The 72,089-nt window shown below is 46.8% G+C and overlaps 1 protein-coding gene and 1 pseudogene across 1 annotated transcript; both read left to right on the top strand.

Annotated features, from left to right (window-relative positions):
- Window positions 1-27,400: 27,400 nt before the first annotated feature.
- On the top strand, window positions 27,401-29,550 carry LOC138675044 (E3 ubiquitin/ISG15 ligase TRIM25-like; annotated as a pseudogene).
- Window positions 29,551-52,186: 22,636 nt separating this feature from the next.
- Window positions 52,187-62,281, top strand: ERGIC2 (ERGIC and golgi 2). Its single transcript, XM_069763004.1, has 14 exons — window positions 52,187-52,365; window positions 53,924-54,061; window positions 54,225-54,333; window positions 54,685-54,731; window positions 54,812-54,882; window positions 55,663-55,703; window positions 55,774-55,875; window positions 56,040-56,135; window positions 56,878-56,933; window positions 57,709-57,807; window positions 57,926-58,023; window positions 58,102-58,264; window positions 58,347-58,426; window positions 62,028-62,281. Exons 2-14 carry the CDS (start codon window positions 53,956-53,958, stop codon window positions 62,094-62,096), a joined length of 1,137 nt encoding a protein of 378 aa, XP_069619105.1. The 5' UTR covers window positions 52,187-52,365; window positions 53,924-53,955; the 3' UTR covers window positions 62,097-62,281.
- Window positions 62,282-72,089: the final 9,808 nt, after the last annotated feature.

Raw genomic sequence — 72,089 nt, 5'->3', positions numbered from 1 at the left:
TCTGTGTGATAATCACCTGAGAGTTCGCAGCAAGGAAGCAGGACACGTCCTCACTGATCCCAGCACTTCTCTGGAGACAACGAAACATTCCGTCCATAAGATCCTAAAATATTACTGCATTAACAACTCTACTTGTATCTGTGTGTCCTGCCATCTGATCGGAGAACATAAGGGACATAAGTTATATTCTCTAGACGAGGCCTCTGATAAAAGAGAGAAGAAATTAAAAAATGTTCTGCAGCAGCTGATTCCAAGGCATAATAAGACTGAAGAACAAATCCAGAGTCTGGAGGAACACGGGGGGGGGAAACGCTCAAGAAAAATCAGCGCAAGAGATTTTGAGGGTCACTACCCTATTTCTAGATATCAGGGGACAGGCGGACGACCTGGAGAAACAGATCCGAGGTGAGCTTTGCAGGCTGGAAGAGCGCGAGTTAGTTGCTGTCTGATGTGATACAGAAGCTGGAAACGAAGAAGGACGAGCTGTCCAGGAGGAGGACACATTGAGGAGCTGTGTAACATGACGGATACACTGACTGTCTTACAGGATCCAAACACAAAGGACTTGTTTGATGTTAAGGAGGTGATGAGGGCAAAAAGATGTAATGAAAGTGATCAGGCTGCGGAGCTAATCTAGCGTGTATTGCGTTTAATTAAAATGTTGTGCTGTTTGAGATGTATGCACCATCGTTGGCTGCGGAATGAGTTAAAGGGGTTGTCCACTACTTGGACAACCCCTTCGTATTCCCCATGTTTGGCCCTGTTAATATAACACCTATAATCTCCCCAGGTGCCAGCTCAGTTCCAGCAGTGTCGGCACGCGCATTCCCTTGACTCGCGTGAGGTTGGGGCGTCTCCTGAGCATGGCGCCCAATTAGTGCCGGCTTCACTTTCCCTGCATTCAGATGTATCGAACAGGAAGTCAGGGCTGCGGCTGATCTGACTTCCTCTTGATGTTTGATTTGTCCGAAGGAGGGGAAAGTGAAGCCGATTTGGCGCAGGGCTCACAAGACCTAACCTCACGTGAGCCCCAGAAATGTGAGTGCTGACACAGGCGGGGACGATAGGTGGTGTTTATCTTAACAGGTCCAAACATGAGGCATGAGAAGGATTAGTCTAAGGGGACAACCCCCTTTAACTGAATCAGTGAGTTTGTTCTGATGGTGGACTTTATAATTCTTGGCATTTTTATCTCGTAACAGATTTGACCACCAGAAAGTTGAGCTGAACTTTCTGGACAGAAATCCACTCGGAAGAGGAGTTTAATGGCCAAATGAGGCGGCTGTGATGTGGGTGGAAACTAACGGCTACTATTTGTTTTTTTGTTTTTTTTTTAAATCAACCACTTTGATTTTGTAGGGAATTGCCTAACTCACTTACAAAACTGTGGCTAATTTTTTTTTTTTTTGTTTGTGTTTTTTTTTTTTTTTTTTTTCAGCCAAACCACAGCCCTAACTTGGCTGCTCTCTTACGTTTTAGCCTAAGGCCAGTTTCATACTTTGGCCGGATCTTCTGACCTGAGAACTGCCCTATATATGCATATGAGGCTGTACTCTTAGGTCTATAGACATGGTGGCTAAGCTGTGCCTCCAATCCAAGCCTGGTCCATACTAAACCATCGTAAGAACAAATTTGCTCACAGGGCAACACTTCTTAATGAAACCTAGTTAACAAATTTTTTTTTTTTTTTTACAAATTTGCTTGTAGTTAAGAAAAATAAATGCTCCTGAAAAGTCTCTTTAATCTAATCCTTTTGTGGCAGAAGTAAGCCATTTTGAAGGGCTAGTCCCATACTCTCCTCATTTAACAGACTGAATGATTTCCGCACAATGGCGGTTGAGCTCCAGAACCAGCAGAAAGCGGCTTGAATAGATGTTGAAACATCTTGGCACCGCTGCAAAAATTTTTTTTTAATCTGCTCTCCTGATTCCATAGCTCAACCTCCAGTGGTCGATGTTCCACTCTCAACCAGTAAGGACCAACAAGATGGGAATAACCCTTTTTAAGTGTCTTGATCCATATTCTACATGTGTAATGCTGTCACATGCAAAGGATTTACAGTATCCATGCTATATCTGTTATTAGCTAGTGTTCATACTACAGTACCTCATGGGACTTGTAATGCAGTTTTATTATCAAAACTTTTTTTTTTTTTTTGTTTAAATCGTATGCAATGAGATTTATTAACACTTTATGTATGAAATAAAATGTTTGTTTAAAAAAAAATCAAGACTTGATATTTTTATTTTTTTCTCCAAGGAGAATAATAGTAGTGCATGATCTGTCAGGTTAGATCTATACATTTTAGTATCACTGTGGCAGGAAGCACTAAAGCCAGCTCATCCATGGCAATATCTCTGTGCTACAACCTACAAACTTTTCTCTTGTTTTAGGAAATTTTACGTTTTGTCTGTAGTGTCATGATGCACTCTAACATCAAAGTGATAGAAAAACCATGGGACACTGTCGCATAGTGTTCAATATCCACTGTCATTTCCACAGCTGAGTGGGTGTGCAATGCAACACAGGGTGGAGAATAATGATGCACATTAGATCCACCCGCTCACATACACAAGATTGAGATCAGTCGACACTATTAAATTAAAAAAAAACAAACAAAAAAAACTCTTTGCTGTTGCAGAACTACAAGAATGGACTGGCTCCTCACTCCTTCTCGCATCATTTAGGACACTTGTCACTGCTTTTGTGCCACTACTATTTTACAGGCCTCAGAACAAATGTTCAGCATCTGGTCTCACCACGATTTCCATTTTCTTCTGTGATTACACCCCTGCGTGTCCTATGACGCTTCATACAAGTGGGCATGAAGGTAGTGGAGTTATTGCATAGATGGGGTATGAACCCGAAGGTTTGGCTAGTATCACACCAGGACATGGTATCGGATGTGATGCGAATGACCTTTTTAGCTTTCCTGCGAGTGAGCCGGCTGTCGGTGCTCTGTGCTCCGATCCTCATGTGGGAGTGCCAGCACAGGTGCCGAGGAGATGGAGAAAGTCCTTCTTGTCTCTACATGTAATCCTAGTCAGTCGATGATGTTGGGCTCACTGACTGCATGGACACTTGTGTATCTAGTCCAGCTGGCCTCCTTAGGTGGATGAGGTCCTCTTGCAGGCACATCTTCTAGGTGGGTTAGATGGATATCTATTCTCTTAATTTCCTTCTCACATTCTGAGCTGCAGGGAAGTGTTCTCAATCAAAAACCCGAAACTCTACTTCATGGGCCATTTGACTGCACTATTCCTCTATATCCTGAAACTGAACCACCTAGTGAGTGTATCTTCTTCTCTGACTGAGGTCATGTCCACCTCCATTAAGGAGAACGTGAGGAGGGCATTCAACATCACTGGCTGGACCAGGTATTTTCATCACAAATCTTAGACTATCCAATAAGGTTTAAATAATCACAACGCATTGTCTCTCATAACATAACTTTTTGATTGGATTAACGAGGGCCTTGTTTTCATTACATTGGACCTTTTGTGGATCCTACAACTTGATTCCTAATAAAGAGGATGATTAATGGAGAAGAGCATTCAAGACCTGAGATGGTCATTATTACGATCTTATTAAGCCCTTTAGCTTGTGCAACCCTCCAGCCATATTCCAACATCTTGTTAATTACATTTCCTGTGATGTTTTTTATCAGTATGACTCTCCGATGGCTATCGGTGTCCTCAATCGTCTTTCCTCTGCTCCAGCTCTTCATCCAGATGTCACCAGGTCATTCTTTTTGTTGAAGTGGATGGCTTTTCCATTGTTATAGGACCTGACTTCTCAAACTTCTTACATATAGAAACCATCTATGTGACTTTTTTTATTTTAACTTCTCTAGTGAAACAATCTTATTTTATTGGTTACTAAAAACTCCTGGCCATGAAATGAGATTAGGAGGAGTGACAACAATCGAAGGAACAGAATTTCTCGTGACCATTTATACAGACCATAAGCATTTGGAATATTTGCCCATTGACTGAATATTCATCAAGCTCCATGGTCGCTTTTCTACCATGTTTACGTCTACATTTTTCTTACAAATGGTTGGATCACCAATGGGTACGAAGTTCTCTCCCCTCCCTCACCATACTCTATATGGCTTGCAGGAAGGAGAAACTCATTTTCTACCCTGACAACCCCTTCTCCACCAACATCAGGTGGTATGGTCACTATGTGGACGACCTCCTCCTGGTGTGGGTGGTAAGTACATTAGAATGTTCTGAATGTGTTGTATTTCTAAATACCGTATATACTCGAGTATAAGCTGAGATTTTCAATCCATTTTTTGGGGGCTGAAAGTCCCCCTCTCGGCTTATACTCGAGTCATACCCAGGGGTCGGAGGGGGAGCGGGGGCTGTCTAATTATACTCACCTGCTCCTGGTGCGGTCCCTGGCTTCCCCGGCGCCTCAGCTTCTTCCTGTACTGAGCGGTCACATGGTACCGCTCATTACAGTAATGAATATGTGGCTCCACCTCCCATAGGGGTGGAGCTGCATATTCATTACTGTAATGACCAGTAACTGACCGCTCAGTACAGGAAGAAGCAGCAGCGCCAGGGAAGCAGGGACTGCACTGCGCCAGGAGCAGGTGAGTATAACTGAGAAGGGAGCGCAGTGCTGTGCGATATTCACCTGTCCTCGTTCGGGGCGCCGCTCTGTCTTCAGCATATTCTGCAGTGACGCTCAGGTCATAGGGCGCGGTGACGTGGTTAGTGCGCGCCCACTGCCTGAACGTCAGTGCAGAAGATGCTGCAAATGGAGCGGCGCTGGAACAAAGTCAGGTGAATATTGAAAGTGCCGGGGGCCTGAGCGACGGAGAGGTGAGTGTGGTTTTTTTTTTTTTTTTTTCCACAGCAACAGCAAATGGGGCAAGTGTCTGTATGGAGCATCTTATGGGGCCATAACGTTTGTGCAGCACTATATGGGGCAAGTGTCTGTATGGGGCCATAACGTTTGTGCAGCACTATATGGGACAAGTGTCTGTATGGAGCATCTTATGGGGCCATAACGTTTGTGCAGCATTATATGGGGTAAGAGTCTATATGGGGCCATAACGTTTGTGCAGTGTTATATGGGGCCATAACGTTTGTGCAGCACTATATGGGGCAAGTGTCTGTATGGGGCCATAACGTTTGTGCAGCACTATATGGGGCAAGTGTCTGTATGGGGCCATAACGTTTGTGCAGCACTATATGGGACAAGTGTCTGTATGGAGAATCTTATGGGGCCATAACATTTGTGGAGCATTATATGGGGCAAATATCTTTATGGAGCATCTTATGGGGCCATTATTAACCTTTATGCAGGATTATATGGGGCATATTTTAATATGGAGCATCTTATGGGCCATCATAAACTTTATGGAGCATTATATGGGGCTCCTGATTCAATATGGATATTCAAAAACACTTAACCTACTGATGTCTCAATTAATTTTACTTTTATTGGTATCTATTTTTACTTTTGACACTTACCGGTAGCTGCTGCATTTTCCACCCTAGGCTTATACTCGAGTCATTAAGTTTTCCCCGTTTTTTTGTGGCAAAATTAGGGGGGTCGGCTTATACTCGAGTATATACGGTAATTTTAATTTGAAATTCACGGCTGATTCACTTTATAATAAAGTTTCATTTTTGGATATTTTCCTGGAAGGAGATTGTGCTGCTGACCGTGTACACACATCTTTCTACAGGAAAGTATATACCGTAAGACAGTATTATTCTACCATAGACAAGTTACCCCAAACATACCACAGAGGCCATCCACTATGGAGAAATGTTACACGCTAGACACACTTGTTCAGGTGACAACCGGTTTCTTGCAGAGAGTAATGTTGTACGTAACATATTGTGAGACGGGATATGGAAGTCAGTTGATTCAGGGTACATTATGAAAGTGATAACCAAAAAATCACTTCCTATCTGATAAGAAAAATATTCCCTCAAACATAACAAATGAAGCATCTGTTACTTTTTCCGCATTCTCGAGCCTAAAATATCAACTTAAAAATATACAAAAAAAAAATATAGTCATCAATTAAGATGACACATTTAGAAAAATCATATCTCCATGCTCCAACTTTGCTCAAAAAATTTCATGCCAAATCTTCATTGACGGGCTCTTCTGGCAAAGGCCCTAATACAGTATGAGGGGTTCTGTTACCTGTCCTGGCACCAGTATTGGGCTCTTCTTTCTCTCATTAGTGACTGGCTGCCTCTTCTGTGGTGGTTGTCCTTGTCATTTTTTGGGCTGGCTCAGGTGGCGGTGCACCACCTGAGTATTCAGGTAGTGTAGCATTCCGGGTGAAAGTGATTGGGCGGACAAAGCATGCCTCATCAGTAGGGAAGTAAGAACCATGGCCATGACCCCAACCTGGACTCTGTAGATCAGGGCTCGCCAACGTCAACTCAATTTTCAACTGGATGTGCCTCACTTCAGCAGAAGTGTGTTGCGGCAATACACGCTGCCGGCCAATCAGAGGCCAGAAGCTGCACATGAGTGGAGTTCATGGCAGTGATATCATGTGCTCCCAACGCACTCTTCAGAAGAGGACGGTGTGGGAGTGGAGGGAAGGTGAGTATAATGGTTTATTTTTTTTTTTTTTCTATGCATTAACAGCGGCAGAATGGTCCCAAGATAAGGGACATATATACCAGGATGGGGCAAAAAAAGGGTAACACATACCAGGATGGGGGACAGAAAGGGGAACATATTTACATAAACCAGGATGGATGACATATATACCAGGATGGGGGACCTTGTCCAAATCGCTAGTTATTGACCAGAAGTGGCATGTCTCCTCTTCAGAATTCTCCATAAGTACGGTAATAAGAGGAATTCTGAAGAGACAAGTTGAGCATCACCCTCCATTCAGCATCTACAAGAGCTCGTTCATGTAAAGTAGAAAAAGGTAGATATTGCAACTTGTTCATTCCATGCCTAGGAACTTGGAGTTGTCACTAAAATCACGAAGATCATACAAAATCCTAGATGTTGTTCACATCTTTCTGTGCAAACCTGAATTGCACTGAGCAATCCACTATAAATTGGTCAGTACGTATCGTTTACTTTGCTCTGCCCGTGTAAACAGGTGACTTCAGTCTCTGTAAACTGACCCTTACTCTCACACTTGTTAGGCTATGTGCCCACGTTGCAGATTATAAGCAGATTTTTCCTGATCAAAACCACATACCCTTTAAAAGGAAAACGAATGTGGATTTTGACGCATTTTTAACGCTTTCTCCATGTGTTTTTCAATATATGTCTGGCTGCGGAATTGCTGCGATTCCGCAAAAGTAAATGAACATGCTGCGTTTTTGTTTATTTTTTTACAGCGATGCGTTTTCGCTGCGGAAAAAACCTCAGTATGGGCACAGCAATTGCGGAATGCTATTAAAATTAATGGGATGCATTTTGTTAGCATTTTTTTTAAGCGTTTTCACCGTGGAAAAATGCAGCAAAAACGCAACGTGTTCACTTAGCCTTAAAATAGTCTAGAAATAATTCCCCACCTTAAACGAAAGATATAGATTCAATGATAAGACAAGGTCCAAGTTACAGCCAAGGGACAGACATCGGCTATGTTTTCCTTCAGTGCGTATATGTAAATACTATGCATCAATAAACTCGAGATGAAAGTGTATAATCGTCTACTTATATGCATCACTGAAATACAGCTCACTTTACGAACTTTAGCCTTACTTGTGTGTAGTTCAGATGCACAAGAATTGTATTGGTAGAGATAGAGCAAATATATTGAGATTTGGCCACCAGTAATTCCATCAGAACACCAATCAAAAGTATATTTCATGTATAGCTACCTAGTGCAAACCAATATAGAGGACAATGCAGACACAATGGATGAAAAGGAAAATACTGTCTCACCCTAGTTTCCTTTTATTTTAATCTTCGCAAGTTGACACCCTAAAATTTACGTTACATTTCGCCTGCTCACCAATGGCTATCCCAGGAATAGCCTGGTAAAGCTGCATTAACTACGAGACCGGTCCAAAAGCACTCACAAACCATAAGGAAACCAATAAAGGATCAGAATCCAATAAACTTCCATTTTTTTTTTTTTTTTTTTTTTTTTTCCCAATTTAAATTTTTACCTTAAGTAGATTCATGTCCTTTTGTCCAACAGACCATATATGATCCATTTTGGAAAAACAAAAAGGGACAAACCGACCAAAAAGTCCGAAGAAATTAAAAAAAAATATTTTATTAAATATCAGATCACAAACAATGGGAGCAGAAAAAAAAACGTATGCAAGGACAATTTAAATTATAAGGCCGCACATCCATATATGAATAAATACATATATAAATTTAATTAAACTAAAATTGCAATTCATAACGTTAAAAAATTGACGCCCATCGGACCGCCCGCCCGCCCAGGTGAGTATAATCTAACCTCTTTTTCTCATCTTTCAGGATACATCAGGGGCTTATCTACAGCATTACAGAATGCATAAAGGTACCGTCACACATAACGATATTGTTAACGATATCGTTGCTTTTTGTGATGTAGCAACGATATCGTTAAAGAAATCGTTATGTGTGACAGCGACCAACGATCAGGCCCCTGCTGGGAGATCGTTGGTCGCTGGGGAAAGATCAGGACTTTATTTTGTCGCTGGATCTCCCGCTGTCATCGCTGAATCGGCATGTGTGACGCCGATCCAGCGATGTCTTCACTGGTAACCAGGGTAAATATCGGGTTACTAAGCGCAGGGCCGCGCTTAGTAACCCAATGTTTACCCTGGTTACCGTTGTAAATGTAAAAAAACAAACACTACATACTTACATTCCCGGTGTCTGGTCACGTCCCTCGCCTTCAGCTTCCCGCACTGACTGAGCGCCGGCCGGCCGTAAAGCACGCTGTGCAGCGGTGACGTCACCGCTGTGCTTTCCGGCCGGCGCTCAGTCAGTGCGGGAAGCTGAAGGCGAGGGACATGACCAGACACCGGGAATGTAAGTATGTAGTGTTTGTTTTTTTACATTTACAACGGTAACCAGGGTAAACATCGGGTTACTAAGCGCGGCCCTGCGCTTAGTAACCCGATGTTTACCCTGGTTACCAGGGGACTTCGGGATCGTTGGTCACTGGAGAGCTGTCTGTGACAGCTCTCCAGCGACCAAACCGCGACGCTGCAGCGATCGACATCGTTGTCGGTATCGCTGCAGCGTCGCTTAGTGTGACGGTACCTTTACAGAATGCTGGAGATAAGCCCCTGATGCCGGTGGGCTTAGCTCATCTTCGATTTTGGGGGGTGACAGGTTCCCTTTAATATGTAAAAAAGGAGAGAAAATCTCAGTAATGGAAACAATGTTCACCGGCAAAGGTGATAAGGTGAAGTGCAAATACATTAGAAAAGCAATACTATAAAATGGAGAAGGGAGACAGCTTCAATAAATACGAGTGTAATGCACAATTAGTGATCAAAAAGTGCTTACAAAAGTAGTGCAGTCCCTCTCTCACAGGATGGCGGGCCAACCCAACGCGCGTTTTGACTTTTTGCCCTAGTCAGGGGGTTATGGCTTACAAATACTGATGTAAAATACTGACCAAATACTGAATGTGTGAACATGCCCTAAATCATTGTGAGGTGGTTCAGCAATCTGTGCAAGCACAACAAACGCTGAATCGCCAACATACACAACAACTGTGAAAGACACTGTTTAAACCCGCACATTACACCATTAACGCACATGCCCCATCTGATGCATCGTACAGGGGAAGGGGGTTTGTTGACTTCACTCACCTCTGGGAGGGGAGAGAATGACCTAGCAGGGATCTTCTCTCTGGCGCCACCACTTACCCCATGTCAGTCAGGGAACTGCACCGAGGGCAAATAGTCGCCGGAAAGACTTCCCTCAAATGTACGAGTTATTGAGGCGCTCCCAGTGAGGGGGGGGGGGTATAAATCACCAGTATATACCTCCTGGCCGTCACTGTCCGAGTTCCTTACTAACACAGTACGGTATGCTGCCACCAGTTCCTCATTGGATATAAGCCCCGTCCGACAACAGGCTTATATCGGGTCAGAAACCAACCCCGGGTAGCGTATAATAGAGCAGCCCAAGATTAATTTTATATTTAATTGCCGAAAGGCACACTAGAAAGATACAGGTATTTATATATACAATAACAAATATACAAGTACACAGTCTGGAGTGTAGTACAAGGGTACAGATAGATTACATTTACGGTGTGATGTAGCATGTGACTACAGGGAGGTGGTGATGAATCACAGGTAACAATCTTTGTTACGTAATTCTCTGGCAGCATCAGCTAACGGACCTTCTGCCAGTAGAAAAACGAGGAACTGCCTATTATCCCCTATTCTGCTCCTGCCCACACGCTGTGTCAACCCCTGGGCTGTGCAGCCTTTCTCCACCCATAACTTTCTGCCCGAAGCTCTAAATGGGATGGCGGCTGCGCCACTGGGTTCTGCTGGATTTTGTCTGCAGGGAGACCAAATACGGCTACCATATTTAATATCTGATAGCTATGTTTTATAACTCAATAATGCAGAGTTCTAGAGGTGGCTGCTGGGAATGGGCTTATGGGGAAAGGAATTTAGATTCCGATTATGTGCTTGGCTAGGTTCAGAGATATTACATTCTTTAACTATAGGTCATTTTCTAGATTCAATATCTCAGAGACTGTGATCTGCGGTGCTTGGGGTTGTGGGTTGTCTTGGGGTGTGAGCGTTTACTCGCTCCAACGCCTCCTTGCCGCTCATGTGGTCACCCTGTGTACTTGATGACTCTGGCAATGATGTCTGGCTTTGTGCTGCTAGCGCGTGCGCTGTAGGTCGCATCTGTGCTGCGATCACATGACCGCTAGCACTAGATGTGCTTCGTGCGCATGCGCTGGCGTTTCCTGGCCGACGGACACCATGATTCAGGTGTATGATGATTGGCTATAGGGACTTTGTGCGCCCTTTTTGAAGCTACTTGGGATTGGATATGGGATTTGTTTACAAAAGAGTCATGGATTGGTGGAATATCACCATGGCAACGGAATAGTGATGCTACGATTGGGGCATTTGTTTGTGGCTATGCTTCTTTTTGTATCTTGTGTATATTATTCACACGATGTATAGGATATTGTGTGTTAAATCATCTGTATTTTACTATATATGTATTTTTTGCACATATTATTTTGTTTTTATGAGATTTAATAAAGGCCGCCCCTTGATGGTGATTGGTGCTTGAATGGGCTCCACACTATTTAAGGTGGCCATTTGTACCATATTGTATACTTGACAAAGGCCATGTCCGGCCGAAACGTTGTATTATGTGATGACAGAATAAAGACTTTGTAAACGTTTTTCACCTGGAATGGATGCTGGTCTTTCTTCAATTTCTGCGGTGCTACTATGTCTGCGTGTCAGCCTGAGTCCACCAAAGGAAGGCGGTTGGCTGGTACCTGCAGAAGAGTTCACAATCCTGTGATAATTGCTGGACGTGGTACTGGGGGACACAAGGTCTATGCCTTTTGGCCCTCCTGGGGAGAGTTTCAAAAGCCTTTTTGCTTGAGCTAATTAAAAAAAAAAAAACATTGGTCTGCCCTGACCAAGGAATTGTCTTCGCTGGATAATGAGGTTCCATTGTTTGAGTATTTGACTTCCCTTTTGGCCTCGGGGAATGCCAAAGGTGAGTGCTGAGTTTGGGAGCAAGTATTTTGCGTCAAACTGTATCTGATAGGGAATTCCATCAGATATCAAAATGATATCAATTAGATGGCATTTTCCCATATCTCACACCCCAATGGAAGAAGCCTGCTTTGGCAAAATGGCGCTGTCAGGATGGTAGCTGCGGTACACACTGATGTAAGTAAATTTATATCTAGTGATTGCTTTGCAGTGCTCTGTTGGTCTATATATGCTCTTGTCCTTAGAATTTTACTAATAGCATAGCCCGTTGCACTTTATCCTCAGCTTATATTGAAATTCACTGATACTGCTCAGGCACAACTGTCACTTTCACTAGATTTAAGCTAAGCTCTTTCAGTGCTGCTTAGCCCCCTGCTTTTATGCTAATTTGTACTTTGCTACCTCATTTTTTTAATCCTTGTGTTTAAACTTTGAAATGTAAATCTTTTAAAATAATAAAATATTTTTATTTTTAAATATTCATGTCTAGGCCTCGCTATCACTTCAAAACCATTGTTTGGTATTTTTGTTTGTGCAAACCTCAAAAGGCGTATTGCAACCTAGCCTTCCAGGATGTCAAAGAATACGCAAAATTTAAGACTGAAATTTTGGCATGCCTGGCAGTAACTATGTCCGTTAGAGCTCAGCGAGTCCATCGCTGGATGTACAGTGGGGCAAAAAAGTATTTAGTCAGTCAGCAATAGTGCAAGTTCCACCACTTAAAAAGATGAGAGGCGTCTGTAATTTACATCATAGGTAGACCTCAACTATGGGAGACAAACTGAGAAAAAAAAATCCAGAAAATCACATTGTCTGTTTTTTTAACATTTTATTTGCATATTATGGTGGAAAATAAGTATTTGGTCACAAACAAAATTTCATCTCAATACTTTGTAATATATCCTTTGTTGGCAATGACAGAGGTCAAACGTTTTCTGTAAGTCTACACAAGGTTGCCACACACTGTTGTTGGTATGTTGGCCCATTCCTCCATGCAGATCTCCTCTAGAGCAGTGATGTTTTTGGCTTTTCGCTTGGCAACACGGACTTTCAACTCCCTCCAAAGGTTTTTTATAGAGTTGAGATCTGGAGACTGGCTAGGCCACTCCAGGACCTTGAAATGCTTCTTACGAAGCCACTCCTTCGTTGCCCTGGCGGTGTGCTTTGGATCATTGTCATGTTGAAAGACCCAGCCACGTTTCATCTTCAATGCCCTTGCTCATGGAAGGAGGTTTGCACTCAAAATCTCACGATACATGGCCCCATTCATTCTTTCATGTACCCGGATCAGTCGTCCTGGCCCCTTTGCAGAGAAACAGCCCCAAAGCATGATGTTTCCACCACCATGCTTTACAGTAGGTATGGTGTTTGATGGATGCAACTCAGTATTCTTTTTCCTCCAAACACGACAAGTTGTGTTTCTACCAAACAGTTCCAGTTTGGTTTCATCAGACCATAGGACATTCTCCCAAAACTCCTCTGGATCATCCAAATGCTCTCTAGCAAACTTCAGACGGGCCCGGACATGTACTGGCTTAAGCAGTGGGACACGTCTGGCACTGCAGGATCTGAGTCCATGGTGGTGTAGTGTGTTACTTATGGTAGGCCTTGTTACATTGGTCCCAGCTCTCTGCAGTTCATTCACTAGGTCCCCCCGCGTGGTTCTGGGATTTTTGCTCACCGTTCTTGTGATCATTCTGACCCCACGGGGTGGGATTTTGCGTGGAGCCCCAGATCGAGGGAGATTATCAGTGGTCTTGTATGTCTTCCATTTTCTAATTATTGCTCCCACTGTTGATTTCTTCACTCCAAGCTGGTTGGCTATTGCAGATTCAGTCTTCCCAGCCTGGTGCAGGGCTACAATTTTGTTTCTGGTGTCCTTTGACAGCTCTTTGGTCTTCACCATAGTGGAGTTTGGAGTCAGACTGTTTGAGGGTGTGCACAGGTGTCTTTTTATACTGATAACAAGTTTAAACAGGTGCCATTACTACAGGTAATGAGTGGAGGAAAGAGGAGACTCTTAAAGAAGAAATTACAGGTCTGTGAGAGCCAGAAATCTTGATTGTTTGTTTCTGACCAAATACTTATTTTCCACCATAATATGCAAATAAAATGTTAAAAAAACAGACAATGTGATTTTCTGGATTTTTTTTTCTCAGTTTGTCTCCCATAGTTGAGGTCTACCTATGATGTAAATTACAGACGCCTCTCATCTTTTTAAGTGGTGGAACTTGCACTATTGCTGACTGACTAAATACTTTTTTGCCCCACTGTATGCTGGCGACAAATCCCCTCGCTCGCAGATGTTTGATTTGTTCCCCCTAGTCCAAAAGTGGTGCGGCCAGAGACTTCCACTCCTGCCCACATGATCGAGCATATGGTGATGGACAGGTTCATCCACTCTCTTCCCAGGCCAATACAGACCTAGTTTGCCCAGGGCGACCCTCGGAATGCGGACAGCCTGGTGGAGAGATAACAGGTTGTTAAGAAATCCCTCGGGAAAGCAGACATCGCCACTTCCCAGTACTGGGATACCCAAAGGGGAGCGGGCTCACCACGGAGGGTGTCCAGTCCTACAAATGGGGGTGTCTGAATCCCGCTGAGAGTCCCCTAAGGCTGTTAAGGATGTGGTCTGCAGTGCGGGCTGGCAACCCAGCGAGGGGCTGCAGGCATGTACCGTGTCCGTCAATGGGGTACTTGTTCTTGATCTTTTGGACTCTGGAAGTCTAGTGACCCTAATCAGTGCTACACTGCCCCACCAGTTGATCCCTAATAAGTTTGTGGGCATCCGTTGCATACACGGAGATGCCAAGGACTACCCTGTTGCCAGAGTGACCATGAGGTTGGGTTAGTAAAAGACTTGATACATCCTGTCATACTGGGGTGGGATTTTTCATTATTTTGGAACTTATGGCAAAAGGGGGCTGCACAGAATGTCCCGGACAAAAGCCAGGTCCCTCTGGAAGAGGCTCCATCAAAAACAAAGATGGAAGAATTTCCCCTATGTGTCCTCGCTGGAGAAGGTGACGAGACGGTGACAGAGGAGCCCATCTTCCCTGAGTTAGAAATACCCGAAGACAACTTTGGGACTGATCAACTTAAAGATCTTACCTTAAAGAGGGCATTTGATAATGTTACCATTTGTAATGGGGTTGCTCAAGAGCCAGGGGCTAACACCAGGTACCCACACTTTGCAGTCAATGGCGATTTATTGTATCAGGTGCCCAAACTGAGTTGAGGTGGGATAGTGGAGCAGCTGTTGGTTCCGGGACCCTACTAGGGTTTTAAACTTGGCCCATTTGCATGTTCTGGGGGACATCTGGAGGTAGAGAAAACTGAGGAGAGAGTAATGCGGAGGTTCTATTGGCCAGGATGTTAACAGGAGATCCTATATTATTGTAGGTCCTGCCCCAGCTGCCACTCCTACTTTTCAATTCCGAAGTCCCTTATTCCTGTTACCTGTGATAGAGGTCTCCTTTGAGAGGATTGCCATGAACCTAGTAGGTCTCCTACTACTTAAATCCGCACGGGGCCATCAATACATCCTAGTGGTCATGGACTATGCGACCTGGTACCCTGAAGTGGTGCCACTAAGGAACTCTTTGGCTAAGAGTATTGTAATAGTGCAGGGTTGAGTATGTCACCACGGAACAGACAGACCAACTGTTGAGGGGAATTTATTAACAGGAGTAAAATTCTCCTCGCAGGGAGTAAACAGGGGGTTAATAGAGACAAATTAAACAGTTAAGCAGAATCAAAAGGGTTAATGAGTGTTCTTGTAACTTATCAGTCCAGGGAGGTCCTGGCTGGAGGGTCCTTATTCCAACGTGGGTACAGTCGCCAGCAGGGCTTGAGATCCTAAAGTCTCTTCTCTGTCTCCTGGAAACTCCAGGGTTAAGCCTCTGCAGCCTTTTCTCCCTGTGCAGCTGGAAGCAGGAAGTCACACAGCCACTCTGCTGCGAGTCTCTGGATATTACACTGACAGTCTCTCTCCCTGCAGCACGAACACACACACACACACACACACACACGTTTCCTTAGTCACACTCAGGGGTCCTGGCTTGTCAGTGCGGTCACCGGGGCTGCGCACTCAGGTCACTGTAAGGGGATACGTCGTCTCTGATTATGGACGCTTCCAAGTCCCCACTCTCACTCCAGCCTTAGTGCCCTCACGGGGAGCACTCTGTCATGGGGAGCGCGGCGCTGCAGCCTGCTTTCTCTCTGGCACGCTGTCCCCTCTGTCTGGCGCGCTCTGCTCTCCCGCACTTTTCTGACCACACCCCCGTCTCTTCCTCTCTGCCCCAGCCATCACATGGTCCCTTCTGTCCAGGGCAGAAAGTTTCCCCCCCCCCCCCCCCGACAACCCAGCTGTCTGACTAGGTGGTTCCAGGTAAGGAGCAGGGAAAGCAACCTCCTTACGGTATAACCCGGGAACTTGTCCCTATCTTTGCTAGGACGGGCCTACCAAAGGAGATTTTGATGAACCAAAGGTACACCAGCCTGGTCGAAGGAAGCCACACCAAGTGTATCATGTGAACTGGCTCAAACTATGGCGAGATTGGGAATTGCTGGAAGCTCCTTGCCTGGGAGCACGTCCAGAAGCCAAAGTGGAGTAGATCACAATTGCAGAGACTCTGACAAAAGCCCAGAAGCAACAGTGTTGGGAACTGCAGCAGCGTAACTGTGACCTACTCTCGGAATATTCAGGGCATACACAGTTGGTGGAACATGACGTGTTAACAGAGCCACATATGAATCTCAATTCCCGAAGCATGCTGGGAGATATCAAAGGAGGTTAAGAGAATGTAGACCTCGGTGTGATAGAGGAGTCAAAAAGTGGATGGTCGAGTCCCATCGTCCTCGTGCCAAAGCCCAATGGTGAGTGGCCATTTTGTAATGACTACCACAGGCTGAACGACGTGTCCAGTTTTGATGCACATCCGATGCCCCGCGTGGACAAACTCAGAGAGCCTTGGACTCACGAGGTACAATACAACCCTCGACCTGACAAAGGGCTATTTGCAGATCCCCATGTCCCAGACTGCTAAGGAGAAGACAGCCTTCTCGACGCCGGATGGGTGTTTACGGTACACCAGAATGCCCTTCATACTGCAGGGGGCCTAAGCTACCTTTCAAAAGGCGATAGATCGAATCTTGGCTCCACATAAGAAGTATGCCGCAGCCTACCTTGATGACATTGTGGTCTTCAGCCCTGACTGGAGTAGTCATCTACCAAAGGTACAGGTGATCTTGGATGTGTTAAGAAAAGCTGGGTTCACCATAAATCAGAAAAAGTGTGCAATAGGGAAGGAAGAGGCCAAGTACTTAGGCTAGGTCATCAGAAGAGGCAAAATCAAGCCACAGATAAACAAAATCGAGGCGATTCAGAAGTGACCGCAACCGCTTTCCAAGGAGCAAGTCAAGGCATTTCTGTTAGAATGTATTTCGTTTTGACCATCTGCTATCTTGTTGTGGTTTTCAGGCTGCTGGTCTTTTTGCTCTGGTGCTGTGTTTGTCCTAGGTCAGGTGATTGTATCACCCTTTATTTACCAGAACTTGCCTCCCAGTCCTTGCTCGACAACAGTGTTAATCCGCTAGTGTTCTGGCTTACCTTGAGAAATTCCACCTGAGTTTTAGTGAGAACTCCCAAGGTAAAACCCTCATCAATTATTTTTCTTGTTCTTTGATGTTCTTTCTCAATATTTTTTTTTGATGAGGGTTTTTCCTTGGGAGTTCTCACTAAAACTTAGGTAGAATTTCTCAAGGTAAGCCATCCAGTTCTCCCAAAGTACATAAAGGCATTTTTCCGCCACCTATGCGCCCTATTATTTCTGGCATAGGATCAGTCCCTGAGCGGCTCAGCCAGTGGTTAGACTCTCTGCTTCAACATTTGTGCACAAGATCCACAAGATTCCTTAGAGATGGTGGTGATGTACTGGATGAATTTTCAGATGTTATATGGAAGGCTCATTTCTCGTGGGTCAGGTGTGATGTGATGTATTCCCATGCATGTGGCTGTGTCTGCACTGGATCTTGATTTTACACACAATTATTCATATTTTCTCTACAGCAAACGCTGCTGTAGAGAAGATATGAATGGCGGCTTCAGCACCAGTGGGGGGGACAGCGCTTAATGTAGCGCTGTCTCCTGCACGGCACATGGACTGCACACGGACAACGTCCGTGTGCGGTACGTGTTTTACACGGACCCATTGTCTTTAATGGGTCCGTGTAATCCGTGCGCTCCCACGAACACTGACATGTCTCCGTGTTTGGCACACGGAGACACGGTCCGCAAAAAATCAATGACATCTGCAAGGATGCATTAATTTTAATGTGTCTATGAGTGTCAGTGGCTCCGGTACGTGAGGAAACTGACACCTCACGTACCAGAGCCACTGACGTGTGAAACCGGCCTGAGGGATAGTACCTCTTCGGTCCAGTTCTAGATGAGCTTTTAGACAAAGCGGGGGATGATAAAAAGAAATTCCCCAGCTTACTGACCCCTTCCTGCTGACGCCCTTTCAGCACAAGGTTCAATCGTAGGAGACCTTCCAGGGAACGAGTTAAGTGGGATAAAAGGAAGAGAAAAGGTATGGGGTTTATGTTTGGGGGCTCTTCAAGAGAACATAAGAAACCATCCCAATGACTAGCGGTGCCCGTGGGGGGTAGGCTAGCGGCCTTCTAACCAGCCTGATCTCAGATCTCCAGTAGTAATTGGATTCTGGGTCTAATCTCATCAGGTCTCAAGTTATAGCAAGGAAAATCCCAATATGTAGCCGGCGCTCCCGTATGGAGATTTTCATAGATCTTATATATAAATATCTGCTTTTATTAAGGTAATAAAAAATTACAGGACAACGTGTTTCGACTCCTACACCCTGGAGTCTTCTTCAGGTTTTAAAAAAAAAAAATATGAAAAGATCAGCCACACTCTTTTTATACTGTAGATTCAACTTCCAAAGGATCAAATAGGGCGGAGTACTGGAGGAGCTCTAAAGCCCCACCCAGGTAAATGAAAAAAACCACCCTATACCAAAGAAACAAATCCTCCCAGGACATGTTCTCATTAATGCACTAATTTGGTATTTTGCTTGTATCTGTATATACACTATGTACACGGTGGCGCAGTGGTTAGCACTGCAGCCTTGCAGCGCTGGGGTCCTGGGTTCTAATCCCACTCAGGACAACATCTGCAAAGAGTTTGTATGTTCTCTCTGTGTTTGCGTGGGTTTCCTCCGGGTTCTCCGGTTTCCTCCCACATTCCAAAGACCTACTGATAGGGATTCTAGATTGTGAGCCCCATCGGGGACAGTGATGATTATGTGTGAAAACTGTAAAGCGCTGCGGAATATGTTAGCGCTATATAAAAATAAAGATTATTATTATTATTAAGGATCTACCATATAAAATACCATAAAAATAAAAAGCAAAACAAATGAGCAAAAAAATTACATTTTTTTTCCCTCCTTCTTTAATAAAAAATCCCCCCTAAATTTTTATTTTTCCTTTCTTTCACTCCTCCTTTGTCTTTACTTTTCTCTTTCTTTCCCTTTTCTCTCTCCTTTCAATTTTTCAAAACCAATCATAAATATTCATAAAAACAAAATAATCATAAAAAGAGGTATTCAACCGATATGAAAACCATTATACTGTCCCTTCTACAATAGTATTCAGATTTTCTCTACCGCATCATTTAAAGCATTGGGAAACAAAGTTTGGAGCTGATAAATCCAGAAAGATTCTTTCCTGTTTAGCACTTGGTTCCGATTTAGTATATTTTTAGGAAGCCATCCAAAAAAAAAATAATTCAGTAGTAGAGAATGTTTCAGGTTATTTGTCTGAGAATGATGGGAATTCAATGGCACATTCTGCTACCAATCAGTCCTCTATAAAAATGTTTTATCTGTCTAAACACACTTTGTCCACTTCAGAGGTCGAGGTCCTCTCTAGGGACTCAACTTCTGTCCCACGCAAAGTTGTAATCCATTTGAAGAACTATTTCTAGATTTAAATAATTTCACTAGAAGACTAACGCTAGCAAGGCATTTTGCACTGCAGAACTGAACAGCAGGGTTAAATAAAAACTCTGACACACCAGTGTTAGAAAACCAGGAGGCATTTGTACATCAGGAGGTGACTCCTAAATCCTCCTCTGTGCCTCTGTGCGTCACAGAGGCAATTATATCGAAACCTTATTTTGCCCTGGTAGTTGCAGATTTCAGAGATGGGAATAAACAATAATGAGAAGAAAAGAAGAAAAAGACAGATTATATGGGAATATTAACCCCACAGAAAGAATAGCTCTAGAAGATCTCAAAAAACCAAAACATTAGAGAGGCTGATAAGCAGGGCCGGACTGGCCATCTTGCAATTCTGGCAAATGCCAGAAGGGCCTCTCTGGTCATGGGCTTCCTTGTCTGCTACGTTGTTAACAGAATCAGTGTTCTTAAGACACCCATACTGCTAAGAGTTATGATGGAGCACAAAGTCGCTGATTCCATCACTTACCCCAGCAGGCCATGGATATCATTAGAAATATTGATCTCGTAGAAAATCTTCCTTTCCTCCATCCAGGGTAATATTAGTGATATTTCCCATCTGTTTCATGGGGACGGGGACACCATGGGCCTTTGTCATTTCAAATGCCAGGACTGAATTTCAGTCCCAGTCCATACCGGCTGATAAGGGTGGGTGGTGGGGTGGTTATACAATATTTGGAGGATTATTTAAGAGGCGGACAGAATTCTTTCTGATAATAAATATTATGAGAAATTAACATCTGACCCTTCAGAACAATTTACAACTGATTATCATTGTTTAATTAATGAAGCCTCTGAGAAGGGGATATTGAATAAAAAGGAAAAACGTTTTTTAACAAATAAAAATCCAAACAGAGCTTTTTATTATCATCTTCCAAAAGTCCATAAAGATCAAAAACGACCACCAGGTTGACCCATCATAGCATAGATCTGTTTTTACAAGATCTAGTGATTGCTTTACCGTCATACCTACAGGATTCTGGCCATCTTATCCAACTTTGTGCTTCCCCCATACTCTGGAACTCTCTACCCCAACACATCAGACTTGCGCCTACCATAGAAACCTTCAAAAAGAACCTGAAGACTCATCTCTTCCGACAAGCCTACAGCCTGCAGTGATCCTCAACCTACTGAACGGCCGCACAGCCAGCTCTTCCCTCTCCTAGTGTATCCTCACCCACCCCCTGCAGACTGTGAGCCCTCGCGGGCAGGGTCCTCCCTCCTTATGTACTCGTGTGCCTTGTTATCTGCTCATGTTTAATGTATTTGTCTATATTTGCCCCGTATTCACATGTAAAGCGCCATGGAATAAATGGCGCTATAAAAATGTATAATAATAATAATAATAACTTTGTAAAGATATCAAATGGCAGGAAGGAGATCTCTTTATCACTCTTGATGTAGTGGGGCTCTATTCTAACATCGACCACACCCTAGGTTTAAAATCTGTTGAATACTTTTTGAGGGAGAAGGGAAATCTTCCTGCAGGACAAAGAGAATTCCTATTTAAAGGACTTGATTTTATACTTTTCATTTCAAGATTCATTGTACCTTCAGAAGCTCGGCACCGCAATGGGGACTCGGGTCGCGCCAAGTTTAGCTAATCTTTTTATGGGGCGATTTGAGTCCTCATCGGTTTTATTAGATCCTGTTTTTAAAGAAAATATTTTGCTATATAAAAGGTACATAGATGACCTAGTTATATTCTGGCACAGCACTTCTGAAAAAGCAAGGGAATTAATCGAGAATCTTAATCGCAATGATTGGGGGATTTCTTTTGTAGCAACTGTTAATGGCGATTAAAATTTACGTATTTAGATATCTCTCATGAAGACAATAAGATTGTTACAAAAACATTTTTAAAAAGTGGATAGCAACAGTTATACTTAGATTTCAGAAGTGCACATTATACCAAATGGAAAAAAAATATTCCACACAGCCAATTTCAACGGATACGAAAAAACTGCAGGAAAGCTTCGGATTATACTGCACAGTCTGAAATCCTTAAAAAGAGATTTTTTGGATAAAAAATATCCACAGAAACTAATACATTTTGCTTTTGCAAAAAAAAATCTGTGGGAATGTTGAATAATGAACAGGAACCCAAAGAGGGGAGGTGAAATTGTAGAGAAAAAAATTATTTAAAAAAAAAAAACGAAAAAAAATCACTGGCATTTGCTATTAAAGGATTCTTTTCTAAAAAATATTCTACCAAACCAGCCTGGTATCAGTATGAGACAAACAAAAAATGCAGGAGTATACAAATGCAGATCAAAAAATTGCCGTATTCAGCACAGAGCAAAATCGATAACATCTAACAGCACAGGAGATAAATTGATGTTAAAGCAACAATTAACCCGTGAAAGCACTTTTGTGATTTGTGTAGTCATCTGTTCGTGCAGCCTGCACTATGTATGCCGCACGACCCAAACGCTAGAACGAGTGGACATCGCCTCAACACTAAAGTCGGCTTAGTCCAACACAGTTTATCCAGACAGTTGTTAATCAAACATCAAAAAGTTTAATATTACAGTGATTCCTGTAGAACATGTTCCTGAAAATATACTAAATCGGAATCAAGTGCTAAACATGAAAGAATCTTTCTGGAATTATCAGCTCCAAACTTTGTTTCCCAATGGTTTGAATGATGTGGTAGAGAAAGTTTGAATAATAGTGTAGAAGGGACAGTATAATGGTTTTGATATCAATTGAATACCTCTTTTTATATTTATGATTGGTTTTTAGAAATCGAAAGGAGACCGAAAAGGGAAAGAAAGAAAAAGAAAAGTAAAGACAGAAGGGAGGAATGAAAGAAAGGAAAAAGAAAAATTGGGGGGGGGGATTTTTTTATTAAAGGAATGGAAAAAATTAACATTTTTTTTTTTGCTTTTTTATTTTTGTTATTTTTAATGGTACTTTATATGGTAGATCCTTATACATAGTGTATATACAGATACAAGCAAAAAAGCCAAATTTGTCCCTTTTGGTATAGGGTGTTTTTTTAATTTTCCTGGGTGGGGCTTTAGCGCTCCTCCAGTACTCTGCCTTATTTGATCCTTTGGAAGTTGAATGTATAAAACGAGAGTGTGGCTGATCTTTTCATATTATTTATTTTTTAATGACCTGAAGAAGACTCCAGGGTGTAGGAGTCGAAACGCATTGTCCTGTAATTTTTTATTACCTCAATAAAGGAGATATTTATATATAACATCAATGAGAATCACCATACGGGAGCGCCAGCTACATACTGGGATTATCCTTGCTATCTATTGCTTTACAACGGATGTCTGAGGGTCTTTTCCGTGTGCCCAGTCGGCCGAGCTGCAGACAATTCCCCTCGGATTCCTGTCGGATTCCCTTTTAATGCTTCTTTTTTGCCTTTGGCTAGGTGAGTGCAATTATATAAGTGTGCAATTTACACCTTGTTTCTACTGCGCTTAGATCATGTTCCCTTTTTTTCTCCCTATCCTCAGGGTTGTCTGGATTCAGGTCTCAAGTTAGAATTTTCTTGTATTATACAGGGTAAGTTCAGGATTACTTCATTCCAGTCTTCTTCCTCAGAGCAGGCTGCCCTGGAGTCGGAGGTCCGTGAACTATGTAGCAAAGAGGTCCTGACAGAGGTTCCAGAAACCGAGAAAGGCGGAGGATTTTACTCTTCACAATTTTTGGTTCAGAAGCCGGAGTGTTCCTTCAGAACCATCATTAATCTTAAAGCCCTCAATAATTTTCTGGTTACACATCCCTTTAAGATGGAATCTATTGGTTCAGCAATAAAACTGATATTTGAAAACTGTTTATGGTAGTACTAGATGTAAAGGATGCTTACTATCATGTACCCATTCATGTAGCTCATCAGTGTTTCCTTAGAGTGGCAGTTTCCATAGGGGGTTCGGTCCGTCACTTCCAGTATAGGGTCCTTCCCTTTGGCCTGGCGGTCGCTCCTCGGGTGTTTACTAAAATTGTTGCTGAAGTTTTTGCCCACCTACGTGAATCTGACATCCTCATCATTCCCTACTTAGGCTACTTTCACACTAGCGTCGTTTGCAATGCGTCGTTTAGGAGAAAAAAATGCATCCTGCAAAGTTGTCTGCAGGATGCGTTTTTTCCCATAGACTTACATTACCGACGTATTGCGACGTATCGCCACACATCAGAACCGTGCGACGGTTGCGTCGTGTTTTGGCGGACCGTCGGCACAAAAAAAGTTACATGTAACTTTTTTTGCGCGTCGTGCCCGCCATTTTCGACCACGCATGTGTGGCCGAAACTCCGCCCTTCCTCCCCGGACCTTACAATGGGGCAGCGGAAGCGTCGTAAGACACTAGTGCCGACACTAGTGTGAAAGCAGCCTTAGATGACTTCCTTATTATAGGTAGAACAGCGGACCATTGTCTAGATCATTTAGAGAAGACAATATCTGTTCTTGAACACTTAGGGTGGCTACTGGATATTGAAAAATCTCTTGACAAGTACAGCAGTTTTTGGGTCTAATTTTGGACTCAGAAAGACCGGAGTGTTGTCTGCCACCTGACAAGTTTGTTCGTCTACGTCAGCAGGTTCTGAGAGCTTCTAACAACCCTACCATGTCACTCAGAAAAGCTATATCCCTGTTGGGTTCCCTATCATCTTGCATTCCTGCGGTCAAGTGGGCACAGCTTCATACAAGGACTCTACAGTTTGACTTCTTATTGAATGATAGAAGCCTTGGGTTTTTTTTTTTTTCCAGGATCACCTGACTTTATCCCGAGCCTCGGTAAAATCCCTTAGATGGTGGCTAGATTGGGGTAATCTATCCAGAGGAGTTCATTGGGACAATAATATAACCCGTATAGTCACCACGGACACAAGCCCTTTGGGTTGGGGGGCTCATTTGGGAGAAGTCATGGTCCAGGGTCTATGGGAGCACCATGAGTTAGAGAGTTCTTCTAACTTAAAGGAATTAACAGCAGTAGAGCTGGCAGTCAAGATACTCCTTGTATATCTGCAGGGTCATCATGTGCGAGTCCTTTCCAAAAATCAGGTGGCAGTAGCCAACAGAACGCCTCTTCCAGTTAGTAGAGCGCCATTTTCTATCTTTGACAGCACTACATATAAGAGAAAAAGATAATACCAGGGCAGACTTTTTAAGCAGCAACCAGCTAAGGCAGGGAGAATAGTCACTAAAGAAAGTCATCTTTGACCAGATTGTGGGGAGATGAGGTCGGCCAGACGTTGACCTCTTCGCCACCAAAGAGAACAGAAAAGTGAATCAATTCTGTTCTCTAAATCTCAAAGAAGGCCCGCTGGCAGTAGATACCTTCCTGATAAAATGGGACTTCAGTCTGGCTCATGCCTTTCCCCCCTTATCCCTGTTGCCTCTAGTAGTGCAAATGGTCAGGAAGGACAAAGCAAGAATAATAATGATTGCTCTCTTCTGGCCCAAGAGGGCATGGTTCTCATGTCTCAGGACCATGTCGGTGTCCGATGCATGGGTGCTGCTGGAAATTTTTGACCTCCTCTCCCAGGGCCCAGTCTACCATCCTCAGGTGGCAGGCCTCCATCTGGTGGCGTGGAGTTTGAAAGGTCGCTGTTGAGAGATAGAGGTTATTAAGGAGGCTATTTTTTTAGCATATACATCAAGTGTCAGGCCGGCACCAGAAAAGCTGAAGGCACATTCCACTCAATCCATGGCAGCCTCCTGGACAGAGAGGTCGGAAGTCTCCATTGATCAAATATGTAAGGCGGCTACTTGGTCTTCTCCGTCCACTTTTTACAATCATTATAGGTTAGACTTGGGTGCCTCCTCAGACCTCACCTTTGATATAAGGGTGCTGCAGGCTGTGATGCCTCCCTAAGTAGTTATTACTTCTCTGTAATTCTCTCATTGGTGCTGTCATGGGCGACCGAATAAAGTCTTAGTTACTTAACATTAACTGTATTTTTCAGAGCCCATGACAGCATCCTAACATTCCCTCCCTTTTCACGTTGGGTGTGCACTTCTTCCTCTTATAAGGTTCACTTGTGTGAAATGGTTAGTCATTAGAGTACTGTACGTATTTTTGCCGTTAACCATGGTGGTCCTCTTGAGCTCTGTAATCCAACTGATGCATGGGAGAGGTGCCGCCCTTTTGTATCTGTAGGTTTCCTGTTACTGGAGGGCGTATCCCTTCTCTCGTTGTTGCTGTCATGGGCTCCGAAAAATACCGTTAACGGTAAGTAACTAAGACTTTTCTCACACAAAAAAAAATGGCTTCAGTGTGCCGAGTCGGGCGGCGCCTGTCTTTTTATAACCCCTGATGATGTCTCACAGGCAGCCAACCACAATAATGACACCACCAAGATGGCTACGGCATTACAGTGACGCACAGGCAATCCCTGCATGCTTATTGGCTGTGTAACAGGCGCCAAATATGCAGGGCGGGGATTCAACTTTTACATTGAGCACCTCCCATTACTCGCCGAGTAACAAGTACATCCGAGCACCAAGATATTTGAGTGATAATAATAATCTTTATTTACTGTGTATAGCACCAACACACTCCACAGCGCTTTACAGTTTAACAGTTTCAAAACACAAGTCATATCGGAGTATCACCGAACACGTTCGCTCATCCCTATTTATAAGCCAAAATTGGGAGTGATTGAAAAATACAGAAGTGGTGACGTGTTTCTATTACACTTTTCATCTGATTGTTCCACTCCTGATTTTTTTTCTTTTCTTTTTTTACAAATACTGATGTAAAATACTGAGCGTGTGAATGTGGCCTTAAAAGGCAAATATCAGCAGGCCCTCAAGAGTGAATCAGTTAGTTTTTTTTAGTAAGGAAATTCCATGACAAACCTCATGTTTACTTTGGAAAACGTACGCCTAGCATTAAAACTTCCATTTACATTGTTCAATGCCTGATTGGTCCATATTTTTTTCTCTTTGTATAGTCTACTATGTAGGGATAAAATGTATTCAATTCATGTGTCCACATTGTAGTTGGACTTGACACAAGATTTGTACCTTCTCCATGTTTTGGACACATACTTCTTTTTTCCCTTACATGGCACAAAATGCACTCATGTAAAAGTGGCCTAAGTAGATCCATTGCTGTTATTCTACTTAAAGACATATAACAAAGACCTTTTAGTATTTTTATTGCCCATTCCTCTACTTATGAGTGTATGGTTCCACGATCCAGATTGGCAGCTCTTTGGACACAGATCTCTCCAAAGCGCTGCCGGCTTTTGTACGCGCGGTGATCCCGCATGTGCTCATTCAACCATGCGGAATCACTGCATCCTGTACATTGGACGCTGATATTTATCTTGCAGAGACTGAGCGTCTCGGCAAGATAAATAGACATGCTGTGGTCTAGAAAGATGCGCTGCATGTGCGTATACGCAGGGATGCCGCTGGTGTCTGCACGCATAGTGGAGATGGGATTTCATGAAATCCCCTCCACTATGCTGTAAATTCTGGCCGCTGTGGACTGGACACTGCGGCTGTACGCAGTGTCCAATCCGCAGCGTTTCCTGACCGTGGAAACATACGCTTACTGAAAAGGTACTGGCATGTTGATTTCCCTCAGATGGGAGATCCTCTGAAATCACAGCAAAAACGTTACCACTCCTCCCTCAATCTTTGTCATAAATGTCAGTTATCCAGTCTTTCAGTTTCATTTCTTTTTTTTCTGCCTCATTTTGCAGTCAGTAATGGCTTCTGGAGGTCTAAGAAGGGAGATGGAATGTTCCATCTGTCTGACCCTGTATACAGATCCTGTCACCCTGAGATGTGGACACAACTTTTGCCTGGTCTGTATTGAAAGGATCCTGAATACACAGGATGAGTCTGGAGATTATTCCTGTCCTGAATGTAGAGAAGAGTTTCAAGAGCGACCTGTGATGATTAGGAACATAACTCTGTGCAACATATTGGAGAATGTCCTGTCTACTCATCCACATCAGGAGGAGATCACCGGGATCCGCTGCACCTACTGTATGGACTCTCCTGTACCTGCTGTGAAATCCTGTCTGATGTGTGAGGCTTCTCTGTGTGATAATCACCTGAGGGTTCACAGTAAAGGACCAGAACACGTCCTCACTGATCCCAGCACTTCTCTGGAGACCAGGAAATGTTCTGTCCATAGGAAGATCCTGGAATATTACTGCACTGAGGACGCTACTTGTATCTGTGTGTCCTGCTGTCTGATTGGAGAACACAAAGGACATAAAGTGGAGTCTCTGGAGGAGGCCTCTGAGAAAAAAAGGAGAATCTGAGAAATGTCCTGCAGAAACTGATCACAAAGAAAGAGAAGTCTGAGGAAAAAGTCTGCCATTTGGAAGAGAACGTGAGGAAAGGTCAAGAAAAAATGACTGAAGAAAAGAAGAGCGCATCTGCCCTGTTTATAGACATCAGGAGACGGGTAGACAACCTAGAAAAGAAGATCCTGAGTGACATCTCCATTCGGCAAGAGAAGATGTCACTGTCACTGTCTGATGTGATCCGGAAGCTGGAAATAAAGAAGGCCGAGCTGTCCAGGAAGATGAGACACATTGAGGAGCTGTGTAACATGACGGATCCACTGACTGTCTTACAGGATCCAGACACCGGTGACTTGTGTGATCCTAAGGAGGATGATGGTGGTGAGGCCACAGGAGGACATGATGGAGGTGATCGGGGTGTGGAGCTGATCTCACACATATCACACACATTATGTGATATAATAAGAGATATAAATGTGACCTTCTATGTACAGGATCCTGCAGACATATTACTGGACGTAGACACGGCTGCTAATAATCTCCTTATATCAGACGACTTGAAAACTATGTCCCGTAGTCTGATGAACCAGAATCGTCCAGAAACAGCAGAGAGATTCCAGTATAATCAGGTGATGAGCGGGAGGAGATTTACCTCAGGACGACATTACTGGGATGTGGCGATCAGGAGATCTGTATTGTGGAGGGTGGGGATGTGTTACCCCAGTATAGACAGGAGGGGAGCGAAGTCACAGATTGGAAATAATAATGATTCATGGGGTTTGTGTGGAGGGCGACAGGTGATTAATAATCAGTGTTCGGTGAGACATGACAGTAAAGTGATTCCGTTACCTCACCAGATCTCCAGTGATGGAGTCAGGATATATCTGGATTATGAGGCCGGGCAGTTGTCCTTTTATGAGCTGTGTGACCCCATCAGACACTTACACACCTTCACTGCCACCTTCTCCGAGCCCCTTCATGCTGTGTTATGTGTATATAAAGGTTGTATAAAACTGTCCGGATGGGGCAGCAGAAATGAGACATCATCATGAGAAACCTACTGATAGTTAAGGAGCTTACCAATCAAATCGAAGGTCATTTAGTATTTGTAAGCCAAAACCAGGAGCGGGTGAAAAAAAGTGGTGACTTGTTTTGATTATATTTTTCCTCGGATTGTTCCTCTCCTGAGTTTGGCTTACATATACTGATGTAAAACACTGACCAAATACTGAATGTGTGAATATGGCCTTATAGTTAATGGTAATGTTATTTTGGATAGTTAGACAGCTGTCGTCTAATGGTGAGACTAAGAAACAACAGTGTGGTCAGTGGGTGCAAAATTTACCATCCAAATAGTATATGAACTATTGCACAGCTTGAGTATGGAGGTTGGTGGCGCGGTCTAGTTTCACCATAAAGGGCTATGATGAGCTACAAGCAATATTGTGCAGCTGCCACTAGTTAAATAAAAAATGAGTCTCGGGTCAGGGTCACACAGTGGTTGGCGTGTCATTAGGAGCTACAGTGATGTACCCTCGTCCTAACCGTTATAGCAGCTGTGAAACAAATTATAGGGAAATAAGTGTAAATTTATTGATCGATGGGCGTTATTATTAGAATGTGTGATTTTGGTGAAGTAAAAATCAATGATTAAAAAAAAAAAAAAGCCTTGCCATTCTTTCCTGCAAATTGAAGATGGTTCATTATTTTCAGCTCAGTGTACATGTTCAAGTTGTAATTATTTTACTTTTTTATTATTATACATTTATATAGCGCCATTTATTCCATGGCGCTTTACATGAAAAAAGGAGGCAAATATAGACAAATACATTAAACATAAGCAGAAAACAAGGTACACAGGTACAGAAGGACGGAGGACCCTGCCCGCGAGGTCTCACAGTCTGCAGGGGATGGGTGAGGATACACTAGGAGAGGGTAGGGCTGGTTATATGGCGGTTCAGTAGGTTGAGGATCACTGCAGGCTGTAGGCTTGTCAGAAGAGGTGAGTCTTCAGGTTCTTTTTGAAGGTTTCTATGGTAGGCGAGAGTCTGATCTGTTTGAGGTAGAGAGTTCCAGAGTATGGGGGAAGCACGAGAGAAGTCTTGGATGCGGTAGTGGGGAGAAGAGATAAGAGGGGAGTAGAGAAGGAGATCTTGAGAGGATCGGAGGTTGCGTGCAGGAAAGTGTAGGGAAACGGGTCACAGATGTATGGAGGAGACAGGTTGTGGATGGCTTTGTATGTCATTGTAAGGGTTTTGAACTGGAGTCTCTGGGCGATAGGAAGCCAGTGAAGGGCTTGGCATAGGGGAGAGGCTGGGGAATAGCGGGGAGACAGGTAGATTAGTCAGGCAGCAGAGTGTAGAATGGATTGGAATGGTGCAAGACTGGAGGCGAGAGAGTAGGAGGTTGCAGTAGTCAAGGCAGGAGATAAGGGCATGCACTAGTGTTTTTGCGGTGTTGAGGTCAAGGCGTGGATCCAGGAAATATTTTTGAGTTTGAGATGGCAGGAGCGAGGCAAGGGCTTGGATATGTGGCTTGAAGGAGAGGGCAGAGTCGATCACCCCGAGGCACCGGGCGTGTGGGACTGGGGAAAGTGAGCAGCCATTGACATTGATGGATAGTGTTATGTAGGCAATCCAGTGACACAGTGTGCCAGCAATCAGAGCACATACAGTGATCTGACAATAACCCAAAAACAATAGAACGAGCTCCGAGACGTGGAATCTCTGTAGACTGCAAACCTGAACCTATCCTAAACACAACTAAAGGTGGCTGTGGATTGCGCCTGACACTACCTATGCAACTCGGCACAGCCTGAGGAGCTGACTAGCCTGAAGATAGAAAAACAAGCCTGACTTGCCTCAGAGAAATACCCCAAAGGAAAAGGCAGCCCCCCACATATAATGACTGTTAGCAAGATGAAAAGACAAACGTAGGGATGAAATAGATTCAGCAAAATGAGGCCCGATATTCTAGATAGAGCGAGGATAGCAAAGAGAACTTTGCAGTCTACAAAAAACCCTAAAGCAAAAAACCACGCAAAGGGGGCAAAAAGACCCACCGTACCGAACTAACGGCACGGCGGTACACCCTTTGCGTCTCAGAGCTTCCAGCAAAACGAATTGACAAGCTGGACAGAAAAAGCAGCAACAAAAGCAAAGAAGCACTTATCTAAGCAGAGCAGCAGGCCACAGGAAAGATCCAGAAGCTCAGATCCAACACTGGAACATTGATCAGGAGCAAGGAAGACAGAATCAGGCGGAGTTAAATAACAAAGCAGCCAACGAGCTCACCAGAACACCTGAGGGAGGAAGCTCAGAAGCTGCAGTACCACTTGTGACCACAGGAGTGAATTCAGCCACAGAATTCACAACAGTACCCCCCCCTTGAGGAGGGGTCACCGAACCCTCACCAGAGCCCCCAGGCCGACCAGGATGAGCCACATGAAAGGCACGAACAAGATCTGGAGCATGGACATCAGAGGCAAAAACCCAGGAATTATCTTCCTGAGCATAACCCTTCCATTTAACCAGATACTGGAGTTTCCGTCTAGAAACACGAGAATCCAAAATTTTCTCCACAATATACTCCAATTCCCCCTCCACCAAAACCGGGGCAGGAGGCTCAACAGATGGAACCATAGGTGCCACGTATCTCCGCAACAACGACCTATGGAATACATTATGTATAGAAAAGGAGTCTGGGAGGGTCAGACGAAAAGACACAGGATTGAGAATCTCAGAAATCCTATACGGACCAATAAAACGAGGTTTAAATTTAGGAGAGGAAACCTTCATAGGAATATGACGAGAAGATAACCAAACCAGATCCCCAACACGAAGTCGGGGACCCACACGGCGTCTGCGATTAGCGAAAAGTTGAGCCTTCTCCTGGGACAAGGTCAAATTGTCCACTACCTGAGTCCAGATCTGCTGCAACCTGTCCACCACAGAATCCACACCAGGACAGTCCGAAGACTCAACCTGTCCTGAAGAGAAACGAGGATGGAACCCAGAATTGCAGAAAAATGGAGAGACCAAGGTAGCCGAGCTGGCCCGATTATTAAGGGCGAACTCAGCCAACGGCAAAAAGGACACCCAATCATCCTGGTCTGCAGAAACAAAACATCTCAGATATGTTTCCAAGGTCTGATTGGTTCGTTCGGTCTGGCCATTAGTCTGAGGATGGAAAGCCGAGGAAAAAGATAGGTCAATGCCCATCCTACCACAAAAGGCTCGCCAAAATCTTGAAACAAACTGGGAACCTCTGTCAGAAACAATATTCTCAGGAATGCCATGCAAACGAACCACATGCTGGAAGAACAAAGGCACCAAATCAGAGGAGGAAGGCAATTTAACCAAGGGCACCAGATGGACCATTTTAGAAAAGCGATCACAGACCACCCAAATGACTGACATCTTTTGAGAAACGGGAAGGTCAGAAATGAAATCCATCGAAATATGTGTCCAAGGCCTCTTTGGGACCGGCAAGGGCAAAAGCAACCCACTGGCACGTGAACAGCAGGGCTTAGCCCTAGCACAAATCCCACAGGACTGCACAAAAGTACATACATCCCGTGACAGAGATGGCCACCAGAAGGATCTAGCTACTAACTCTCTGGTACCAAAGATTCCAGGATGACCAGCCAACACCGAACAATGAAGTTCAGAGATAACTTTACTAGTCCACCTATCAGGGACGAACAGTCTCTCCGCCGGACAACGATCAGGTTTATTCGCCTGAAATTTTTGCAACACTCGCCGCAAATCAGGGGAGATGGCAGACACAATGACTCCTTCCTTGAGGATACTCGCCGGCTCAGATGAACCCGGAGAGTCGGGCACAAAACTCCTAGACAGAGCATCCGCCTTCACATTTTTAGAGCCCGGAAGGTACGAAATCACAAAATCGAAGCGGGCAAAAAATAACGACCAACGGGCCTGTCTAGGATTCAAGCGCTTGGCAGACTCGAGATAAGTAAGGTTCTTATGATCAGTCAATACCACCACGCGATGCTTAGCTCCTTCAAGCCAATGACGCCATTCCTCGAATGCCCACTTCATGGCCAGCAACTCTCGGTTGCCCACATCATAATTACGCTCAGCAGCCGAAAACTTCCTGGAAAAGAAAGCACATGGTTTCAACACTGAGCAACCAGAACCTCGCTGTGACAAAACCACCCCTGCTCCAATCTCAGAAGCATCAACCTCGACCTGGAACGGAAGAGAAACATCTGGTTGACACAACACAGGGGCAGAACAAAAACGATGCTTCAACGCCTGAAAAGCTTCCACAGCAGCAGAAGACCAATTAACCAAATCAGCACCCTTCTTGGTCAAATCGGTCAATGGTTTGGCAATGCTAGAAAAATTACAGATGAAGCGACGATAAAAATTAGCAAAGCCCAGGAATTTTTGCAGACTTTTCAGAGATGTCGGCTGAGTCCAATCCTGGATGGCTTGGACCTTAACCGGATCCATCTCGATAGTAGAAGGGGAGAAGATGAAGCCCAAAAATGAAACTTTCTGCACACCGAAGAGACACTTTGATCCCTTCACAAACAAAGAATTAGCACGCAGGACCTGGAAAACCATTCTGACCTGCTTCACATGAGACTCCCAATCATCTGAGAAGATCAAAATGTCATCCAAGTAAACAATCAGGAATTTATCCAGATACTCACGGAAGATGTCATGCATAAAAGACTGAAACACAGATGGAGCATTGGCAAGTCCGAACGGCATCACTAGATACTCAAAATGACCCTCGGGCGTATTAAATGCAGTTTTCCATTCATCTCCTTGCCTGATTCTCACCAGATTATACGCACCACGAAGATCTATCTTAGTGAACCAACTAGCCCCCTTAATCCGAGCAAACAAGTCAGATAACAATGGCAAGGGATACTGAAATTTAACCGTGATCTTATTAAGAAGGCGGTAATCAATACACGGTCTCAGCGAACCATCCTTCTTGGCTACAAAAAAGAACCCTGCTCCCAGTGGTGATGACGATGGGCGAATATGTCCCTTCTCCAGGGATTCCTTCACATAACTGCGCATAGCGGCGTGTTCAGGCACAGATAAATTAAATAATCGACCTTTAGGGAATTTACTACCAGGAATCAAATTGATAGCACAATCACAATCCCTATGCGGAGGTAGGGCATCGGACGTGGGCTCTTCAAATACATCCTGATAATCAGACAAGAACTCTGGGATCTCAGAAGGAGAGGATGACGAAATAGACAAAAATGGAACATCACCATGTACCCCCTGACAACCCCAGCTGGATACCAACATAGAGTTCCAATCCAATACTGGATTATGGGTTTGCAGCCATGGCAACCCCAACACGACCACATCATGCAGATTATGTAGCACCAGAAAACGAATAACTTCCTGATGTGCAGGAGCCATGCACATGGTCAGCTGGGTCCAGTACTGAGGTTTATTCTTGGCCAAAGGTGTAGCATCAATTCCTCTCAACGGAATAGGACACCGCAAAGGCTCCAATAAAAACCCACAACGTTTAGCATAATCCAAATCCATCAGATTCAGGGCAGCGCCTGAATCCACAAACGCCATGACAGAATACGATGACAAAGAGCATATCAAGGTAATGGACAGAAGGAATTTGGATTGTACAGTACCAATGACGACAGACCTAGCGAACCGCTTAGTGCGCTTAGGACAATCAGAAATAGCATGAGTGGAATCACCACAGTAGAAACACAGACCATTCAGACGTCTGTGTTCTTGCCGTTCAACTCTGGTCATAGTCCTATCGCACTTCATAGGCTCAGGTCTAATCTTAGACAATACCGCCAAATGGTGCACAGATTTACGCTCGCGCAAGCGTCGACCGATCTGAATGGCCAAAGACATAGACTCATTCAAACCAGCAGGCATAGGAAAACCCACCATGACATCCTTAAGAGCCTCAGAGAGACCCTTTCTGAACAAAGCTGCCAGCGCAGATTCATTCCACAGAGTGAGTACTGACCACTTCCTAAATTTCTGACAATATACTTCTATATCATCCTGACCCTGGCATAAAGCCAGCAAATTTTTCTCAGCCTGATCCACTGAATTAGGCTCATCGTAAAGTAATCCGAGCGCCAGGAAAAACGCATTGACATTACTCAATGCAGGGTCTCCTGGCGCAAGAGAAAATGCCCAGTCCTGAGGGTCGCCGCGCAAAAAAGAAATAATAATCAAAACCTGTTGAATAGGATTACCAGAAGAATGAGGTTTCAAGGCCAGAAATAGCTTACAATTATTTTTGAAATTAAGAAACTTAGTTCTATCACCAAAAAACAAATCAGGAATAGGAATTCTTGGCTCTAACATAGATTTCTGATCAATAGTATCTTGAATCCTTTGTACATTTGTAACGAGATTATCCATTGAAGAGCACAGACCCTGAATATCCATGTCCACACCTGTGTCCAGAATCACCCAAATGTCTAGGGGAAAAAAAAAAAGAGTGAACACAGAGCTGAGGAAAAAAAATGATGTCAGAACTTCTTTTTTCCCTCTATTGAGAATCATTAGGGTGGCTTCTGATACTGTTATGTAGGCAATCCAGTGACACAGTGTGCCAGCAAGCAGAGCACATACAGTGATCTGACAATAACCCAAAAACAATAGAACGAGCTCCGAGACGTGGAATCTCTGTAGACTGCAAACCTGAACCTATCCTAAACACAACTAAAGGTGGCTGTGGATTGCGCCTGACACTACCTATGCAACTCGGCACAGCCTGAGGAGCTGACTAGCCTGAAGATAGAAAAACAAGCCTGACTTGCCTCAGAGAAATACCCCAAAGGAAAAGGCAGCCCCCCACATATAATGACTGTTAGCAAGATGAAAAGACAAACGTAGGGATGAAATAGATTCAGCAAAATGAGGCCCGATATTCTAGATAGAGCGAGGATAGCAAAGAGAACTTTGCAGTCTACAAAAAACCCTAAAGCAAAAAACCACGCAAAGGGGGCAAAAAGACCCACCGTACCGAACTAACGGCACGGCGGTACACCCTTTGCGTCTCAGAGCTTCCAGCAAAACGAATTGACAAGCTGGACAGAAAAAGCAGCAACAAAAGCAAAGAAGCACTTAGCAGAGCAGCAGGCCACAGGAAAGATCCAGAAGCTCAGATCCAACACTGGAACATTGATCAGGAGCAAGGAAGACAGAATCAGGCGGAGTTAAATAACAAAGCAGCCAACGAGCTCACCAAAACACCTGAGGGAGGAAGCTCAGAAGCTGCAGTACCACTTGTGACCACAGGAGTGAATTCAGCCACAGAATTCACAACAGGATAGGTCAGGTGGAGAGGTAGAGTGAGATGGGGGAAAGATGATGAATTCTGTTTTGTCCATTTTCAGTTTTAGAAAGCGAGCAGAAAAGAAGGCTGAAATAGCAGACAGACAGTGTGGGATTTTGGTAAGTAAGGGGGTGATGTCAGGTCCGGATAGGTAGATCTGCGTGTCATGGGCGTTGAAATGATACTGCAAACCGTGGGATTCTATGAGCTGTCCCAGGCCAAAGGTGTAGATGGAGAAGAATAGGGGTCCTAGAACTGAGCCTTGAGGAACACTGAAAGACACGGGGCGAAGTGAGGAGGTGGCGTGGGGGAGGGAGACACTGAATGTTCGGTCTGTCAGATATGACGAGATTCAGGATAGGGCCAAGTCGGAGATGCCAAGAGGTGAGAGAATCTGTAGCAGAAGGGAATGGTCCACAGTGTCAAAGGCAGAAGGCAAATATAGAAGAAAGCTGCATCATCGTACTGACATGAGAAACACTCTATGAATCTTATGGTTGTACGTATCAGGATACAGTACAAAAATATATGTTCATTAGAAGGTCTTAAAATTAGGATTTATCTCTACAGTATTACAAGAAAATCCCATGGCAGATGACATGATCAGGATGACCAGTAATTCTCCATTAAATGTCACCTAATAACCCAGCAGGTCATATGGCGCCTTCTCAAAATCACTAAGTAGACACTTAAGTAGACAAAACCCTAGGCCCTGTTGACAGACACCCCCGATTACTGCAGGAATTAACCACCATGATAGGCAAACCGTTATTTTTAATATTCACAGGTACCATAATAACAGTGTCTGTACAACAAGGCTGGCGCAGAGCAAATGTGGTGAAATATTCAAAAAGGGGAGAAAATCTGAGCCTGAAAATTACAGGTCAAGAAATGTAACCTCTACTGTAGGTAAAATCCTTGAATGTTTCCTAACAGATGCTATCCTGGAGTATTTCAATAAGAATAATCTCAAGACCTAACATCAACATGGGTTTATGAGAGATCGGTCCTATCAAACTAATCTGATCAGCTTCTACGAGGCGGTAAGTTCCAGACTGGAGAAGGAAAACACCGTGGATGCGGTCTATCTAGACTTTTCAAATGCATTTAATACAGCAGTGCCACACAAAAGGTTGGTACAAAGAATGAGAGTAATGGGACTAGGACAAAATATGTGTAACTGGGTTAACAACTGGCTCCGTAATAGGAATAAAGGGTGATTATTAACCCCTTCATGACCTTGGGATTTTCAGTTTTTCCGTGTTCGTTTTTCGCTCCCCTTTTTCCCAGAGCCATAACTTTTTTATTTTTCCGTCAATTTGGCCATGTGAGGGCTTATTTTTTGCGGGACGAGTTGTACTTTTGAACGGCATCATTGGTTTTACCATGTCGTGTACTAGAAAATAAGAAAAAAATTCCAAGTGCTGTGAAATTGCAAAAAAATCCCACACTTGTTTTTTGTTTGGCTTTTTTTGCTAGGTTCACTAAATGCTAAAACTGAGCTGCCATTGTGATTCTCCAGGTCATTACGAGTTCATAGACATCAAACATGTCTAGGTTAGTTTTTATCTAAGTGGTGAAAAAAATTCCAAACTTTGCTGTAAAAAAAAAAAAAAAAAATTGCGCCATTTTACGATACCCGTAGCGTCTCCATTTTTCATGATCTGGGGTCGGGTGATGCCGAGCTGACGTTTTTAATTATGCCATTTTGGTGCAGATAATATCTTTTGATCGCCTGTTATTGCATTTTAATGCAATGTCGCGGCGACCAAAAAAACGTAATTCGGGCATTTCAAATTTTTTTTTCTTGCTACGCCATTTAGCGATCAGTTCAATCCTTTTTTTATTGATAGATCGGGCGATTCTGAATGTGGCGATATCAAATATGTGTAGGTTTGATATTTATTTTTTTTTATTTTGAATGGGGCGAAAGGGGGGTGATTTAAACTTTTATATTTTTTTTAAACTTTTTTTTTTTACTTTTGCCATGCTTCAATATCCTCTATGGGAGGCTAGAAGCTGGCACAACTCGATCGGCTCAGCTACATGGGATCGCTCCTATGTAGCTTCATTACAGGCTTGCTATGAGCGCCGACCACAGGGTGGCGCTCACAGCAAGCCGGCATCAGTGTGAAGGGTTAAACTTAGGCCGGAGTCACACATGCGAGAAACACGTCAGTGTCTCACATGTGAAATCCAAGCTCTGGCGCCGGCACTCCAGAGCGGAGCGTGCGGCTCCATGTGTTCCTATGTGGCCGCACGCTCCGCTCTGGAGTGCCGGCGCCGGAGCTTGGATTTCACATGCGAGACACGGACGTGTTTCTCGCATGTGTGATCCCCGGCCTAAGAAAAATTAAAGCAGGCTTCATTTTGTGCTTTTGGACTCCATCTTGCTGTTTTAAGATACATGTTTGTTACTAGGTAAAAGTTCATAGTTATGAGACCTTGATTATTCCAGCCTGAAAAAGATATGACACTGAGGGCGTATTGTTCTACGGGACCTTGGAGTACAGGCTGTTCCTGCATTCTTATAGGTTAAGAACTGTGAGCGTGTTCCTATGTTGATTGGTTGAAGTGTCACTTGTTAAGATTATGAAAAGTGCGACACAATAAACGGGGGCTCAGAGATCTGCTCGATCCCCCCCCCCAAACAGAGACACATGTCTCCGTCTGGTCATTTTCAGTTGCCGGCAACGCCCTGTGGATCAATTTGAAAATCACTGTGTCAACCGTGAAGGGTCACTTCAGATCCTCCCTCAACAGCTTGACGCCCGAACGTGGGGCCCCAAAAAGGAACGCTTCTGCCCCCCGGAGGACAACAAGACATAGGACCCTCTGACCGGACACAGGCACTGAAAAGCCATTATCGTGCCTTCTCTGAATTAAAGCTGCTTATTGCTTCTGCCCCTGCCTAGGGCATCCCGGACTATACTTGACCGTTCAATTTGTATGTGTCTGAGAATGAAGGACATGCAGCAGGGGTGCTCACACAGTCGCATGGCAATAGGCAACGGCCAGTGGGCTATTATTCGGCCCGCCTCGACCCCATGGCTCAGGCATCACCAAGTTGCATGAGGGCAGTTCACGCCACTCACTCGTTGCTTGACAAGACTGCAGACATAATTCTTGGACATAAGACGCACATTTTTGCCCCGCATGATATTGCGGCAATACTGACACTCCAACAGCCAAGACATTTGACTGTACAACGACACTTGCGGCTGCAGTGTTCACTCCTTTTGGCTGACTACGTCAAGTTGCATCGTTGTACTACAATCAACCCCCGCTACTTTACTGCCGGTCCCCAAGAAAGATGGCAGTGATGAGGATCACCTCCAACATGACTGTTCCTAACTCCTGACTGAAGAGACAGCTACTCTATCAAATGTCAGTGAAAATCCACTTCCAAATCCTGATCTGGTGTTATACACGGATGGTTCAAGATATGCTGATGAGTTTGGCAGATTTAACACTGGATGCGCTGTTACTACGGAAGACACTGTAGTGCACGCAGATACACTCCCGTCCTCACAGTCAGCACAAGAAGCAGAACTTCAGGCTCTGTCTACTGCATGTGTTCTGGCCAAAGACAGGTGGGCTAATATATACACGGACTCACAGTATGCATTTGGTATTGCTCATGATTTCGGAGCCCTATGGGCCAATCAAGGGTTTATTACTACCGCCGGAACTCCAGTGAAGGATGCTGAAGCTGTTAAAACCCTCATGGACTCAATCAAATTACCTACCCAGGTGGCCATTATCAAGGTCAAGGCGCCTGGTCCTAAGAACAGTCCACAGACTGTTGGTAACGTCTTTGCGGATATGCAAGAAAAAGCTGCTGCTCTTACTACCCGTTGAACTGACCATACCAGCTATGGTGACCACACGCTCTCAGCGTAAACAGTTACAAGAAACACTGACTCTACAGGAACCTGATGATCTGCGCCAGACTGAGGTTTTCTGCCGGACCCCGCAAGACCACTTAATGACGATGCAGAGAATGTCCCCAAAGGAAGAAGTGAAGCAGTGGAAGACTGATGGAGAACGTATGGACAATGGTCTCTGGAAAAAGGACCAACTTGTGTGTCTCCCTAAGCGGATGTACCCTGCTATTGCCACGTAGGCACATGGGCCCACACATCGAGGAAAAAACCAGGCCCTAGCCCTGGTTCAAAAATTCTATTGGGCTCAAGGTATTTCTACAGTGCTGACAGCACTCAACCGTGCATGTAACATCTGTCAGACCTGCAATCCCGGTCAACTTCAACGTGTACCCCCGAAGCACCTTGCTAAGCCCGACTATCCTTTCCAAAGGCTCCAGGTGGACCACATCACGTTGCCTAAGTCTGGAAGGTATGAATATCTGGTGGTTGTCGACATGTTCTCCAGTTGGCCAGAAGCATTCCCTGTTACCAACATGACTGCAAAGACCACAGCGAAGAAACTGGTGATGGAAGTTATATGCAGATACGGTGTTCCAGAAGTTGTCGAAAGTGACCAAGGTCCGGCTTTTTCTTCTCATGTGTATCAGGAGGTTCTGACAATGCTTGGATCCACGGTAGCTCTCCATACTCCGTACCATACACAATCTAGTGGGAAAGTTGAGAGGCTGAACGACACACTGAAGGGACAATTGACCAAAATGATGCGGGAGACTACGGCTCCATGGCCAAAGCTCCTACCCATTGGACTGAACCACATTCGCACTACCTCTATTGCAAAACATGGCCTGTCCCCATATGAGATATTGTTTGGTGCTAGGCCCCCAGTTGCAAATTTCCAGCCTCAGCAGTTATCAGAGGAAACTGACCGTACTGTTCAATATGTTATTCAGCTTAGTAAAAATGTTGCTAACACCCATGTTTTAGTTTCTTCTTCCCTTCCAGATTCAGCAGAAACCGACACTTGTCACAACTTGAAGCCTGGTGATTTTGTGGTTGTGAAAAGGCATGTCAGAAAACACGGACTAGAACCCTTGTATGACGGTCCCTATCAGGTCCTCCTTATCACGCCTACGTCAGTAAAGCTGGAAGGAAGGCCGACGTGGATCCACGCATTGCACTGCAAGCTGGTCAAACAGACTAGTGGCAGATAAAAAGGTATAATGTTTTGGTTTTTCCCTTTGGGGAGACCACAAGTAGTACAGATGGGTATAGCCAATAAAACTGTCAGTTCTATTTTCATTTACCCTATGATTACACAAATGTGGGATAAATTGGTTAGGGCCACAGACTATCTAGATGATCAAATTTGGGATATATTGGATATACTTAATACTGCTGTTGCTGTCCAAAACCATCTTCTCATAGTCACTAATCAACATACTGTAGTACTGGATTACTTAACAGCAGCACAGGGTGGTATGTGTCAGGTTATTGGACTTGCTTGCTGTCATTATATAGATCCCAATAGCACTATGAAGTTAAAGTTAGAAGACATTCAAAGACTCAGAGATCAATATGATAAAGACAATGACCGTAATAAGGACAGTTGGTGGGCAGACACCGTCTCCTTTTTTTAATCCAGCCAAATGTTTTGTGGGACTTGGGGGCTGGATAGCTGGAATCTTGCAAAGTTTGTTACACATCGCTGCCTTTATCCTTGTCATGTATGTAATACTAAAACTTGTTGTTTGGTGTATTTCTGTATGTATTAGGAAATTCTGCACTAAGACAACTAATGATGAGACCAAAAGCGTTGCCACCCCTGCTCTTCTCTACACCGATTTCATAAAGTTACCTGATGAAGATGTTGAAGCCAAGCGCATGGCTACCTTCAAAAGACTTCCTCCACCGTCATCAAAAATAGTTATCCGTAAATTGACCTCTGGTTGCTATGCCGATGCATTGCTGACCCCCGATCATGTGATGGGGTCGGTGATGCGCTCATTTCCGGCCCGATGGCCGGAAGTGCCAGTTAAATGCCGCTGTCAGCGGCATTTAACTAGTTAATAGCAGCGGGTGGATCGCAAATTCCATCCGTCGCTATTGCGGGCACATTTCAGCTGTTGAAAACAGCTGACATGTCCTGGCTTTGATGCGGGCTCACCGCCAGAGCCCGCATCAAAGCAGGGGTTTTGACCTCGGACGTACTATCCCGTCTGAGGTCAGAAAGGGGTTAATGCAACAACTTGGCTTGGGTTACAGTTAACATTGGTCTACCACAGGAGTCAGTATTGGGCCCTCTTCTTTTAACATATTTATTAACAACTTTGCCGAGGGCATACAATGTAGAATTTCAATATTTACAGATGATACTAAACTCTACAAGGTAATCAACACAGAAGGATAATTTAGGCTGTGTGCCCACGTTCAGGATTTTTATCGTTTTTTTTAGCGTTTTTTCATTGGTTTTCTGCTGCAAAAACGCTTACATTACGCATACCATTATAAGAATGCATTCCACAATTTTTGTGCCCATGCTGCGTTTTTTTCCGAAAAAAAAAAAAGCATCACGGAAATAAACTTAACATGTTCTTTAATTCTCTGAACCCTGCTTATACAGATACTATACAGATTATTAGGTTTTTAATACATCAGATAGGGATTATGTACATTAGATTGGACTGCTCTATTATGGGTATACCTTGGCGATTGGTGGAGCAGCTTAATATACTTTTTTTTTTTGCAAAAAAACGTATTAACTAAATACCCTGTATTTTTTTGTTTTTTTTTTCATTTTTTGACCAGCACTTGCTCATTTACTGTGACTTCTTTACAACAGAGTATTTTTGACCTCGCTGTGCTCTTTTGGTGTCTTCAGGTTTCTTGGTGGTGTGAACAGGTTTCTACAAACTTGTTCACTATGCAAGTAGCCCATGTGTTTTTGGTTCTATAATTGTTTTCTTGTTTCTTCAAGCTGGGGAGGCCATCACTCCTCTGTGGGCCTTTTGCATGGAAGCTGTTCAACCCTCGATGTCCACATGTATATTTTCTCTCTGAACCCTGCTTATACAGATACTATATAGATGATCAGGTTTTTAATACATCAGATAGGGATTATGTACATTAGATAGGACTGCTCTATTATGGGTATACCTTGGCGATTGGTGGAGCAGCCTAATATACATTTTTTTGCAAAAAAACGTATTAACTAAATACCCTGTATTTTTTTTTTTCTTTTCATTCTTTGACCAGCACTTGCACATTACTGTGACTTCTTTACAACAGAGTATTTTTGACCTCGCTGTGCTCTTTTGGTGTCTTCATGTTCTTTAATTTTGCAGAAAATCTCCGGATTTGCCACTATATAATATAGTAGTGGGACGCTCCGGAAAAAAAACGCGAGCGGATTTCCTGTGAAAGGAGTCCGGTTTTGTTCAGGAAAATTCTGCTAACATTCTGCAACATGGGCACATAGCCTTAATGTCACAGAGGGATTTATGTAAGCTAGAGACTGAGAAATGGCAATTGAAGTTTAATATAGATAAAATGAAAGGTCATGCAGTTGCAGAGGAAATAAAATATATAATTATGTACTAAATTATAAAACACTGGGTAAAACGGTCACTGAAAAAGACATGGGTGTATGTGTGGACGGCAAACTCCACTTTAGTGACCAGTGCCAGGCAGCTGCTGTAAAGTTAAATAAAATAATCGGATACATTAGAAGAGGCATAGATGCTCCTTAACCCCTTCCCGACCTTTGACGCATACGCTGCGTCATGAAAGTCGGTGCCATTCCGACCCATGACGCAGCATATGCGTCATGGAAAGATCGCGTCCCTGCAGGCCGGGTGAAAGGGTTAACTCCCATTTCACCCGATCTGCAGGGACAGGGGGAGTGGTAGTTTAGCCCAGAGGGGGTGGCTTCACCCCCTCGTGGCTACGATCGCTCTGATTGGCTGTTGAAAGTGAAACTGCCAATCAGAGCGATTTGTAATATTTCACCTAAAAAACTGGTGAAATATTACAATCCAGCCATGGCCGATGCTGCAATATCATCGGCCATGGCTGGAAACACTTATGTGCACCCACCCCACCCCTCCGATCGCCCCCCCAGCCCCCCGATCTGTGGTGCGCTCCCCTCCGTCCTGTGCTCCGCTCCCCCGTCCTCCTGTCCGCTTCCCCGTGCACCAATCACACCCCCCGCGCTCCAATCAAACCCCCCCGCACTCCGATCCCCCCCCCCCGCACACAGCGACCCCCCCGTGCTCCGATCCACCCCCCCGCACAGCGATCCCTCACCCCGTGCTCCAATCCTTCCCCGTGCTCCAATCCTCCCTCCCGTGTTCCGATCCACCCCCCCCATGATCCGATCCACCCCCCCGTGCTCCGACGCCCCCCCCCGTGCCCTGATCTCCCCCCCCTTATACTTACCTGGCCGCCCGAGGTCCGTCCGTCTTCTTTCCTGGGCGCCGCCATCTTCCAAAATGGCGGGCGCATGTGCAGTGCGCCCGCCGAATCTGCCGGCCGGCAGATTCGTTCCAGAGTGAATTTTGATCACTGAGATAGGTTATATCTCAGTGATCAAAATAAAAAAATAGTAAATGACCCCCCCCCTTTGTCACCCCCATAGATAGGGACAATAAAAAAAATAAAGAATTTTTTTTTTTTTCACTAAGGTTGGGGTTAGGGCTAGGGTTAGGGTTAGGGGTAGGGTTAGGGGTAGGGTTAGGGTTTCGGTATGTGCACACGTATTCTGGTCCTATGCGGATTTTTCCGCAGCGGATTTGAAAAATCCACAGTGCTAAACCGCTGCCGATTTATCGTGGATTTACCGCGGTTTTTCTGCGCATTTCACTGCGGTTTTACAACTGCGATTTTCTATTGGAGCAGTTGTAAAACCGCTGCGGAATCCGCAGAAAGAAGTGACATGCTGCGGAATGTAAACCGCTGCGTTTCCGTGCAGTTTTTCCGCAGAATGTGTACAGCGATTTTTGGTTCCCATAGGTTCACATTGAACTGTAAACTCATGGGAAACTGCTGCGGATCCTCAGCGTTTTCCGCAGCGTGTGCACATACCTTTAGAATTAGGCTATGTGCACACGGTGCGGATTGGCCGCTGCGGATCCGCAGCAGTGTTCCATCAGGTTTACAGTACCATGTAAACATATGGAAAACCAAATCCGCTGTGCCCATGGTGCAGAAAATACCGCGCGGGAACGCTGCGTTGTATTTTCCGCAGCATGCCAATTCTTTGTGCGGATTCCGCAGCGTTTTACACCTGTTCCTCAATAGGAATCCACAGGTGAAATCCGCACAAAAAACACTGGAAATCCACAGGTAAAACGCAGTGCCTTTTACCCGCGGATTTTTCAAAAATGATGCTGAAAAATCTCATACGAATCCGCAACGTTGGCACATAGCCTTAGAGTTGGGTTGGAATTAGGGTTGTGGTTAGGGTTAGGGGTGTGTTGGGGTTAGGGTTGTGGTTAGGGGTGTGTTGGGGTTAGGGTTGTGATTAGGGTTACGGCTACAGTTGGGATAAGGGTTAGGGGTGTGTTGGAGGTAGAATTGAGGGGTTTCCACTGTTTAGGCACTTCAGGGGGTCTCCAAACGCAACATGGCGCCACCATTGATTCCAGCCAATCTTGTATTCAAATGGTGCTCCCTCACTTCCGAACCCCGACGTGTGCCCAAACAGTGGTTTACCCCCACATATGGGGTACCAGCATACTCAGGACAAACTGCGCAACAATTACTGGGGTCCAATTTCTCCTGTTACCCTTGAGAAAATAAAAAATTGCTTGCTAAAACATCATTTTTGAGGAAAGAAAAATGATTTTTTATTTTCACGGCTCTGCGTTGTAAACGTCTGTGAAGCACTTGGGGGTTCAAAGTGCTCACCACATATCTAGATAAGTTCCTTGGGGGGTCTAGTTTCCAAAATGGGGTCACTTGTGGGGGGTTTCTACTGTTTAGGCACACCAGGGGCTCTGCAAACGCAATGTGACGCCCGCAGACCATTCCATCAAAGTCTGCATTTCAAAACGTCACTACTTCACTTCCGAGCCCCAGCATGTGCCTAAACAGTGGTTTACCCCCACATATGGGGTATCAGCGTACTCAGGAGAAACTGGACAACAACTTTTGGGGTCAAATTTCTCCTGTAACCCTTGGGAAAATAAAAAATTCTGGGCTAAAAAATTATTTTTGAGGAAAGAAAACATATTTATTATTTTCACTGCTCTGTGTTATGAACTTCTGTGAAGCACTTGGGGGTTCAAAGTGCTCACCTCACATCTAGATAAGTTCCTTTCGGGGCCTAGTTTCCAAAATGGGGTCACTTGTGGGGGGTTTCTACTGTTTAGCCACATCAGGGGCTCTGCAAACGCAACGTGACGCCCACAGAGCATTCCATCAAAGTCTGCATTTCAAAACGTCACTACTTCGCTTCCGAGCCCCAGCATGTGCCTAAACAGTGGTTTACCCCCACATATGGGGTATCAGCGTACTCAGGAGAAACTGGACAACAACTTTTGGGGTCAAATTTCTCCTGTTACCCTTGGGAAAATAAAAAATTGCGGGCTAAAATTCATTTTTGAGAAAATAATTTTTTTTTTTTATTTTCATGGCTCTGCGTTATAAACTTCTGTGAAGCACTTGAGGGTTCAAAGTGCTCACTACACATCTAGATTAGTTCCTTTGGGGGTCTAGTTTCCAAAATGGGGTAATTTGTGGGGGATCTCCAATGTTTAGGCACACAGGGGCTCTCCAAACGCGACATGGTGTCCGCTAATGATTGGAGATAATTTTCCATTTAAAAAGCCAAATGGCGTGCCTTCCCTTCTGAGCCCTGCCGTGCGCCCAAACAGTGGTTTACCCCCACATATGGGGTATCTGCATACTCAGGACAAACTGGACAACAACATTTGTGGTCCAATTTCTCCTATTACCATTGGCAAAATAGGAAATTCCAGGCTAAAAAATCATTTTTGAGAAAAGAAAAATTATTTTTTATTTTCATGGCTCTGCATTATAAACTTCTGTGAAGCACCTGGGGGTTTAAAGTGCTCAGTATGCATCTAGATAAGTTCCTTGGGGGGTCTAGTTTCCAAAATGGGGTCACTTGTGGGGGAGCTCCATTGCATAGGCACACAGGGGCTCTCCAAATGCGACATGGTGTCCGCTAACAATTGGAGCTAATTTTCCATTCAAAAAGTTAAAAGGCGCGCCTTCCCTTCCGAGCCCTGCCGTGTGCCCAAACAGTGGTTTACCCCCACATATGAGGTATCGGCGTACTCGGGAGAAATTGCTCAACAAATTTTAGGATCCATTTTATCCTATTGCCCATGTGAAAATGAAAAAATTGAGGCGAAAATAAATTTTTTGTGAAAAAAAAAGGAGTTTTTCATTTTTACGGATCAATTTGTGAAGCACCTGAGGGTTTAAAGTGCTCACTAGGCATCTAGATAAGTTCCTTGGGGCGTCTAGTTTCCAAAATGGGGTCACTTGTGGGGGAGCTCCAATTTTTAGGCACACGGGGGCTCTCCAAATGTGACATGGTGTCCGCTAAAGAGTGCAGACAATTTTTCATTCAAAAAGTCAAATGGCGCTCCTTCCCTTCCAAGCCCTGCCGTGCGCCCAAACAGTGGTTTACCCCCACATATGAGGTATCAGCGTACTCAGGACAAATTGGACAACAACGTACGTGGTTCAGTTTCTCCTTTTACCATTGGGAAAATAAAAAAATTGTTGCTGAAAAATCATTTTTGTGACTAAAAAGTTAAATGTTCATTTTTTCCTTCCATGTTGCTTCTGCTGCTGTGAAGCACCTGAAGGGTTAATAAACTTCTTGAATGTGGTTTTGTGCACCTTGAGGGGTGCAGTTTTTAGAATGGTGTCACTTTTGGGTATTTTCAGCCATATAGACCCCTCAAACTGACTTCAAATGTGAGGTGGTCCCTAAAAAAAATGGTTTTGTAAATTTCGTTGTAAAAATGAGAAATCGCTGGTCAAATTTTAACCCTTATAACTTCCTAGCAAAAAAAAATTTTGTTTCCAAAATTGTGCTGATGTAAAGTAGACGTGTGGGAAATGTTATTTATTAACTATTTTGTGTCACAACTCTCTGGTTTAACAGAATAAAAATTCAAAATGTGAAAATTGCGAAATTTTCAAAATTTTCGCCAAATTTCCGTTTTTATCACAAATAAACACAGAATTTATTGACCTAAATTTACCACTAACATGAAGCCCAATATGTCACGAAAAAACAATCTCAGAACCGCTAGGATCCATTGAAGCGTTCCTGAGTTATTACCTCATGAAGGGACACTGGTCAGAATTGCAAAAAACGGCAAGGTCTTTAAGGTCAAAATAGGCTGGGTCATGAAGGGGTTAAAGGAACATACGTAATTTGACTCTATACAAGGCACTAATGCGGCCATACTTAGAATACTGTATAAGGACGAAGCTGAACTTGAGCTGATGCAGACAAGAGCGACCAAAGTTATTATAGGAGTCGGTAGACTACAATACCAAGACAAGTTATTAAATTTGGCGGTTATTAAGTTTGGAAAAAGAAAAGCTTATGGGCAAACTTATTACATTGTACAACTGTATGAGGGGACAATACAGAGAGTTTTCTAGTGAGCTTTATACACATACGTCTGTGATAGTGACAAGGGGGCATCATCTGCGTCTATAGCAGTGGTGGCAAACCTATGGCACGTATGCCAGAGAGGGCACGAGACGCCAGCCCCTACTTCAGCTGGATCTGCGTCCTCAGTCACACACCCAGCTGATGTGTATTGCAGCACGCAAACTTGCCAGGTTCCTGCACAGCAATACATGCAGCTGGCCAGAGGCCTGCAGGTGACGTCAGGGAACACGTGACTGGGTGCATGGCAGTGACTTTATGCGCACCCGTCACTTGGGCGCTGAAGTCAGCTGCTGGCTTCAAAAGGCGGCGCGGCGGGGGAGAGGATGGAAGGTGAATAGGAGCGGTTGTTTTTTTTTTTTTTTCATTTATGCGTTGAACGGCAGCGGCGCAGGCAGGAGAGGGAGCATGTAGATTGGGGAGAATACATGGAATGGGGACTGTTATGAAGGCAATCCAGTGACACAGTGTGCCAGCAGTCAGAGCACACACAGTGATCTGACAATAACCCAAAAACAATAGAACGAGCTCTGAGACGTGGAATCTCTGTAGACCGCAATACCTGAACCTATCCTAAACACAACTAAAGGTGGCTGTGGATTGCGCCTGACACTACCTATGCAACTCGGCACAGCCTAAGAAACTGACTAGCCTGAAGATAGAAAAACAAGCCTGGCTTGCCTCAGAGAAATACCCCAAAGGAAAAGGCAGCCCCCCACATGTAATGACTGTGAGTAAGATGAAAAGACAAAACGTAGGGATGAAATAGATTCAGCAAAGTGAGGCCCAATATTCTAGATAGAGCGAGGATAGCAAAGAGAACTTTGCAGTCTACAAAAAACCCTAAAGCAAAAAACCACGCAAAGGGGGCAAAAAGACCCACCGTGCCGAACTAACGGCACGGCGGTACACCCTTTGCGTCTCAGAGCTTCCAGCAAAACGAATAGACAAGCTGGACAGAAAAAATAGCAAAAAAGCAAAAAAGCACTTATCTAAGCAGAGCAGCAGGCCACAGGAAAGATCCAAAGCTCAGATCCAACACTGGAACATTGACAAGGAGCAAGGAAGACAGAATCAGGTGGAGTTAAATAACAAAGCAGCCAACGAGCTCACCAGAACACCTGAGGGAGGAAGCTCAGAAGCTGCAGTACCACTTGTGACCACAGGAGTGAATTCAGCCACAGAATTCACAACAGGGGACGTATATACATAGATGGGGACATATACAAGGATGAGGACATATACAAGGAGGGAGGAGCATATACATAGATGGGGACATATACAAGGAGGGAGGAGCATATACATAGATTGGGGAGAATACATGGAATGGGGGTGCATATACATGGATTGGGGACATATACAAGGATGGAGGACCATATACATAGATTGGGGAGAATACACGGAATGGGGGTGCATATACATAGATGGGGACATATACAAGGATGAGGACATATACAAGGAGGGAGGAGCATATACAATTATTAGGGTGGGCATATACATGGATTGGGGCAACATCTACATGGATGGGGGGCATATACATGGATTAGGGGAACATATACAAGGATGGGGGGCATACACCAGGATGGAGGGGGATCATATTCCTGTATATCTGCAGTCTGGTACCCCTGCTCCTGTCCGTGGCTGCTTTCTGCCGCCCCTGCCTGCTCTCTATATCAGTTGTTTTTTTTTTCTAAACTAAAACCTTAGTATTCAGGTTAAATTGCCGTGTTGGCATAACTAAATGGGTTTTGGGTTGCAAGTTTGGGCAGTCGGTCTCTAAAAGGTTCACCATCACTGGTCCAGAGAACAGGGTTAGCCATAATCACAGATTCAGAGTCCTTTATGGTGTTCACAGATAGCACTCATACCTCCGATATTCTATGGGGCTGTATACATGTCCTATATTTTTCCTCGGACCGAGTGGTCCTCGGAAAACTTTTTTTTTTTCCTCTCCGCATATGAAAAAACTGATGACACACGGACCCCAGTCTGATCTAAATAATAGGTCCGTTTTTCTCATACGATTGTCTGAATGAGGCCTTGACAGGATGTTTACCCATCTGCATATAGTTTCCCCCAGTCTCGGCTTCTGGAGCTTCAGTATAAGGCTTCTTTCACACTTCCGTTGGTACGGGTCTGTCGCTAAGCGTCGGCGCGACGTACCGACGCACGTTGTGAAAATTTGGCACGACGTGGTCAGCGGATTCAGTTTTCAATGCATCCGCTGCCCATTCTAAAGTCCCGCATGTGTGGTAGGAAATGGCGGATGCGACGTAGGAAAAAAACGTTCCCTTGAATGTTTTTTCGTCCTGATGGTCCGCCAAAACATGGACGTGGAGCTAGCAGGATAATACTGGGTATGGATTGCACAATGTTATAGAATATTTTACCACATTGGTTTTGTATTTTTGTTTTTTTTCACCCCGTTTTTCTGAGGTGTTGTCAGTATTAGGGGTGATATTTTGTTATATATTCATATCCTATTTATTGTGTTGCTGTATCTTAATATTAGAATAGCCGTAATGGTATTGACCCGAAGAATCGTGTCTTCAGGTCCCTTTTGGAGCACAAAACCCCAAAATAATGGCAATTTTTTTATTTTATTTTTTTTTTCCAATATATTTCTTCACGTGGGATTATATTTTTTTCCTCATTTTTCAGTACATTCGACGGTAAAAACCAAAGCTCAGCATACAAGAAATAACAATATGGAAGAGAAAGGGCCGCGATTCATCAAAGCTTTCATCACAAAATCCTGGAGTGAAAACGACCAAAATTTTGTCGCACATTTCGTGTCTTCTGGCGTCTTGACGCCAATTTAGGCTAGATCTATAATAATCTTTATTTTTTTTATATAGCGCTAACATAGTCCGCAGCGCTTTACAGGTTGCACACATTATCAGATTAGATCTGTCGAATTCTGCCAGGACGGGGGCACGGCGATGAACAGCCGCGGACGCCTCGTCATTCAGGAGCGTCTGACCCCAGCACGCCCCTCATCAACACGGGTGTGAACAGCTAAGGGAAGATATTATACTTTATGAGGCAAAATTATATCAGCTCTGTTCTCCCTCAGCATTTTCCCGCCTAAACCTGACAGAAACTATTCAAGGAGTCAGGACTGCACATAGTAAGGAATCAGGGAATATTAACGAACTTGCCCTGAACAATGATGGCGCCTAAAGAATATCACGTGAGCATCCAGTCATGACCAATTATTTGTTTACTATTATCCACGTGACGACAACAAGACACACCCCCTCAACAGCCAAACTCTAAGCACTACGCGCGCCCGGCCGCCATTTTCTTGTAGTCCGAGTCTCATTCCTCTTTCTGCCGTCGGCTGCTGAAGATAATGAAGCCGGAGATAAACAGCGCTGACGAGGCCGGAAGTGACGACATCCCTGTCAGTGATGATCTGGGACACAAGAGCCGGGGTCTCTGTCACCTGGATCCGGGAAGAGGGGAAACCTGTGCGCCCCCTGCTGGCTACAGGGAGCTCTGTCACTGCTGGAAGCACCGCCGGGAGTCCGGGGAAGAGGGTGAGGGAGCAATGGCGGCTGCCATTAATGTCTGATATACTGTGCCCCCTACAGCTGCACTGTGCCCCCCTGATACGGACCTCACACCTGTACTGTGCCCCCCTGACACCGCTCCCACACATGCACTGTGCCCCCCTGACACCGACCCCACACCTGCACTGTGCCCCCCTGACACTGACCCCACACCTGTACTGTGCCCCCCTGACACCGACCCCACACCTGCACTGTGCCCCCCTGACACCGACCCCACACCTGTACTGTGCCCCCCTGACACTGACCCCACACCTGCACTGTGCCCCCCTGACACCGACCCCACACCTGCACTGTGCCCCCCTGACACTGACCCCACACCTGCACTGTGCCCCCCTGACACTGACCCCACACCTGCACTGTGCCCCCCTGACACCGACCCCACACCTGCACTGTGCCCCCCTGACACCGACCCCACACCTGTACTGTGCCCCCCTGACACTGACCCCACACCTGCACTGTGCCCCCCTGACACCGACCCCACACCTGCACTGTGCCCCCCTGACACCGACCCCACACCTGTACTGTGCCCCCCTGACACCGACCCCACACCTGTACTGTGCCCCCCTGACACCGACCCCACACCTGCACTGTGCCCCCCTGACACCGACCCCACACCTGTACTGTGCCCCCCTGACACCGACCCCACACCTGTACTGTGCCCCCCTGACACCGACCCCACACCTGCACTGTGCCCCCCTGACACCGACCCCACACCTGCACTGTGCCCCCCTGACACCGACCCCACATCTGCACTGTGCCCCCCTGACACCGACCCCACACCTGTACTGTGCCCCCCTGACACCGACCCCACACCTGTACTGTGCCCCCCTGACACCGACCCCACACCTGCACTGTGCCCCCCTGACACCGCTCCCACACCTGCACTGTGCCCCCCTGACACCGACCCCACATCTGCACTGTGCCCCCCTGACACCGACCCCACACCTGTACTGTGCCCCCCTGACACCGCTCCCACACCTGTACTGTGCCCCCCTGACACCGACCCCACACCTGCACTGTGCCCCCCTGACACCGACCCCACACCTGCACTGTGCCCCCCTGACACCGCTCCCACACCTGCACTGTGCCCCCCTGACACCGACCCCACACCTGCACTGTGCCCCCCCCTGACGCCGACCCCACACCTGCACTGTGCCCCCCCCCTGACGCCGAACCCGCGCCTGCACTGTGCCCCCCCTGACGCCGACCCCGCACCTGCACTGTGCCCCCCTGACACCGACCCCGCACCTGCACTGTGCCCCCCCCTGACGCCGACCCCGCACCTGCACTGTGCCCCCCTGACGCCGACCCCGCACCTGCACTGTGCCCCCCCCTGACGCCGACCCCGCGCCTGCACTGTGCCCCCCCCCTGACGCCGAACCCGCGCCTGCACTGTGCCCCCCCTGACGCCGACCCCGCACCTGTGCTGATGTTACTGTACTGTGCCTCCTTCCCGATGCTACACTGGCGCCATGCCGCTCCCCCTAACACTGACATCTGTGCTGTGGTCGGTGCCGTCCTGCAGGTCGGTCATAGGTGGGCGCCGGAGTCTGGAAGATGAGGCGGCTGAGTCGCAAGAAGACGCTGACCCTGGTGAAGGAGCTCGATGCTTTCCCCAAAGTGCCTGACAGCTACGTGGAAACGTCAGCAAGTAGGGGGACGGGTACGTGAGCTGCTCTGATCTTCTGGGGGCTTCTACAAATATATAGGGCCAGTTCCGAGGAGCGGCCAGTCACCTGTGGTGTAATATGGGGGTCACCAGCCCCAGAACATGACGGCGTCCCCACACTCCGCCCCATGGTACTCACACTCCTCTCTCATCCCAGTGTCTCTCCTGGCGTTCTCCGTCATGGCCGTCCTCACAGTGCTGGAGTTCCTGGTGTATCGCGACACGTGGATGAGATACGACTACGAGGTGGACAAAGACTTCGCCAGGTTCTTATCCGTCCTCATCGTGTAATTACAGCGGGCCTGGTGGGGGGGGGGGGGGTGTCCCCGGCATACGGCGGGCCTGGTGGGGGGTGTCCCCGGCATACGGCGGGCCTGGTGGGGGGTGTCCCCGGCATACGGCGAGCCTGGTGGGGGGTGTCCCCGGCATACGGCGCGGCTGGTGGGGGGTGTCCCCGGCATACGGCGGGGCTGGTGGGGGGTGTCCCCGGCATACGGCGGGGCTGGCGGGGGGTGTCCCCGGCAGAGCAGGACATGCAGCCAGGATATAGATGTGGAGGTTGAAGATCTTTTTTTTTTTTCTAATTTTACCTTTTTATTATTTTTACTACATTCTAGTAAATTACGGCTGAACATCGACATCACGGTGGCCATGAGGTGTCAGTGTAAGTTTGCTCTTGGCCAGCAGGTGGCATAGTGGCTGTGTCCTCCTTCTTCTGCTTCTCATATGTTCTCTGCCCTCCAGATGTCGGCGCCGATGTCCTGGACCTGGCGGAGACCATGGTGACGTCTGCGGAAGGACTGGTGTACGAGCCGGTGAGCAGGACACACATCTCATCACTGTATGGGGGGCACCGCAGGCTGGCAGGATGCACATCTATATGGATGGGGGCACCGCAGGCTGGCAGGATGCGCATCTATATTGAGGGGGGCACCGCAGGCTGGCAGGATGCGCATCTATATGGAGGGGGGCACCGCAGGCTAGCAGGACGCGTATCTATATGGATTGGGGCACCGCAGGCTGGCAGGACGCACATCTATATGGATGGGGGCACCGCAGGCTGGCAGGACGCACATCTATATGGATGGGGGCACCGCAGGCTGGCAGGATGCACATCTATATGGATGGGGCACCGCAGGCTGGCAGGACGCACATCTATATGGATTGGTGCACCGCAGGCTAGCAGGACGCACATCTATATGGATGGGGGCACCGCAGGCTAGCAGGACGCGCATCTATATGGAGGGGGGCACCGCAGGCTAGCAGGACGCGCATCTATATGGATGGGGGCACCGCAGGCTGGCAGGGGGCACCGCAGGCTGGCAGGACGCACATCTATATGGATGGGGGCACCGCAGGCTGGCAGGATGCACATCTATATGGATGGGGGCACCCCAGGCTGGCAGGATGCACCCATATACGGAGGGGGGCACCGCAGGCTGGCAGGATGCACCCATATACGGAGGGGGGCACCGCAGGCTAGCAGGACGTGCGGGGAGCCATCCTGCTGCCTCCATATTACTGGGAACTCTGATAGTGATGTATTTTTTTGCCCATCAGATATGAGTCCTGACCGCGTCTTTTATGTTTTTCAGGTCGTTTTCGAGTTGTCTCCTGTGCAGCGGCAGTGGCAGAGGTGAGATTCAGGGGGCGGTGGGGTCCGGCGTCCGCCATATTGGGTCTCGTGATCGTTCCTTTGTGTGTAGGATGCTGCAGCAGATTCAGAACAGACTCCAGGCCGAGGCGTCATTACAGGACCTCCTGTTCAAGAGCGCCATGAGGAGTTCGTTCACTGCCCTGCCCCCCAGGTGAGACGTCCGAAGACCCTCGTACACAACACTCCACCTATTGTGGGTCGTAAAGGCCATTTTATAGTTCTGCACTGTATATTGGGAGTAAATATGGCAGTGTTATGTGGCGGGGCTGTAACTCTCCTACATAACAGCTGCAGACAGTCTTCTCTGCTTTTTAGGGAAGATTTCCCCTCGGAGCCACCGAGCGCCTGCCGCATCCACGGGTACCTCGAGATCAATAAAGTGGCCGGAAACTTCCACATCACTGTGGGCAAGTATGTTATTCTGTACTGAGCGTGTGATCCACCAGGGACCGGTCACACACATCGTACATATGTCCTGTGCTCCCCACATAGCAGTAATGTGAACACCGGCCATCGTTGCATCATGTGACTGGACCTTAATTACCCATAACGCTTTATACTCCAGAGCTGCACTCACCATTCTGCTGGTGCAGTCACTGTGTACATATATTACATCACTGATCCTGAGTTACCTCCTGTATTATACCCCAGAGCTGCACTCACTATTCTGCTGGTGCAGTCACTGTGTACATATATTACATTACTGATCCTGAGTTACCTCCTGTATTATACCCCAGAGCTGCACTCACTATTCTGCTGGTGCAGTCACTGTGTACATATATTACATTACTGATCCTGAGTTACATCCTGTATTATACTCCAGAGCTGCACTCACCATTCTGCTGGTGCAGTCACTGTGTACATATATTACATTACTGATCCTGAGTTACCTCCTGTATTATACCCCAGAGCTGCACTCACTATTCTGCTGGTGCAGTCACTGTGTACATACATTACATTACTGATCCTGAGTTACATCCTGTATTATACCCCAGAGCTGCACTCACTATTCTGCTGGTGCAGTCACTGTGTACATACATTACTGATCCTGAGTTACATCTTGTATTCTACCCCAGAGCTGCACTCATAATGTATGCACACAGCAGATTAGTTTGTGGATTCATTACACACTGTCCTTTTCTGTACCGTGTAGGGCTATCCCACATCCCAGGGGTCATGCACATCTGGCTGCCCTCGTCAGCCACGACAGTGAGTATATTATCAGAAGACGGTGCCCGCTTCTTTCTAGTAGGAGGGCAGAGTCGGGGTCTTATCTTTGGGCCGGGGTCTTCTCCTCTGGGTCTTCTCCTCGGGGTCTTCTCTTTGGGGCCGGGGTCTTCTCTTTGGGGCCGGGGTCTTCTCCTCTGGGTCTTCTCCTCTGGGTCTTCTCCTCTGGGTCTTCTCCTCTGGGTCTTCTCCTCTGGGTCTTCTCCTCTGGGTCTTCTCCTCTGGGTCTTCTCCTCTGGGTCTTCTCCTCTGGGTCTTCTCCGGGGACCTGGGTCTTCTCCTCTGGGTCTTCTCCGGGGACCTGGGTCTTCTCCTCTGGGTCTTCTCCGGGGACCTGGGTCTTCTCCTCGGGGTCTTCTCCGGGGACCTGGGTCTTCTCCTCGGGGTCTTCTCCTCGGGGTCTTCTCCGGGGACCTGGGTCTTCTCCTCGGGGTCTTCTCCTCGGGGTCTTCTCCTCGGGGTCTTCTCCTCGGGGTCTTCTCCGGGGACCTGGGTCTTCTCCTCGGGGTCTTCTCCTCTGGGTCTTCTCTTTTGGGGCCGGGGTCTTCTCCTCGGGGTCTTCTCTTTTGGGGCCGGGGTCTTCTCCTCTGGGTCTTCTCCTCGGGGTCTTCTCCTCTGGGTCTTCTCTTTGGGGCCGGGGTCTTCTCCTCTGGGTCTTCTCCTCTGGGTCTTCTCTTTGGGGCCGGGGTCTTCTCTTCGGGGTCTTCTCCTGCGGGCCGCCCTCAGCCTATGACTGGAGCTTTTCCTTTACAATCAGGTTATAATTTCTCTCATCGCATCGATCACTTGTCCTTCGGAGAAGTCCTGCCTGGCATCATCAACCCCTTGGATGGAACGGAAAAAATAGCAGAGGAAAGTAAGTGCACCCCCTCTACTGTAGTGTTTTGTGTGCGAGTGATTAGTGGTGAAGGCTCCGCGTCCCCGTGAGGCACCGTCCTCCTCCTGCCCGATGACCTCTCGCTTCTTTGCCGCAGGTAACCAGATGTACCAGTATTTCATCACCATCGTCCCAACCAAACTGCACACGCACAAGGTGTACGGCGACACGCACCAGTTTTCGGTGACAGAGAGGGTGAGTCCCCCTTACTGATGACGTCACGGGCGGCTTATAATAAACCCTCCACTCACTGCCTCCATTGTGCCGCTACAGGAGCGTGCCATTAACCACGCCACCGGCAGCCACGGAGTGTCGGGGATCTTCATGAAGTATGACATCAGCTCGTTAATGGTGACCGTGACGGAGGACCACATGCCGCTGTGGAAGTTTCTCGTGCGTCTCTGCGGCATTATTGGGGGGATATTCACCACCACAGGTTCGTCCTTACCTCCGGGGGTGCACTTCTGGGGTCTGGGGTGTGTATTTTGTACCTTTTAATGGTTGTTTACTTCTCTCAGGGATGATCCACGGACTGGCCGAGTTCTTTGTGGATGTTGTTTGCTGTCGTTTCAAGCTTGGAGTTTACAGTCGTCATGAAGTGAGTGCGATGCTGACCCTCCTCTAATAGGGGTGTTATGGGGTGGGAGAAAACGCAACGTGATCTGTTGCTCGCTTCTCCAGTCTCCTATCATGCTGGCTGTCACTGTAATGTGATCCCTCTCCTCCCTACTCACAGTATGCTGGCTGCCACTGTAATGTGATCCCTCTCCTCCCTAATCGCAGTATGCCGGCTGTCGCTGTAATGTGATCCCTCTCCTCCCCACTCACAGTATGCTGGCTGTCGCTGTAATGTGATCCCTCTCCTCCCTACTCACAGTATGCCGGCTGTCACTGTAATGTGATCCCTCTCCTCCTCCCTACTCACAGTATGCTGGCTGTCACTGTAATGTGATCCCTCTCCTCCTCCCTACTCACAGTATGCTGGCTGTCACTGTAATGTGATCCCTCTCCTCCTCCCTACTCACAGTATGCCGGATGTCACTGTAATGTGATCCCTCTCCTCCTCCCTACTCACAGTATGCCGGATGTCACTGTAATGTGATCCCTCTCCTCCCTACTCGCAGTATTTCGGCTGTCGCTGTAATGTGATCCCTCTCCTCCCTACTCGCAGTATGCCGGCTGTCGCTGTAATGTGATCCCTCTCCTCCTCCCTTCTCACAGTATGGCGGCTGTCACTGTAATGTGATCCCTCTCCTCCCTACTCACAGTATGCCGGATGTCACTGTAATGTGATCCCTCTCCTCCTCCCTACTCACAGTATGCTGGATGTCACTGTAATGTGATCCCTCTCCTCCTCCCTACTCACAGTATGCCGGCTGTCACTGTAATGTGATCCCTCTCCTCCCTTCTCACAGTATGCCGTCTGTCACTGTAATGTGATCCCTCTCCTCCCTACTCACAGTATGCCGGCTGTCACTGTAATGTGATCCCTCTCCTCCCTTCTCACAGTATGCCGGCTGTCACTGTACTGTGATCCCTCTCCTCCCTACTCACAGTATGCTGGCTGTCACTGTAATGTGATCCCTCTCCTCCCTACTCACAGTATGCTGGCTGTCACTGTAATGTGATCCCTCTCCTCCCTACTCACAGTATGGCGGCTGTCACTATAATGTGATCCCTCTCCTCCCTTCTCACAGTATGCCGGCTGTCACTGTAATGTGATCCTTCTCCTCCCTACTCACAGTATGCCGGCTGTCACTGTAATGTGATCCCTCTCCTCCCTACTCACAGTATGCCGGCTGTCACTGTAATGTGATCCCTCTCCTCCCTTCTCACAGTATGCCGGCTGTCACTGTAATGTGATCCCTCTCCTCCCTTCTCACAGTATGCCGTCTGTCACTGTAATGTGATCCCTCTCCTCCCTACTCACAGTATGCTGGCTGTCACTGTAATGTGATCCCTCTCCTCCCTTCTCACAGTATGCCGTCTGTCACTGTAATGTGATCCCTCTCCTCCCTACTCACAGTATGCCGGCTGTCACTGTAATGTGATCCCTCTCCTCCCTACTCACAGTATGCCGGCTGTCACTGTAATGTGATCCCTCTCCTCCCTACTCACAGTATGCTGGCTGTCACTGTAATGTGATCCCTCTCCTCCCTACTCACAGTATGCTGGATGTCACTGTAATGTGATCCCTCTCCTCCTCCCTACTCACAGTATGCCGGCTGTCACTGTAATGTGATCCCTCTCCTCCTCCCTTCTCACAGTATGCCGGCTGTCACTGTAATGTGATCCCTCTCCTCCCTTCTCACAGTATGCTGGCTGTCACTGTAATGTGATCCCTCTCCTCCCTACTCGCAGTATTTCGGCTGTCGCTGTAATGTGATCCCTCTCCTCCCTACTCGCAGTATGCCGGCTGTCGCTGTAATGTGATCCCTCTCCTCCTCCCTTCTCACAGTATGGCGGCTGTCACTGTAATGTGATCCCTCTCCTCCCTACTCACAGTATGCCGGATGTCACTGTAATGTGATCCCTCTCCTCCTCCCTACTCACAGTATGCTGGATGTCACTGTAATGTGATCCCTCTCCTCCTCCCTACTCACAGTATGCCGGCTGTCACTGTAATGTGATCCCTCTCCTCCCTTCTCACAGTATGCCGTCTGTCACTGTAATGTGATCCCTCTCCTCCCTACTCACAGTATGCCGGCTGTCACTGTAATGTGATCCCTCTCCTCCCTTCTCACAGTATGCCGGCTGTCACTGTACTGTGATCCCTCTCCTCCCTACTCACAGTATGCTGGCTGTCACTGTAATGTGATCCCTCTCCTCCCTACTCACAGTATGCTGGCTGTCACTGTAATGTGATCCCTCTCCTCCCTACTCACAGTATGGCGGCTGTCACTATAATGTGATCCCTCTCCTCCCTTCTCACAGTATGCCGGCTGTCACTGTAATGTGATCCTTCTCCTCCCTACTCACAGTATGCCGGCTGTCACTGTAATGTGATCCCTCTCCTCCCTACTCACAGTATGCCGGCTGTCACTGTAATGTGATCCCTCTCCTCCCTTCTCACAGTATGCCGGCTGTCACTGTAATGTGATCCCTCTCCTCCCTTCTCACAGTATGCCGTCTGTCACTGTAATGTGATCCCTCTCCTCCCTACTCACAGTATGCTGGCTGTCACTGTAATGTGATCCCTCTCCTCCCTTCTCACAGTATGCCGTCTGTCACTGTAATGTGATCCCTCTCCTCCCTACTCACAGTATGCCGGCTGTCACTGTAATGTGATCCCTCTCCTCCCTACTCACAGTATGCCGGCTGTCACTGTAATGTGATCCCTCTCCTCCCTACTCACAGTATGCTGGCTGTCACTGTAATGTGATCCCTCTCCTCCCTACTCACAGTATGCTGGATGTCACTGTAATGTGATCCCTCTCCTCCTCCCTACTCACAGTATGCCGGCTGTCACTGTAATGTGATCCCTCTCCTCCTCCCTTCTCACAGTATGCCGGCTGTCACTGTAATGTGATCCTTCTCCTCCCTACTCACAGTATGCCGGCTGTCACTGTAATGTGATCCCTCTCCTCCCTACTCACAGTATGCCGGCTGTCACTGTAATGTGATCCCTCTCCTCCCTTCTCACAGTATGCTGGCTGTCACTGTAATGTGATCCCTCTCCTCCTCCCTTCTCACAGTATGCCGGCTGTCACTGTAATGTGATCCCTCTCCTGCCTACTCGCAGTATGCCGGCTGTCACTGTAATGTGATCCCTCTCCTCCTCCCTACTCACAGTATGCCGGCTGTCACTGTAATGTGATCCCTCTCCTCCCTTCTCACAGTATGCTGGCTGTCACTGTAATGTGATCCCTCTCCTCCTCCCTTCTCACAGTATGCCGGCTGTCACTGTAATGTGATCCCTCTCCTGCCTACTCGCAGTATGCCGGCTGTCACTGTAATGTGATCCCTCTCCTCCTCCCTACTCACAGTATGGCGTCTGTCACTGTAATGTGATTCCTCCCTGATTCCTGATTTACTCCCACAACATGAGGCTGCAGCTGCATCTCCCCCTTACCCCCTCTCACAACGTGACCCACTGTAGTCCACAGGAATCATGCCCAACATCTGGCTCTAACTACAACTCTCAGCATCCACATTATGAAAACTTCGGTATGAAATAATAATGATGATTTTATTTTTAGGAGAACCACGTCCAGGATCTTCTCTCCTCCAATCACAGTGCAGAGACCTCCGCCCCGGACCCTCTATGATCAGAATAAACCGACCCTCCGCTGTTTTATACGTCCGGCTCTGGTGACTTATTTGGGGCACCCTGGAACTTTTTCATGTGAAGGTGGCTGTTCTGGGCGCCATTACACAGCAATGGACAGACAGACAGCTGTGCTGTTCAGGAACCTGGGAAAGCTGGGTGGTAATAAAAGCCCATGTAGCAACAGTCCTCACCATTCCCCTCATTAAACGTGTGTGATGTAGTTTCTGTGCACAAGATGGCGCTGTTCACCTCCAGAAGCCTAAGCAGGACTGACTGTAATAACAGTAATACACTCTGAACCCGCTACATAGTGTCATCACGTCCCGAGCCATCAGGGGGCGCAATCACCCCACTGTGGACGCAGCGTAACTGCGACCTTACATAATATGCTGCCTGCAGAGTGTCAGAGTACTATACTGGGTGATGGGAGAGGGGTCCCCTATTATAACCTTACAACACTCCTACAGTAAACCGAGCACAGCATGCCATCCACACAGACCACCAAGCCCATAGTGGTGGCGGCAGACAGAATATTATGTATCTCTGTATACAGGGAGCTCCCCCTAGTGGTGGCTGCAGACAGAATATCATGTATCTCTGTATACAGGGAGCTCCCCCTAGTGGTGACTGCAGACAGGATCTCATCATGTATCTCTGTATACAGGGAGCTCCCCCTAGTGGTGACTGCAGACAGGATCTTATCATGTATCTCTGTATACAGGGAGCTCCCCCTAGTGGTGACTGCAGACAGGATCTTATCATGTATCTCTGTATACAGGGAGCTCCCCCTAGTGGTGACTGCAGACAGGATCTTATCATGTATCTCTGTATACAGGGAGCTCCCCCTAGTGGTGGCTGCAGACAGGATCTTATCATGTATCTCTGTATACAGGGAGCTCCCCCTAGTGGTGGCTGCAGACAGGATCTTATCATGTATCTCTGTATACAGGGAGCTCCCCCTAGTGGTGACTGCAGACAGGATCTTATCATGTATCTGTATACAGGGAGCTCCCCCTAGTGGTGGCTGCAGACAGGATCTTACCATGTATCTCTGTATACGGGGAGCTCCCCCTAGTGGTGGCTGCAGACAGGATCTTACCATGTATCTCTGTATACGGGGAGCTCCCCCTAGTGGTGACTGCAGACAGGATCTTATCATGTGTCTCTGTATACAGGGAGCTCCCCCTAGTGGTGGCTGCAGACAGGATCTTATCATGTATCTCTGTATACAGGGAGCTCCCCCTAGTGGTGGCTGCAGACAGGATCTCATCATGTATCTCTGTATACAGGGAGCTCCCCCTAGTGGTGGCTGCAGACAGGCTCTTATCATGTATCTCTGTATACAGGGAGCTCCCCCTAGTGGTGGCTGCAGACAGGATCTTATCATGTATCTCTGTATACAGGGAGCTCCCCCTAGTGGTGGCTGCAGACAGGATCTCATCATGTATCTCTGTATACAGGGAGCTCCCCCTAGTGGTGACTGCAGACAGGATCTTATCATGTATCTGTATACAGGGAGCTCCCCCTAGTGGTGGCTGCAGACAGGATCTCATCATGTATCTCTGTATACAGGGAGCTCCCCCTAGTGGTGGCTGCAGACAGGATCTTATCATGTATCTCTGTATACGGGGAGCTCCCCCTAGTGGTGACTGCAGACAGGATCTTACCATGTATCTCTGTATACAGGGAGCTTCCCCTAGTGGTGGCTGCAGACAGGATCGTATCATGTATCTCTGTGTACAGGGAGCTCCCCCTAGTGGTGACTGCAGACAGGATCTTATCATGTATCTCTGTATACAAGGAGCTCCCCCTAGTGGTGGCTGCAGACAGGATCTCATCGTGTATCTCTGTGTACGGGGAGCTCCCCCTAGTGGTGGCTGCAGACAGGATCTTATCATGTATCTCTGTATACGGGGAGCTCCCCCTAGTGGTGGCTGCAGACAGGATCGTATCATGTATCTCTGTATACAGGGAGCTCCCCCTAGTGGTGACTGCAGACAGGATCTTATCATGTATCTCTGTATACAAGGAGCTCCCCCTAGTGGTGACTGCAGACAGGATCTTATCATGTATCTCTGTATACGGGGAGCTCCCCCTAGTGGTGGCTGCAGACAGGATCTTATCATGTATCTCTGTACACAGGGAGCTCCCCCTAGTGGAGGCTGCAGACATGATCTCATCATGTATCTGTATACGGGGAGCTCCCCCTAGTGGTGGCGGCAGACAGGATCTTATGTATCTCTGTGTACAGGGAGCTCCCCCTAGTGGTGACTGCAGACAGGATCTCATCATGTATCTGTATACAGGGAGCTCCCCCTAGTGGTGACTGCAGACAGGATCTTATCATGTATCTCTGTGTGCAGGGAGCTCCCCCTAGTGGTGACTGCAGACAGGATCTCATCATGTATCTCTGTATACAGGGAGCTCCCCCTAGTGGTGACTGCAGACAGGATCTTATCATGTATCTGTATACAGGGAGCTCCCCCTAGTGGTGGCTGCAGACAGGATCTTATCATGTATCTGTATACGGGGAGCTCCCCCTAGTGGTGGCTGCAGACAGGATCTTATCATGTATCTCTGTATACAGGGAGCTTCCCCTAGTGGTGACTGCAGACAGGATCTCATCATGTATCTCTGTATACAGGGAGCTCCCCCTAGTGGTGGCTGCAGACAGGATCTTATCATGTATCTCTGTATACAGGGAGCTTCCCCTAGTGGTGGCTGCAGACAGGATCTCATCATGTATCTCTGTATACAGGGACCTCCCCCTAGTGGTGGCTGTAGACAGGATCTTATCATGTATCTGTATACGGGGAGCTCCCCCTAGTGGTGGCTGCAGACAGGATCTTATCATGTATCTCTGTATACAGGGAGCTTCCCCTAGTGGTGACTGCAGACAGGATCTCATCATGTATCTCTGTATACAGGGAGCTCCCCCTAGTGGTGGCTGCAGACAGGATCTCATCATGTATCTCTGTATACAGGGACCTCCCCCTAGTGGTGGCTGTAGACAGGATCTTATCATGTATCTCTGTATACAGGGACCTCCCCCTAGTGGTGGCTGTAGACAGGATCTTATCATGTATCTCTGTATACAGGGAGCTTCCCCTAGTGGTGACTGCAGACAGGATCTCATCATGTATCTCTGTATACAGGGACCTCCCCCTAGTGGTGGCTGTAGACAGGATCTTATCATGTATCTCTGTATACAGGGACCTCCCCCTAGTGGTGACTGCAGACAGGATCTCATCATGTATCTCTATACGGGGAGCTCCCCCTAATGGTGGCTGCAGACAGGATCTTATCGTGTATCTCTGTATACGGGGAGCTCCCCCTAGTGGTGGCTGCAGACAGGATCTTATCATGTATCTGTATACGGGGAGCTCCCCCTAGTGGTGGCTGCAGACAGGATCTTATCATGTATCTGTATACGGGGAGCTCCCCCTAGTGGTGGCTGCAGACAGGATCTTATCATGTATCTCTGTGTACTGGGAGCTCCCCCTAGTGGTGGCTGCAGACAGAATCTTATCATGTATCTCTGTATACAGGGAGCTCCCCCTAGTGGTGACTGCAGACAGGATCTCATCATGTATCTCTGTGTACAGGGAGCTCCCCCTAGTGGTGACTGCAGACAGGATCTCATCATGTATCTCTGTGTACAGGGAGCTCCCCCTAGTGGTGACTGCAGACAGGATCTCATCATGTATCTGTATACAGGGAGCTCCCCCTAGTGGTGACTGCAGACAGGATCTTATGTATCTCTGTGTACAGGGAGCTCCCCCTAGTGGTGGCTGCAGATAGGATCTCCTCATGTATCTCTGTATACAGGGAGCTCCCCCTAGTGGTGACTGCAGACAGGATCTCATCATATATCTCTGTGTGCAGGGAGCTCCCCCTAGTGGTGGCTGCAGACAGGATCTCATCATGTATCTCTGTGTACAGGGAGCTCCCCCTAGTGGTGGCTGCAGATAGGATCTCCTCATGTATCTCTGTATACAGGGAGCTCCCCCTAGTGGTGACTGCAGACAGGATCTCATCATATATCTCTGTGTGCAGGGAGCTCCCCCTAGTGGTGGCTGCAGACAGAATCTCATCATGTATCTCTGTATACAGGGAGCTCCCCCTAGTGGTGACTGCAGACAGGATCTTATCATGTATCTCTGTATACAGGGAGCTCCCCCTAGTGGTGGCTGCAGACAGGATCTTATCATGTATCTCTGTATACAGGGAGCTCCCCCTAGTGGTGGCTGCAGACAGGATCTTATCATGTATCTCTGTATACAGGGAGCTCCCCCTAGTGGTGACTGCAGACAGGATCTTATCATGTATCTGTATACAGGGAGCTCCCCCTAGTGGTGGCTGCAGACAGGATCTTACCATGTATCTCTGTATACGGGGAGCTCCCCCTAGTGGTGGCTGCAGACAGGATCTTACCATGTATCTCTGTATACGGGGAGCTCCCCCTAGTGGTGACTGCAGACAGGATCTTATCATGTGTCTCTGTATACGGGGAGCTCCCCCTAGTGGTGGCTGCAGACAGGATCTTATCATGTATCTCTGTATACAGGGAGCTCCCCCTAGTGGTGGCTGCAGACAGGATCTCATCATGTATCTCTGTATACAGGGAGCTCCCCCTAGTGGTGGCTGCAGACAGGCTCTTATCATGTATCTCTGTATACAGGGAGCTCCCCCTAGTGGTGGCTGCAGACAGGATCTTATCATGTATCTCTGTATACAGGGAGCTCCCCCTAGTGGTGGCTGCAGACAGGATCTCATCATGTATCTCTGTATACAGGGAGCTCCCCCTAGTGGTGACTGCAGACAGGATCTTATCATGTATCTGTATACGGGGAGCTCCCCCTAGTGGTGGCTGCAGACAGGATCTTATCATGTATCTCTGTATACGGGGAGCTCCCCCTAGTGGTGACTGCAGACAGGATCTTACCATGTATCTCTGTATACAGGGAGCTTCCCCTAGTGGTGGCTGCAGACAGGATCGTATCATGTATCTCTGTGTACAGGGAGCTCCCCCTAGTGGTGACTGCAGACAGGATCTTATCATGTATCTCTGTATACAAGGAGCTCCCCCTAGTGGTGGCTGCAGACAGGATCTCATCGTGTATCTCTGTGTACGGGGAGCTCCCCCTAGTGGTGGCTGCAGACAGGATCTTATCGTGTATCTCTGTATACGGGGAGCTCCCCCTAGTGGTGGCTGCAGACAGGATCGTATCATGTATCTCTGTATACAGGGAGCTCCCCCTAGTGGTGACTGCAGACAGGATCTTATCATGTATCTCTGTATACAAGGAGCTCCCCCTAGTGGTGACTGCAGACAGGATCTTATGTATCTCTGTATACGGGGAGCTCCCCCTAGTGGTGGCTGCAGACAGGATCTTATCATGTATCTCTGTACACAGGGAGCTCCCCCTAGTGGAGGCTGCAGACATGATCTCATCATGTATCTGTATACGGGGAGCTCCCCCTAGTGGTGGCGGCAGACAGGATCTTATGTATCTCTGTGTACAGGGAGCTCCCCCTAGTGGTGACTGCAGACAGGATCTCATCATGTATCTGTATACAGGGAGCTCCCCCTAGTGGTGGCTGCAGACAGGATCTTATCATGTATCTCTGTGTGCAGGGAGCTCCCCCTAGTGGTGACTGCAGACAGGATCTCATCATGTATCTCTGTATACAGGGAGCTCCCCCTAGTGGTGGCTGCAGACAGGATCTCATCATTTATCTCTGTATACAGGGAGCTCCCCCTAGTGGTGGCGGCAGACAGAATATTATGTATCTCTGTATACAGGGAGCTCCCCCTAGTGGTGACTGCAGACAGGATCTTATCATGTATCTGTATACAGGGAGCTCCCCCTAGTGGTGGCTGCAGACAGGATCTTATCATGTATCTGTATACGGGGAGCTCCCCCTAGTGGTGGCTGCAGACAGGATCTTATCATGTATCTCTGTATACAGGGAGCTTCCCCTAGTGGTGACTGCAGACAGGATCTCATCATGTATCTCTGTATACAGGGAGCTCCCCCTAGTGGTGGCTGCAGACAGGATCTTATCATGTATCTCTGTATACAGGGAGCTTCCCCTAGTGGTGGCTGCAGACAGGATCTCATCATGTATCTCTGTATACAGGGACCTCCCCCTAGTGGTGGCTGTAGACAGGATCTTATCATGTATCTGTATACGGGGAGCTCCCCCTAGTGGTGGCTGCAGACAGGATCTTATCATGTATCTCTGTATACAGGGAGCTTCCCCTAGTGGTGACTGCAGACAGGATCTCATCATGTATCTCTGTATACAGGGAGCTCCCCCTAGTGGTGGCTGCAGACAGGATCTTATCATGTATCTCTGTATACAGGGAGCTTCCCCTAGTGGTGGCTGCAGACAGGATCTCATCATGTATCTCTGTATACAGGGACCTCCCCCTAGTGGTGGCTGTAGACAGGATCTTATCATGTATCTCTGTATACAGGGAGCTTCCCCTAGTGGTGGCTGCAGACAGGATCTCATCATGTATCTCTGTATACAGGGACCTCCCCCTAGTGGTGACTGCAGACAGGATCTCATCATGTATCTCTATACGGGGAGCTCCCCCTAATGGTGGCTGCAGACAGGATCTTATCGTGTATCTCTGTATACGGGGAGCTCCCCCTAGTGGTGGCTGCAGACAGGATCTTATCATGTATCTGTATACGGGGAGCTCCCCCTAGTGGTGGCTGCAGACAGGATCTTATCATGTATCTGTATACGGGGAGCTCCCCCTAGTGGTGGCTGCAGACAGGATCTTATCATGTATCTCTGTGTACTGGGAGCTCCCCCTAGTGGTGGCTGCAGACAGAATCTTATCATGTATCTCTGTATACAGGGAGCTCCCCCTAGTGGTGACTGCAGACAGGATCTCATCATGTATCTCTGTGTACAGGGAGCTCCCCCTAGTGGTGACTGCAGACAGGATCTCATCATGTATCTCTGTGTACAGGGAGCTCCCCCTAGTGGTGACTGCAGACAGGATCTCATCATGTATCTGTATACAGGGAGCTCCCCCTAGTGGTGACTGCAGACAGGATCTTATGTATCTCTGTGTACAGGGAGCTCCCCCTAGTGGTGGCTGCAGATAGGATCTCCTCATGTATCTCTGTATACAGGGAGCTCCCCCTAGTGGTGACTGCAGACAGGATCTCATCATATATCTCTGTGTGCAGGGAGCTCCCCCTAGTGGTGGCTGCAGACAGGATCTCATCATGTATCTCTGTGTACAGGGAGCTCCCCCTAGTGGTGGCTGCAGATAGGATCTCCTCATGTATCTCTGTATACAGGGAGCTCCCCCTAGTGGTGACTGCAGACAGGATCTCATCATATATCTCTGTGTGCAGGGAGCTCCCCCTAGTGGTGGCTGCAGACAGAATCTCATCATGTATCTCTGTATACAGGGAGCTCCCCCTAGTGGTGACTGCAGACAGGATCTTATCATGTACCTCTGTATACAGGGAGCTCCCCCTAGTGGTGGCTGCAGACAGAATCTTATCATGTATCTCTGTATACAGGGAGCTCCCCCTAGTGGTGGCTGCAGACAGGATCTTATGTATATCTGTATACAGGGAGCTCCCCCTAGTGGTGACTGCAGACAGAATCTTATCATGTATCTCTGTATACAGGGAGCTCCCCCTAGTGGTGACTGCAGACAGAATCTTATCATGTATCTCTGTATACAGGGAGCTCCCCCTAGTGGTGACTGCAGACAGAATCTTATCATGTATCTCTGTATACAGGGAGCTCCCCTAGTGGTGACTGCAGACAGGAGCTTATCATGTATCTCTGTATACAGGGAGCTCCCCCTAGTGGTGGTAGCAGACAGGATCTTATGTATCTCTGTATACAGGGAGCTCCCCCTAGTGGTGGCTGCAGACAGGATCTTATCATGTATCTCTGTATACAGGGAGCTCCTCCTAGTGGTGACTGCAGACAGAATCTTATCATGTATCTCTGTATACAGGGAGCTCCCCCTAGTGGTGGCTGCAGACAGAATCTTATCATGTATCTCAGTATACAGGGAGCTCCCCCTAGTGGTGACTGCAGACAGAATCTTATCATGTATCTCTGTATACAGGGAGCTCCCCCTAGTGGTGACTGCAGACAGAATCTTATCATGTATCTCTGTATACAGGGAGCTCCCCCTAGTGGTGGCTGCAGACAGGATCTTATGTATCTCTGTATACAGGAAGCTCCCCCTAGTGGTGACTGCAGACAGGATCTTATCATGTATCTCTGTATACAGGGAGCTCCCCCTAGTGGTGGCTGCAGACAGGATCTTATCATGTATCTCTGTATACAGGGAGCCCCCCTAGTGGTGGCTGCAGGCAGGATTGTATCTATCAGTCTATGTAGCAGATTTGGAACTTATTCTTGTTCCTGTCATTTCTTGGTAAATCGACGCGAGTGATTTCTGAGAAGTGTACACAGATTTGTTATTTCCCTAAATCAATTTATTTAATATTGCGTGGGTTCTGGACCCGTCAACACCTGGACTCTCCTAGATCCCTGTTGTAGTCTGTGGTACGAGTAGACCTTAGTAGTTGATAGATTAGCTCCTGTGTGTTGCTCGTTGCGTCCTTGAATTGTTTCCAGCACCTCCCACAGATGTTGGCATTGACGTTTTGAAATTTGGAGACAAGTCCTCATCTTGATCTGTATTCTGTTGCCCGATCATTTATCATCCCTCGGATCTAAGCGCTGCCTTATGGGAGCCCCGCGGCCATGTGCTTGGTACCGTGCAATGCTGAGGCAGGTGATGCGTGTCACTTAGAGCAGCACGTTGCCCCGTCACACTGTCTCTTCCCATAGTACGCCCCGTGCCTTCTGGTCTCCAGGTGAGCGCTGCACATGCGCCCGGCCCCCCATGTGATGCCATTCATCGGACCCATCTCGGTACGGGCTCTGACCGGTCTCGTGAATCTCTGTCGATGTGACAAGATTTGGGTTATACTGATTTGCTTTCTTGGCTGCTGCGTGATACTTGCCAGATCTGTGCCGCTTCCACCTCCTATAAAGTCAACAAGTGAGATTTACAAGGGCGCGAGTGGTTTATAGGCCTTTTTATATGACTTGTACATCCTGCTCATCATCTCCGGGAGACAAGTAAGGGACATCGGCAATACGCTATTAAAGGGGCACAACTATTCGCATGTCGGCACTCACAGGTCACCATCGAACCCACTGTAGCAACTGGTATTATGGCCTGAATTCCACAAGAGAAAGTGATCCATAGGCAGCAAAAACTACTGCTGCATGTTCCCGGGCAGCACAGCAGTGGTTGCCAAAACCACACCCCTTCGCTGACATCACTCGGTGCTCTACAGCTATTGGCTGATAATGTAACTCGCGGACTCGCTTGGCCCGCCCCTTACAAGGACAGTCACTAAAATGAGGCGAGCCTTCAGTAACGGGCAGCAGGGAGTGTGCGATGTGCAGCTTTACCCAATAGCCCTTTACACGTCCCAATTTAGTGCATGGAGTCTCCCTTTAAGCAATTCCTTAACATTTTTCAAAGATTCAAAGCCCGATTCATTAAGCTTTTTCTGCCGGAATTTTGACGTAAAACTGCTTGGAATCTTGTAACCTTTGTCGTTTTTTACGCCAGTTCCGCCAACTTTTTCAAAAGCTGCTGGAGCTTTCTGGGAGAAAGGAGGAGATGTGACTGAGAGTATCTGAGAATTTTATCATTTATACCAAAAAAGGGGCATAAATGGTGACAGAAATGTACTCTAGTCGCTGCCTGGAGTACAGTTCTGCAACTGAAAGATGCGGCAAATTGAAGAGTTGCATCTTCCACCAGCGCATCTGGAAACTGGGGTGCGAGACTAATCGGGGCGATAGTCTGTGGTCGTGGTGTCTTGGGTTTGTAGAAAGTACTGGTTCCGAGATGATCAGTACGTTATCGGCAGCACATTCTACGTGGCGTTGTGCTGCCGATAATGATTTT

The sequence above is a fragment of the Ranitomeya imitator genome, chromosome 4 (assembly GCF_032444005.1).
Source record: "Ranitomeya imitator isolate aRanImi1 chromosome 4, aRanImi1.pri, whole genome shotgun sequence".
Lineage (NCBI taxonomy): Eukaryota > Metazoa > Chordata > Amphibia > Anura > Dendrobatidae > Ranitomeya > Ranitomeya imitator.
The sequence above is the reverse complement of the archived record's forward strand: the minus strand, read 5'-3'. Positions and strand labels throughout refer to the sequence as shown.

Coding starts and splice junctions, on each gene's coding strand:
- ERGIC2 (XM_069763004.1), top strand. CDS start 53,956: ATGAGGCGGCTGAGTCGCAAGAAGACGCTGACCCTGGTGAAGGAGCTC. Junction 54,883..55,662: donor AAGGACTGGTGTACGAGCCG/GTGAGCAGGACA, acceptor TATGTTTTTCAG/GTCGTTTTCGAGTTGTCTCC. Junction 58,265..58,346: donor GGGGATATTCACCACCACAG/GTTCGTCCTTAC, acceptor TACTTCTCTCAG/GGATGATCCACGGACTGGCC.